Source organism: Cavia porcellus, unplaced genomic scaffold (genome assembly GCF_034190915.1).
Source record: "Cavia porcellus strain 051 isolate PalLab524CR breed Dunkin Hartley unplaced genomic scaffold, mCavPor4.1 scaffold_10, whole genome shotgun sequence".
In the NCBI taxonomy this organism is placed as follows: domain Eukaryota; kingdom Metazoa; phylum Chordata; class Mammalia; order Rodentia; family Caviidae; genus Cavia; species Cavia porcellus.
The window spans coordinates 70527298-70599386 of NW_026947493.1; the positions used below are offsets into that span (position 1 = coordinate 70527298).

Sequence of the window (72089 nt, forward strand, 5' to 3'; positions counted from 1 at the left end):
ATCACCCATGAAGCATTTAAAAACTCCTGCTGCAGCTGGGCACGGTGGCACACTGGTAATACCAGCACTTGAGAGGCTGAGGGGCAGGAGGCACTATGAGTTCAAGGCCAGTCTGAAATAAATAGTGAGATCCCGCCTCAAAACGGACAAACAAACAAATCTGCTGCTGCTTAGACCATGGCAAGGCAGGGGGTGAGTGAGCAGGGGATTTGTAAAAAGATCTCCAGGAGATTCAATCAGCAGTCAAGGTTGTGGCCACTGTCCCAGAGCACCAGGGTCCCCCGCCCGGAGCTGGTGGAAGAGACATAAAGCCCCAGCCCAGAAATGAGCATTGTTCCTCCCACATTTGCTAGTTGAGGTCTTGTTTGCAACTGAGGACACAAACTATGATCCCTTCCAGGGGCGGCTGGCTAACCGTCCTGGTAGAGGTGTGAGTGGGGAAGTCACTCAGTGGGAGAAGAAATGAGAGAAGTACAAAGGGGTGAGGATTAGGGGTGCGTGACCAAAGTAGAACTGTGACAGTTGCAAAGTTGGACCCAACTTGGCCCCTCGCCCTCCTTGGTGTCATGATTCACAAGAGGCCACGAGCTTGGCTCTCTGTCCAGTTTTTCTCCTCTCTTGGCCTGGACACATGCACCAGGGTTCAGCTTAGTTTCCATTTGATTTTCCTGAAAACACGATCTCACCTTTTCTGAACACTTGGAGCTATCCTTATCCCACCAACTCAGGTGAAGGGCTCTGAAAAATCACAACCGTATTCCACAGCCATACGTGACGGTTTCCTCTCCTCCAGGCAAATGGCATTGTTTTAGGGTGTATTTGGCATCTCAGATACATTTGCCTTTTCCATACTGATGATACAAAAGTGAGAAGGTAGACAGTAAATAAAATAGGGAACTTTAGAAGCCAAGGAGAATGCAGACAGAGGTCCTTGGGCTAGGAAATAAAACAACCTCCAAGTTTAACTCCAAAACTAAAATCCAACAAGAAGCCCATCTTTTGCTTGGCTCCAATTCAGAACTCACTCTTTTTGACAAGGTAAGCCAGAGTGGACACCCCTTCCCAATGTCGCAGTGCAGAAAGAACGGAGGGGCGGAACCCAAAGGCACAGCTGCTCAGAACAGAGAGCAGGCCCCTGGGTCTGGGGGAAAGAGACCCCTTCCCTGAGAGGAAGCGAGTGTTTCTGCTGAGCATGTTGAGGAACATCAAATTCCTTTAAATACCATTAACATGGGGATCTGACTCGGGCCAGAAATGAACTGGAACAAAGGGGTGCTGAAATTTCTCTACCCAAGCGAACAAGAGCCAGGCAAACAGTCAACAGTCCCACCAAGTGGTCTGGCACGGGAACAACAGAGGCCCCAGGAGAAAGGACCAGCACATCAGGTGTGGAGCAGACCTGGACTGCGGCCAGCCCCTTGGCTGCACTTCTCTGAGAGTTTCCAGGAGGTTAGCAAATGGAAGCGAATCTCATCATGCTGAATGGGGTTCATGATGGTTGTCAGTAACCAAGCTTGTGTTACCTGAGAATCTCCATAACATTTTGATTCTCCAATGAGAGTGCAGCTACTTTTCACATACCTTGTTTATTACCTTTGCTTGGATGGGATGGGATGGGATGGAGTGGGATGGGGTAGGGTGGGGTGGAGTGGAGTGGGATAGGGTGGGATGGGGAGGGATGGGATGGGATGGCAGTATATGGTGAGGTATTATGGTATGTTGCGGTGTAGGATGTGGCATAGCACCATGGTAGATGGTATGATACACTACAGCATTGTGACGTAGTATGCCATGATATGCTCCAGGTATTCATATGGATACCCAGACTGGAAATGGCCCCACTAGACCCATCCAGACAAGATTCCAGTATCATAGTGAAACATTCAACACTCAGTTTTCTCCACAATGAACCCAGCTATCAGTAGTATCTGCAGAAGAAGGAGAAAAGAAGGCAAGATGATGTGAAAAAATGGACAGAGGGAAGCCGAAAGGGAAGGAAGAAATTGGACTCAGTTCTGGGAAAGAAAACCATACACTGAATACACTCATACATGAAGCAGCCATAAGACTCCACGCAAGCTGCGCAAAGTCTCATTTTGTGACCTTGGACAAATCCTTTATTTCTGGACCTTAGTATCTTCCTACAACTGAGAATATGGAACTAGAAAATCATAAGACTCTTCCAGTTCTGTGATATTCCATCAAGTGGAGAAGATGATTATGGAAAAAAGTAACTTACCTAACATCAAGTTGTTGTCTTTTAAGGGAACTTTATATAAATCTCTAGTCATGTCTAAATTATGAAAAAGGACTCAGTTTAGAAATTACGCAGGTCTCTGGCTCCCCCTTTCCTTTCAGTTTCTGTTCCCTTTAAGCCATTATCCTACTCATTAAGGCTGCCATTAGACAAACAGCAGGAGGAAATGAATGAACTAAAATTCAATCATTGGGGTTTCCTCACTTTGTAAAGAGTGAATCTGGAGCAGCATCATGCTAGCAGGTACCAAGGGACTCAATACATCAAGGAGGACGAGGAGGAGTACGGAAATGTAAGCACTGCGTGACATAGGCATGACTTGCTGTCCCATCCTTGGTGTGCAAAGAACAGGCACATCACAGGCATCTTGCTGTCCACTAAGGAGACCCACGAATGTGTATGAGCATTAAATTGAATGATTTCTCAATAACTTGGATCCAATGTGTATTTTCCCGTGATAGCCCTGCTCTTCTCATTCTTATAGATTGTGACTTTCACTGTCTTCATCCTCTTTCTCATTGTACTTAAAAGGCAGCAGTAATTGCCTGAATATGGCCCCTTCTCAAATGCCAAGCTCAGTTGCTCAGAATAGCCCTGGAGATGAGGTCATCTTCCAGCAATTTTGTACCCATGAGGTGTGGGGGTCAGTCCCTGTTTGAGGGGGGAGCCCCTCACTGCATGCCAAAATGTGGCCCAGAACTGCAAATGGTAGTGTAAATCAAGGCCATTGCATCTCACAAGTCGTGTCTCTACTTGGTCATTAGATTAGCGAGAATAAATGAAGTTACCCTTGCATATCATAATGGCAAAGATCTGAGAGCCTAAACAACAAGAAAGTTGTTTCTTTCTCCTGTAACATTCCAGGTTCCAAGGCTGACGATGGCTCGGAAGGCAGATGTCAAGGCTTCTCTGGACAATGTTACTCAGTCAATTACAGGAAAGAAGCAGGAAGGGGTCCAGCAGGCGATGTTTAATGGCCAAGACCTGAGAGGTGTATGTATTATTTCCACTCACATTCCACTGGAGAGGGCCTGCACGTGGGTCACAGTACCAAAGCTCATTGTAACATCACACCCACCATTCATCATCCGCTATAGAGGAGAATCCTATCAAGGACACCCAGGGCAGTGGGAAGTGGCCATTTATTCATAAAAAAGCAACCAGGTTTGAGGTCGCCAAACAGGAACTCACATCACTGTTGTGCTGTTTTAATCATGCATTCGGCCCACAAATAGGAACTGGCCAGTCACACAAGGGGCTGGACACAAAGCAAGTTAGTCAAAGGTCCCTTGGCCCCATTTTTACCTGAAGAGACAAATAATAAACAAGAAAACAAAACAAGCAACTATGGAAACTGAGACTCCTATGTTATCTGTTAGTGCCTCCATTTTCTCCCTTATAAAATGAATCTTGTAAGATCTATAACTCAAAGAGATGTGAGGGTGCCTTTGTAAGTATCAAGACCTACATGAGGCTCTAAGTTATTTATTCATGGATGGGTTGCTGAACTCTGACTTGAGAATGCTAGAACTTGAGAATGCTGGAGTTTTGTTATTAACAAGCCAAACAACCCTGTTACGAAACAGCCTCTGGAACCTGTGCTATAATTCAGTTGTGTCTTCCAGAAAACTTGTGAAGTCCTAACCCCAAATGCATCAGAAAGTGATCTGACTTAGCAATAGAATCTTTGCAGATGTAGTCAAGTTATGATAGGGTCATCAGACTAGATCCTAGTCCAATACAAGCAGTGTCCTTAGAAAAAGGAAATCTGAGCCACAGACATGCATGCAGAGAGGCCTGGGAGGGGAAGGCAGAGATGGGGTGTGCCTCTGGAACAGAGGAGGCCAAAGACCACAGCAAAGGACCAAAGCTGGGAAAGAGACTTAGGGCAGATTCTCTCTCAAGGCCACAGAAGGAACCGACCCTGCAGACACTTTGATCCTGGAACCTGATCTCAGACTTCGAGTCTCCAGCCCTGAGAGAGAGCAGCTGTCTACTACTCAAAGGACTCAGTTTGGCACTTCAAGAGCAAAGGACCAAGACCCTGGACAGAAACAACAAGGACCCAGACGGCCCTGCAGAAATTCGTCAGGTCCTCTCTGGATAGACAGAGTCTAGGCCTCAAGGGCATCAGAGAATGGAAAATTCGGAAAATGAGGTCCATTTTCATTCAGATGTTCCTCTCTTTCCTTCTTTCTTTCTTTCCTTCCTTTTGCTAACGTTTGCTGAAACACAGAAGTCATAAAGTGGATTTAATGCCATTATTATTATCATCATTATCGACAATTACTCTACAAATCCTAGTTAGAATTAGACTTTAATGGTTCCTTATCCCGAATGCAGGGCACTGGCTATGCCCAGCGAATTCAGGGTGACAAAACTGGTTAAGCCCATGTGTGATTTATTTTTGCTCCTACAGGAAGTTGACACTTTATTCATTAAACTACTCCCTTTAACACATTTCTAAATCATTGCTTTCCACTCTGATCTGGTCTAGTTTTCATTTCTGAGTTTCAGCTAGAATGGTTTTCATAATGAATTCTTTTTTTACCTGACAAGGGAAGTTAAAACCTCCCCCTACCGACATTTAAAAGGGAAATTCGGGCCTTTTTTTTTTTTTTTTTTGGTCAGGCTGTTTATCATATCTCACAAATACTCAAATCCATTTCCTTTGGAAAAGGTTTGTCTTTCTATGACAGGCATATAAAAAGATTTTATTACAATACTCTATTCATTGGAGCTGCTCTGCCTGAAGATAAAAAGGAATTCATTTCGTGGATTTTCCTTGAATGTCAGCCCTATAGTTTCCTTCTATTATCAAAGTTCTTAACCCAAGAAGAATGGAGGGGAGAGAGCATTCAAGCTGATGCACAATGCCGAGCTCCAGGATGCAGTGACATAAAAATCAAAAACCCCCAAATAAAATCTGAATTTAAATGAAAGTGATAGGTAAAGACAGAAAAAAATATTTATAGGCAGTTAGTAGCCAGCAATCGCTGAGTTTACTTGGAACGTACTGTGCTATATGGCTCTCCATATCTTCTAAAACATCTCTGACTATCACTTATGGGGTGCGGTAGTGTTTCAGGGCTCTGTCGTGCATGTAAATCAAAAGAGTAAAATGCACACAGAGGGTGGGGACTGGGGCCTGAGACTCTGCATTTCTTATAAGTGCTGTGGTGATGCAAATGCTGCTGGTCAGGGCAACATGATGGGCAGCCCAGGCAGAAAATTAAAAAGGCCACGGCAGTGCTGCCCTTCACTCTAATCCTTGGTCTAGACCTGTCAGAATAATAATCTGAAACTGCATGAAACACTGGAGTCCTGATTTCACACTCCTCTGTACCCACTCCTGGGATTCACTAGAGTTCGGCCAGTGGAGAATCCATGGCTGATTCTGTCCTCAAAAAGCCCCAGAGACTCGAATCTCAGAGCCTGCCTTTGGAGAAGGCTCCAGGTGGATGCTAGAGGAGCTGGATGTGGGTAGAGCTCCAGAGAACTCGAGCTGTGCAGGGAAGAAGCGACACAGAGCACAGCTAGCCCCCAGCAAGGAAAAACAGCAGAGGGCGCAGGCTCCAATGCCACTGTAAAGATTTGGCACTTAGAGAACATTAGGACTGGGCAGGACTGGCAATGACCTGCTGCCCTCAAATCGTGGACACTGACAAGAGAGTATAAAACAGGGTGGAGTCCTAGAGACCCTGAGCAATGGCGTGGTGCAAGTCTGGTGGGGCTGGAGATCGTTCATCACCCAGCTAAGCTGGAGGCCTGAGTGGAGGAACATGAATTCCCCCATCCATGTAAACTAGGGCAGCCTAAGCAAATTTGGGCTGCACTTTTGTTATGGTTTAGATCTAAAATGTCCCCCAAAAGTCTTACATTCAGAAGCAGCGCCTGCTTGGAGGAGGTGAGCCACTGGGGGCTTGAAGGGCGCATTTTGTCTTTGGCTCCTCCCTTACGTCTGTTTCATGGCTGCCATGCAGTGAAAACCTTTCCTCTGGCAGGCCCTTCCACCACGAGATTTCTGCCATGAGGCCAGCCCACCATGGACTGAATTCCCTGAAACCGTGAGCCATAGTAAGCCTCTCCTCCTTTAAGCTGCAGGTGTTGGGTATCATGTTCCAATACTGGGAAAGCTAATTCATGCAAGTTGCTCCAAGCACTGACTATCACCAAAGCCCAGAAAGTAATTCAAATACAAATAATAAACCTCCAATAGTGAGTTGTGTGTCTTTTGGTCATAGACCTGTCTCATTTCATAAGCCAGGGGGGGAGATCAAAGACTGGGAATAAAAATTAAGTGTTGATAGGGATGCAAGAAAGTGAGAGGAGTAAAGAGAAACCATGGGTTCATTATCCGTACACCAAATCTGGGGAGCATTGGAAGTCCAAGTGATAGGGGTCAGACCTCCCTCACTCTCACTAAGCCAGAGACACATCCAATAATCCAAGGCCTGAGGCTTTTGATAGCCTTGAAAGTTTACTTTTAACAACATTTACTTCCATTGCTTACTGCTCCTTGATGCTTACATGAAAAAGATGAAATACATTGGTTACAGGAGTGAGGTAGAAAACTCTGAAATTACTTGCTTCTGTTCCTTATTACAACAAAGCAATAGCATGAGCCATCCATCCACTGCTACTCAAGGCAACCACCAAAGGCTTTCCACTCCTCAGTCTGGAAAACCACAAGGGCAGCAGTGAGAGGTCCAGAGAGCGGCAGAGTCTTACCAAAGGCGATGTGGACATTCACTGCTGTGGGAAGCAGGCCCACAAGCCCAGGGCCACCACCGGACAGCACCTATGCTTAAGAGAAACACGCTTTTGTGTGGTCAGAGCATATTAAACCAAGTAAATGAGACTCCCAGGTTGGCATGTGAGGCTTGTTCATGCTTTTAGTCACTCTGGTGGTCAGTTGTAGTGGCCCAGGGCCAGCTGACATGTCACAACACAACCCACCACTGCTCAGTGCACTAATTATATGGCATTTGCCTCAGTTACCTCTTTTGCAAAATAAGGGCACAACAGTACCAACCCTGCAGTGTCCTTAAGAAAATAGATGACAAATGCACAGTACTTCACATGCAGAATGTGCTCAGTGAATGTTTGCTGCTGTTACAGTTTTGTGCCCAGGCAACGTAGTGACTAGAAGTGTGGGCTAAAGATAGTCTTGTAATCCCAATACTCTCAGTAAATGCTCTTCATGGGTAAGTGTGGTTTCATTATTACCATCATTACTTCTGACTGACACCTTTCAAGAGAAAGTACCTACCACCTGCCCACTGCGTGCTGTGTTCCGGATGAGCACATTTGCACAAGCACCTTGGCAACCTGCTTCACAAGCTGCACCGTTGCCCTGTTCGAACTCCTTCAGGAAATGCTGCTTATGTGGCCCAACCCCAGGGAAGGAAAAGTCCAGCCACTTTCCCAAACTGCACCATGACTCATGCGCTTCCCCGGACAGACAACGAGAGGAAACAGTGGCGGTGCAATTTTCAGAAGCCTCGATGAGATCTTTATTTAAACTCCATCGACAATGCAGAACACTTTGAGGATCTGGCTTGTTCCCCACCTGCCAGCTCTCACAGCTTGCCTGAGGGATAAAAGCGTATGCTTGGATAAATGAAAAAATTTTTAATAAAAAGATTTTGCCTCTCATTTTTTTCAGTATAAACACAATTGTTTTCCAGAACACTCTAACAAATCATAGGCAAGATTTCTTTAGGATTCTCTTTCAATTTGGAGGGTCCTTCTCCATAGAGGCTGGGCTTGGGACACAGGGTTGAGGGGGTGCTCAGTAAGGCTAGATAAATCTTTCTTCCAAGAAAGGTGAAACCAGCAAATATAAATCAGCCATTGCATAAGTCAGATCTGAGAAGCTCATCCTGTTAGTTTTCCAAGTTACAAAATGAAAACTGTTACAAAAGACCAAACAGAGGAGACGGCACTGGGCCTTGCTTTTCTCCGAGACCCTCTACCCTTCTGTCACCTCCCCACACCTCTCAGAGACCACATCCCTCACCGTGCCTCACCCTCCAGCCTCTGCACTCCCCAAACCCCAGGATCCATGGCAGGAGCATCCCTACCCAAGACCTGATCTTTCTCTCTCTTCATCGAAACTTTCCCAAGGCAGGCACAACTCCATTGAATCCCTCTCTCTTCTATTGAAAATTAATCAAACTCCCCTTTCCTGAAGGCTTATGGAATACAATATTGGAATTATGGAATAAGCCTCCAGCAGAGGCTTATGGAATACAATATAAAGGACACCACCAAGAATGGTGTCTGTTCCCCCAAACACACACGCACACAAAGATCCCTCCCCCCCCGCCGCCATGTCTTCCACAGTCCCTGAAATACCATCTTAGAGGAATTCCTCTTATGGAATGAAAATATTGAACCACAACAGACCTTGGTTAAAACAACACACAAAGTCATAAACAAATACAGACCATGGGAAGAACTGACCAAAAGAGAAGGCAACTATGATCGAGAATAGGAAGGGTTGGAGTATGGGAGATCATTATTTCATTTTAAAAAGTTAGATAAGGTCCTTGGGTAAACAAAGAATGATACGCAGGTCTGAGGTACAGAGAAAAGGCCACAAGAGGAAGGGGAATTAGTGGAGATTAGGACTGCATCTCACCCATTTCTGCAAACTCCAGCAGAGTAACTAGACAATCAAACCTCATTCAATGTGTTGTCTGAGTAATGCTTTACTGCCTTATAACTCTCATCTGCTTCTTCTCCTCCTCTACCCTGGGAACTTATACCTAAGACAATCAAAATGTGCACACTAAGAATGGCATCAATGCAGGATCTTATGCTGCAGCAGGAGCCACATTTTGGTGGGACAATCGGGAACCTCCCAGAGCCCTCTCAAATCATTGCTTTTATGAGACTACTTGTCTCACTGTATCAGACTGGGTTGGTTCATTTCATTCTCTGTAAGTCCTTTAAAGCCTAGGTATAGTCTCTTCATTCATTTATTTATCAAATATGTATTAAATATCCACCATATGCTAAGCAGTGTTAGGTCCCAGAGATTTAAAAGAAAAAGCCATATTCCTGAGGTCAAGGGCCTCAAGTGCTGATAAACTGAGTCTCCAACAAAACCATAACCCTGATTTTGGAGCATTTACCAAATTTTATAATGCAAATATGCCCGTGAGAGCAACCAACTCATAACTGAGCAAGTAACAGCCAACTCTGCCCAGCAAAAAACTCCAGTACAAACACCAGACCCCATGGCGTAGTGAAAAAACAGATTAACCACTAAACACAGAGGCAAGCACAGAGACCACCGGCAAATCATGAGGGGCACACACGAAGGAGAGAGTTTAACTTTCACACTGCCCCACTAGAAAATAAGCTCTCAGAGAACAGAGATTCTGCTTTCTTTTTCACTGTATCTTCCATAGAATGGCTTTTAGTGGGCTTTCTAGTGCAGAACGAAGATATACATTATGGCTCTTAAGCTGAGATTTTGAAAGACAAGGAATTCATACAAGTAGTTTGTGCATTATTTCCTGTGAGTTCACAGTGGTTTCCAGATTTCACAAAAGGAAACCTTGTCACCGCTAGGCACACCTTGAAAACACATTTTATTATTTTGACTTCAGTTTTAATTAACTGTACATATGGCTGCTCACTCATTAGGGTCACATGGCCCAGCTGGGGATGAATCTTTCTGGCATCTGGGCTGAGTTAGCCTGTGCCTTTGGGATTTGGGACTGTGACAGAGGTTGTAAAGGAGAAATTCAGAAAAGGTTACAAAATCAGGTGCCAAAACGAACTTTACTGGCTCTTCCAAAGTGAGACTGAAAGAACAAACAGCATAGAGAGATGTTGCAAGGTTAGGAATCAAATTTGCTCTGCAGAAGAGGCTGACCAAGAACCGGTCAAGCCTACTGGAGGACTGAATAGGGGCTGAAATAGCAGTTTTCAAAATAAGGGTTCAAAGGCATACCACTAAACACAATAGCAGAGAACACCAGTGACTCAGAAAATACCAAACCACAAAGGTACAAGTCTCCCTGACAACCACTTTTGTTGGCAGTGATGCTAATTCTCATCTTTTAAGGTAAAATTCAAAGACATCTAAGATCCTGTGAAAAACAGGATCATAACCCTGTTTGACCACATGACATGCTGCCTTCCAGAAGATAATGTAATTTCTGTGAAGGTTAGTTCCCACATATTTATTTAAAATTGAAAATTGAAGCTATATCTACCAGTATACCCCCCCCCAAAAAGAAAACTCAGCTGGTTTGATTGTTCTCATTGGGAAAAATTATCAATCCACCACTAACAGTGCACTAAATTTTCAACTGGTTAAAGTACCCAAAATGAAGACATGCAAAAGAAGAAAGAAGGAAGGAAGAAAGAAAGGAAAAAAGGAAGGAGAGAGAAAGGAACTAAAGAAAGAAAGAAAGAGGGAGGGGAAGAAAACAGGGAGAGCAAAACAAAGAAAAGAACAGAAAAAGAGAAGAAGAATCACATGAAGTGTTAAACTGAACTAAGTTTGGCCAGAGGATGCCTCCGTAGTTGGGTCCTTATGGAACTAACTAGAAGGCTGATTCATAAGTACACTATGGTAACAAATAGCTGAGTCTCAACCAATCACAGCATTGGGTTTCCATCCATCACAGTGCTGTCTTTGAGCTGTCTCTGTACCTCACTTCCATTTTCTGTCCAGAAATGCTACCTGGCTGTGTTATAAGGCAGAATTCTCAGCCTCTTCTTGTCCTGAGAGCTGCCCAATTCACCAACAGTTCTTTGCTCAACTAAACTCTGCTAAATTTAATTTATCAAAAGTTTTTATTCTAACAGAGATGGTGGACATACTAGCTTGCTAGTCCCACTTACTTCACAATATATACCAATATCAAGATACTAATCTATACTATGTTTATTTGTCAATTATAACTACAAAAATGAAAAAGAAGAAATAAAAGACACAACTGCATATATTAACATGTATTAAAAATGTGAAACATTTAAAAGTAACTAGCAAAAACCTCTGGTGTCCTAAATCATCAATTATGAAAGACCAACTACTATCAAGTTTTCTTTTATTCCCTTACCATATTAATAATTCTTCACTAGTGGCCACTCACCTCAGCTCTTATCTTTTCCATAAAAATCTTTTTGTGAAGTTTTTAACCTGCATGTCTCCTACAGCATAAATATATCGATACCCTCAGAATAGCAGAAACACAGTGGTAAATAATATCTCACTAACTATTACACACACACACACACACACACACACACACTATTAAACTTTTTCCTAAATCATTATAATTCCTTCCACTGAGCAACACTATGTATTGAAGTCTACTTATTATTTGCATTACGGCCACTTCAAAAAATATGTGCAGTGCTTTAGGCAACAGATACATACACTAAATCATCAAAATAAAGATAAAGTATTAAAAGCAGTTTCCAAGACAATATCTATGCCAGAAAAGCGTGTTAAGGAAAGCTACTATAATTAAGGCCTAAATTTTGCTTTATATTTTTCTAGTGGAAAATAGTAAATTTGGGAAATTTGATCAATCTAACACAGTAAAATAGAAACAAAGATTTTTCCTTGACATTGAAATCTAAAAGAAAATTAGTGCAGGAATGTTTACATGAAGAACACTAAACAATAATAACAGGTAACTTACAGCAATTTTAAATGTGCCAGCGCACTTTCTGTGAACATTTCTTATGTTAAATATCAAGAGCACAATACTAAATCATGACACTGTGAAGGCATTTCTCCAGAGAAGTAAACAAATGGAGTCCAGGTGTGTGATTTTCTATGAAAGGGATTTGATGAGGAGGCAGATCCAGTCTAGAAACATCTAGATTAGATAACTAGAGAGACTCCTAGATTACCTTTGTCAAATATAAAAATATCACGCTGTGCTTTTGACAGACAGCTCAAGACCGGTCTCTCCTGATGTGCCTGTCATCCTGTTGATGACTGAAATCAGATCCAGACTAGAAAGAGAAGGCAGAGCCTCTCCTAGAAAATATTGTAATACAGTAACTGGGTCTTGATTAGGTAAGCGATGAGACAAAGAGGGGCCTTGAGTAAAGCTGTCAATGCTAGAAATGGAAGAGTTTAGGAAGTGGCAGGGCGTCTTGGTCCACTGTAGCTGCTACAACAAAGTCCCACAGCCCAGGTTCCTTACAAGCAACCAAAATTTATTTCCCTCAGTTCTGGAGGCTGGAAGTCTAGTCTGATGCTGGTGCCAGCACCATGAGACTCTGGTGAGGGACCCTCTTTCTGACTGCATTCTGTTTTCCTTCGTGTGAGTGAGGAGAACAAGTGCTCACTGGGGTCACTAAATCCCATGTAACAGACACCAAGCTACCCAGTTTCCCCAGACTTTCTGAACTCATGCTTTTTAAGATAGATTTCTTCAGTCACGTGAAGCTTGTCCTGAAGAACACCACCACAGGGGTAAACACTGTGAAGATGGTGCCGAAGAAAAAAGGCAGCTGTCTACCAAGAGCCACTGGGTGGAGGAAGGAGTAGAATGTTCTGTGTTGCTACAGAAGAGTCAAAGAAAGAGAAAACAATCTGCAGGGGACAGAGACCCATTCATCACAAGGGAGTTTTACTACAGTTAGGGATTGTAACTGAGCCTCTCAGAGTAACTTGCTTTCTAGGTTATTTTGAATGATCATGGAATTACTCACCTGATAGAGACTATGGAGGCCAACATCTTCATTTTACAGAAAACAATTTAAGTCTGGATGTGCTGTGGGCACATCACTCATCCTAGAGCTTAGAGTACAGGCTTCTGCATTGAAGAGAGCATTGACCAAGCTGAGTTTTGAGTCCTCTTCCATCTCCTGAGCCTGTGCCTCTCACAAGCTAGCTCTCAGTAGAAGCAGAGAGCCAGAGGGTCGTGGTGGCTAAGAACACTGGCTTGCTCTCAGACTGGGACAAAATCTGGGCTCCACCACCCACCTGCTTGGACCACCTGGCATCTACCTACCTCATCCTTGTTTTGCTTCTTTACCAAGGAGGAGACATGTGAGGTGGTTCTCAAGTGATGAACACAAGTTTAAGAGGTAGCAGAAATGGGGACCCAATGCTCGAGACTGAGGAAGCTGCGTAAGTAGAAGCCAGCTCAAAGGCATGGCACGTTTGGGGAAGTCCAGGAGCAGGGCCAAGGGCGTGGAGAACATCCATGAAGAAACTGTGGCCAGTCCATAAAGAGTGATGTCATCTAGTGATGTCAACATACTTCTATTTCATCAACAGTGGAGTGTCATCAACGATTAGGGATGCTGTGCTATAATTTGGAGGAATTTTTTCTCTATACTTTGCCTACAAATTGACACTAGTCCTGTGGTAAATTCAAACATCTTGTACATACAATGATTCATTAATTGAAAAGATACTCCAGGAGTTTGGATCCCCAAATGCTTTACTAACGGCCAGAAGAACAAACAATGCATACCTGTGTGATGCCAGGTATGTTAATAAGTACTTGTTAAACAATAGCTCATGCCACTACTGGTCATTTAGTGAACACCTTCTATATTCAGTTCCACTGTACTAGCTGCTGTGTGGCAAAGGTGACCAACAAAAGCCCTATCATTCCTTCTAGCAAGAGGAGGCATAGATCTCAGCATGGTGACACACATCTGTATTCCCAGCTATTCAGGAGGCTGAGACAGAAGGATAGTAAGTTGAGATCATCCTGGGAAACCTAGAAAGACCCTTCTCAAAATGAAATTTTAAAAAGGACTGTAATGTATCTCAGTGGTAGCTCAGTTACCTAGCGTGCATGAAGCTATGGGCTCGATGTCCAGTACTTACAAAAGTAAGGAAGGCTGTGGAGGCATGGAGGAAATACAGAAACAAGTAACAATCTCAGACAAAGTGAAAAGAAAGATAGCATAAGTGGAACGGGATAATGAATAATAAGACTTGGAAAAATGTGATGGTCACTTTTGGTGACACTTTTGCTAACTCTTCGACAATTTTGCTGACTCAAGAATAAGAAAAAGTTGCCCATCCGAGGATTGGAGAAAAGACTTCCAGACACAAGCACACTGTACATGAGGTAAAAATGAGTTTCGAGGTTTGAGAAGCAGTAAGAAGAGCATCTGACAGGACTGTGGGGCAGGACAAGCAGTAGAAAATTGTCAGACAGAGAGACAAGTGACATTGGTTGTAATGCCTTGCAGACCAGAATTAGAAGTTTGGATGCTACTCTGCCTGCTGTGAAGCATGGGACATAAGCCTGTCATTAAGAGAGATGTTTGCCACACCTTTTATGAGACTAGAGCAGAGCCAGAAGGAGAAATGAGAAGTGGCTCCAGTAATCCAGTGGATGGATGGGGACCACTAATCCAGAAAGAAGCCATGCAGACAGTGAGGAGATTTGGGGAGAGGTTTTCAAGGGAGGATCGCAGGGTGATGACGGGTAATTCATGGGCAGGGGTATTCAGAGAATAAGAATTGAGGCTGCATAAGTGACAAATGAGGGTCTCAGTCAGCAACAGGGGGGTCTTAGGAAAGGGCAAGTTTGGTGCAAGGGGCTAAGATCAAGAGCTCTGTTTTAAGTGGTTTAATTTTACAGTGCTTATTAGACATCTAAGTGGAGATTTCCATCATGTGCAGCAAGGATTAGGCATCATCTCCCGTCTATTAAATTATAATCAGGATGATTTAGGAACTGTGAAAAGCTAAATCATTTCTGAATCTTGACAGTTACCGTCCTAAGGCTTGTGAGCTGTTCAGGTGTAATAAACACAGCCCCCTGGGAAGCGGGTCCTGCCTGCACATTCTCGCCTCTCTGGTTTGCACTTTTCCTCTCATCCCTCCTCCAGAGCCTCGGAGCTGCATGACAACCCAGGGAGGCGCCCACTGATCAGAGATGAGGGCTCTCCGCCTAGCAGCTGGGGTTGGTGTGCAGGTCCCCGGCAGACTGCTCCTTGCTCTTGGAATCCTGGAGGAAAGGCTGGGAGCAGAAGCCTGGCCCAGGAGAGAGCCATCACTCAGCATCAGAGATGAGGTGCTCCCTGCAGCTGGACACCCCAGGGCCTGCCAAGGTCCTTAGGGAACCAGGCACACTGGAATAGTGAATGGAGAATTACGCTCATCTGTTTACCCTTGAAAGTTTGTGCAACTATCTAGCATGTTGTGGAAAAGTCGTTAAAGAAAAGTATAAAACCCGCCCCATGTCCTTAGCCATTCCAATCAGCCTACCCAGACTCCCTCAGTCCCTCTCTGAGCTCTCTTCTCTCTGTTCTACCTTTTCCTCCTACTTTCCTCCTTCCTTCTTTCCTCTCTCCATCCCTTCCTTCCACCTCTTCACATCAGTTTTGTTTGGAGGACAAGAGCCTTGTTTTGTGGACTTGATGAGTTTTTCAAGTGTTTGCTGATGAGCTGATCGCATCCTCCCATTGTCAGACTGCTTCTCAGCTACGGGAAGGGTGAGCAGGATCCCACCTAACCCCCTCCAGGAGCAATCTCTGAGCACACTGTCAGCTTCTGACAGGCTAATAAACAGCATCCCTGGTCCCCACTGGGGTTCTGTCACAGTTCGGAGGCAGACACAGGACCCTGTGGATGAAGATTACTATAGAAAGCTCCATTTGCAGGCTCGGCTTGGCTCTGGTTGACGCGCACAGCTGGAAAACGACAGACTCCTCCTTGGAGAGTGAGCCTGTGGGGTTTTCCTCATAACTAGGAACAAATGAAACACCGTCTCCACAAAAGGAAGGCAAAGCTACAGGGAACTGAAGAGCTCCCGCCCTACTGCTTCTTCCAGATTCAACAGTCAAGAAAGACATCGCTCCTCTAGGGGAGAGTGACACAGGGCCAGGGTGCTCTTCCAGGGAAGGCTCCTCCATCCTGAAGGCACCGTCAAGAGTGGGAAATCTGTGTGCTCCCCTGCTAAGGTCCCCTACAAAAGGGGGCTGCAAGAGGAGGACTCTCAATACCCCACCCCAAAGAATTCAGCTTTGAAAGCTGAATTTCTAGCAGAAGAGGAAAAATATGTGTGAAAACTTGGGGCCAGTGGCCACCTCCTCTTGTGGTAAGGTTGATCCTTCTCTGTACTCACCTCACTATCACCATAAATCAGTGTGGCATGGTGGTATACTCAGCACTCGGGAGGCTGAGACAGGAAGATCACCGCAAGTTCAAGGCCAGCTTGGACTACACAGTAAGACCCTGCCTCAAAACAATAAACAGAACAAACAATCATTGTGTACCATCCATCTCAGAACCATACAAGAGGCACCAGGAGGCGTTTAAAATCAAGCTTGATTATTTCTTTTCAAGACTCTCACCTGGTCTCAACATCCTGTGATTTGAAGACCAAAAGCTTCAGGCTGGTGTGACATAGTCTGCTCATTTCTCCCCAAAATCCATTCTATTACTTTTTAAATACCCCTCCCATCTCAGTTCTACCTGGAAACAAGTCTTCTCAACTAGAGCCCACTCCCCAGCTTCCGGAGCTGTCCTTTCCAGCCAGTGTGTGTGAGGGAAAGTGATGTGAGCAACAAGTTCATCTACAGCAAAGAAAGCCACCCGCCTGCCCTGCACTGCCTCCCCCTTCCTCCCCATGCCCAGAACAAAGCAGTGGTGGGAGGAAACCAGGTCCAACCCTGCAGACAATGTCTCCGGGAAACTCGGTGCAATAAAATGAAAGGAATAAGAACAGCAGGATGACTGTGTGGAGTAGTTAGTGGCCTCCCTGGGCCATCTACCAGCTAAACTATCTGGTTTAGAACTCAATCTCCTACTTCAGTTTCCCTGAAAGTAACCAAAGTAACACATTAATACCACTACACGAGAACCCATGACTTGTTCACAGTCACGCTATTTCTCTTTCTAGCCCTACACAAACCTCCTGATACGCTCTTGAAGTTGCTGCATGCACTGTGCCTTTTGCAAGTTTCCCTGGCAGTGTCCTCCTGTCCTGCTCATCCCTCCCTCCTCTAGCCAAGCTTTCCCATCCATCAACATCCAATTCATACTGACCTCATGCCATTCATCCAACAAATATTTATCAAGCACTTACTACGTGCTGAGTATGTGTGGTTCCTCACTATACTCTATGAACAGCTATTACGGGACACCAGCCATACCTGCAACTCGCCTGCCTCTCAGTGTAAGGTCACTATTTGGACTTCCTGCTCTGAGCACTACCCTACCACAGTCTATTTCTAGTGTCAACTATATTCAAATTAAGGTGGAAAGTATTTCCTATGTAATAAAGAATTGAGCCAAATTTTGTCCTGAACCTAGCAGGCAGTCTTTAAATTCTTTAAATTTGTTTTGTGGACTTGATGAGTCCACAAAAGAGGCAGGAGTGACTTTATTATTCATGATAGCCTCCCCATAGTGGTTTGTGCTAGTGAGGTGATTCAGGCAGGCTCCCTAGAGAGCTTTGATAACAAGATGATTTAGGATTCTGGCTGGCCATGTGAAAGACCACCATGTGATCGGAGGTTCAGGGCTCTGAGCCATGTGATAGTCAGCTTCAGGGGATAGAAGGGGCTGGAGGTCTTCATTCACGATTTGATGAATCATGCGCACATGACGAGAGCCGCCTAAGACCTCTGGTCGCTGAAGCCCTGATGAGCCTCCCTGTGGCCGCACTCTGCAGACTGCCACACTGATGCACTCAGAAGGGCTACATCCTCACCTCGTAGGGGGAGGACATGGAAGCTCCATGCGTGGGACCTTCCCCAGTCTTACAGATGCTTCCCTTTAAGGGGTTGCTTCTAATTTGTACCCTTTTTTGCTATAATAACTATAGTCGGTACATATAGCGTTTTCTGAGTTCTGGGAGTCCTGCTAGCACATTATCAGCACCGACCCTCAAATTTATAGCCAGCTGGTTGGAGGTAAGTGTGGCCCACACTTGTCACTGGTGTCTATGGGGAGAGGAAAGTGCCTTCAGCCCTCGCATGTCCAACTTTCGAGCTTGCCTGGGTTAGTCTGGTTGAAGAGGAATTATCTTGGGCTGCATATAAAATGTATAGTATATATTACTGTCAATCTGTAATAAAACTTCCATAATCCTTATGAAGTATTTGAATGTACTAAATTATTTTACAAAGTGACTCAACAAATTTAAGTTTGGTAATTAGAGAGCACCTTGTAGGCAGGTAGAGCTATTCTTAGTAGTAAAAATGCATTTTACTCGCAAAGTCACACAAGCTTGCGTAATGTCTGATGCCCGCGGGTTTCCATTCAACTGACTGCGTGTGACAGGTGAGGAAGGCACAGTCAGCGCTGTGACCTCTCCTACGATGTCCCCTCATCATCACCTGTGCGGTCCCCAGTTGAGTATTGAAAGTATCACTAAACATCACATTATAATCCTAACAAGTTTAGAACTTTGTGGGGCCAAGTTACTACCTGTGTAGGTCAGGGTCCTACACAGGCCACAGAATGGACACTGAATTTGGAGAGTTCGGCTTGATTCTGGGTACTTCAGGGCAGCAGTCATGGCACTATTCCTGCGGAGGCAGGTGTCTGCATGGCCATATTGTATATGTCATTCATCTAAGCAATAAACAAATACACACTGAGTATCAACTGCCTCCCAGGCACCAAATTGGGCATTTGATAAAGCATAAACTAATTACAATCCTTTCCTTCAAGAAGCTTGAATCTGTACAAAAGGAAATTACCATATGACAGTGATTTCTACATGGTCAGAATCATGGGTGAAGTGTGCCATCAAAAGGAGGATTGATTTAACATATGGGAAGATGATTCTCCAAGACAATTTCCTGAAAGAAATGGCCTATGAATTGGATTTTGAAAGAGGAATAACCTTTTACCCCGTGGAAAAAGAGAAAAGGACACTATTCAGTGGAGGCTATACATGCAAGCCACAGTGGTTTGAAAAGCTACCTCCTCCTGGCAGGACCGAGCTTCTTAATACTGCTGGTGCAGAGTATGGGGGTGGGGGCTGGGGATTTAGCTCAGTGGCACAAACGCAAGGTCATGAGTTTGATCCCCTGTTCCAGAGAGAGAGAAAGAGAGAGAGACAGACAGACAGACAGACAGACAGACAGAAACAGAGAGAGGCAGAGAGACAGGATAGAATATGGAGGTGAAAGAGGGCAGTAGAATCCAACAGGACTGGAGAGGTGGGAAGTGGCCTCATAGTCCATACTGAGCAGCATGGACTTTTCCTTGGAATTTTCTCAAAGCAAAGCCTGGGAGCCAACCGGAAGTGTTAACAAACAAGCCATTTTGAGACATCTGTATCAGGAGAGGAAAAACTTACATAGGTTTTCATTTTGAAAGACCACCGTAGACTTCATGTATCTGGGGGGGAAAAAAGGACTAGATTATTCAGATAAATCTTCCTGGTGATGTCAAAAAAAAAAAGACAGACAAAACTGTAAAACCAAAACACCTTTAAGACCCAGGACTAGGGGGGAAGCTCAGTGGTGGATTACTTGCCTGGCATGTGCAAGACTTTGGGGTTTGATCCCTAGAATAAAAAATAAATAAAACGAAGAGCTGAAATGGCAGGGTTACATTCCGTGCTAATTTTTAAGTGAAATCTTGCAATGAGATATACAAGCCAAAAATGAAATCTACAAAACTGCTTCTGATCTGAGAGCATTTTCCAACAATGCGGTGCCCGTGGGCAGGTGGCCAGGGGCAGATTGAAAGAAAGTTCAGGTTCACTGAAGGAGAAGATCTGAACGGACGCTTTCCACACTGAGCAGAGGCTGAAAGGGGCTGTGTTCTCGTCAGGGCCAAATAAATATCCCCTCCATGCAGAACCCCGGGAAACTTCCCAGAAAGGCTCTTTTGGTGATAACCAAATGCCAAGAGGAAAGAAGAAAAGAAAGAGCAGCTCTTCTTGGATTGTGGGGCCAGAAGAAAGCCTCTTACAAATGCATACATCGTTCTACAGACTCTGGGTTGTCAATCTGAGGCTCTCAACCCTGAACTTGTGCTGAAACATTTCAGTTGATAGTGCATCCCAGAAGCAGGTATGGCTAACTAGTTTTTCAAGAATGTTGTTCAACAAGCAACTAGAGGTTACCAGGCAAAAAAGAAACAATAACCATCAGACCTCACACCGCACAGGACAGACTTGCACAGATTTCAGATATTGGAATTATCAGATTCTGATTTGGTTTTTTTCAAGTGTTATTATCATGTTTGCAGAAACTAATGGTAAACAAGAAAGTGTATATATGCCTAGAATGAGAAACTATGCAGAGATATAGCACCTTTGATAAAGAATCAAGTGAACTTCCAAAATGGAAAAATATATGAACTATAAAATATAATCACTTAATGAACATATTTGGCTGTAAACTAGACTCATTAGAAAAGAAAATTAAAGAGGCAGAGAAAATTTTGGTCATTCTTCTGGACCAAGGAAAACCTCATTTTCTAGGACTTTAAGGGCAAAATTGATCTGTATTTATTCAATTGCAATTTGGTAAATTTCTGCATGGTAAGTTGCTCTTGTATGGGACACATCTGGATAATAATTACCTCTGCTTCCTCATAAAGGCTGTGATGTTTGAAATGTTTAACATAGTGGTGTGTAGGATTCATATCTTTGGTTAGCACCTCAAAGCATGCCGCAATTCCTTGTTCAATTAAGTAGACATCCATTCTCAACACCCAACCCAGAACTCTGAGACTGTGGAAATTTGCCATCTCCAACAGGTGGAATTATCAGCATGTACTTGATTAATACCTAATCGGTCAATTTGATAATGTCTCTCTTTTTGATTAAGAATCAGCATTCTTTTGTTGGTTCATATCGCCAACATCCTGTGTCTTGGATATTATACAGGTAGAGAAGTCAACAACGCCCTCCCGGCTCCACAAAAATAAACGAAAATAAACGAGTGAGGAGATTATATGGCACCTGTAGGGCTGGGAAAATTTATCTAAAGTTTCCATAAGCAAAATCACAGTTAAAAACCTCTTTGCCCTTTGTTAATTGAAAATAAACTGCTCTCCTTTAGAGAGGGCCTGGACCCTCTGAGGGCTGCCATGGAAACCAGCTCAATAGAGGTTTCAGCAACTACGCAAGCCTTTCATTTCACCCACAGCAAAACTCAGTCCAGAAGGCTTGAAATGTTAACATGTATTAGCAGGGGACCACCTGTGTGCCTCACCAGGTACACAGGCCTCGCTTTCTTTCTCCTTGAAGATGACCAGCTGCGATGACCAGCTGGAATATCCAGTAAAAAAGGCATTTAAGGAACATTGTCACAAAGCAGATATAAAACCTGACCAAGGGCCGGGGATCTAGCTCAGCAGCACACCACCTGCCTGGCAGGTGTGAGGTCCTGAGTTTGATTCTGGTACTCACAAAAAGAAAGGAGAGAGAGAAAGACAGAAACCTGACCAAGAAGAGAAGCCACACCTTCAGAGAAGGTGGAGGGACTGAAGGATTTGAGAAACCACTTGCTTCTGCCCCTCAGTGAAATGGAGAAGTTCAAATCAAGATAATGTAGAAGATTTCAGAAACAATTTTACAGCTGACTTATCATCTTCTATTCTGGTCACAAAACTCTCCACTGATGCTGAGATTTCAGGGTCTTTTTTCAGAAACAAAAGAAAACAATGACATGTCCAACTCAAAGGGAAAACAAAGGACAGATTGTTTAAAAGGAGGAGGGAGGAGTCTCTTCAAAGAGGAAAACAGAGTTCTACACTTTTGATTTTCTCGGTCATACAGACTCTGAGTCCCTGGCTCTGTTTTTATAGTATTCACAGTGGAAGAAAAATGAGCACTAATGAGTTGAAAATTCTTACATTCCAGCAACAGAAGTTAGATCCACAGTATGGATGGGTGATAGATATGTCCAAAGTAGGTAACAACAAAACCAGCCCCAGAACCCAGGCCCTCTGGCACACCCGCTCCGAGGGCTCAATGACCCTTCCCTGGCCCAGCTTCCCAGCACCCAGCCATCAGCAAGTTCCACTGCGTCTCATGTTGCCCTTTGTCTTAGCCATCTATAATCACTGAGACATAATACCTGACACCCACAGATTAAAGGCAGAAGGTTTATTTTATCTCATGGTTGCATCTCCAGTTGGTAGAGGGTCTGGTGCATAGGAAATCTGCTCAGTCATGGTGTCCAGGAAGCAGAGAGAAAAAGAAGGAGCTGGAAAGGGGTGCATCTTTCCAGGTTACAGCCCCAGTGACCTGCGTCTTCTGACCAGTACCACCTCCTAACAAGACACTCAGTTATAGCACACTTAAGCTCTAATTGCCTTTCAAAATCCCCTGGGCACATGAGGCCTTCAGGATCACCTGTATCCAAACCCTAACACCCATCCACCCAAACACTTATGCCCATCTCTTTACATCAGATTATTTGGTTCATCTCTAAAGTCTTAACAGTTCCAGCATCACTTAAAAGTTCAAGTCTAATATTGAGATTTAAGACACTCTTATCTATGAGACTCTATAAAAGTCAGAAAGAAAGTTGAACACTGCTAATCCACAGTGGCACCCAGTACACATTCTTAATTCACCAGGGAGAAATGGGGGAACGGGAAGCAATAGGACCAAAGCAAGATCAAAACCCTGCAGGGCAAACATTAAATCCTTTTCTTCCATATGTAACACCCAGGGCAAGTGGTGGTAAGATATAAGCTCAATAGGGCTTGGGCAACCTCACTCCATGGCATTCCCAGTTAGCCCATCATGGCCTCTTGTTTGGGTTGATTCCAATCAATCCCTTTGGCTTTCCTCAAGCAATCCACATTCCTGGATTCAGTTTCTTGGGGTCTCCACTGCACCTTTGGCTTAATCTTTACAGCCTTAATCCTCACAGCCTCAAGACTGCTTTCTTGGGCACAATCCCTCTCCCCCCGAGACATTCTTTTGAAACCTGAGAGGAAGCCTCACTGTCAAGACTCTTGCATTCTGCATGTCTATAAAACCAGCACCACATGGAGGACACCAAGATCAGCCACCGGCTCAGTCAGTGTCATGGCTGTAGCAGCTCCTATGTGCCTGGATGGTTGAACACTGTGAATCAAATCCCTAGGAATCCTTCTTTTTTTTTTGGTCTTTTTCATTTTTATCGGTACCGGGGATCAAACTCACGACCGCCTGCTTGCAAGGCAGGTGCTTATGCCGCTGAGCTAAACCTCCAGCCCCTAGGAACCCTTCTTGAGCAAGGTGCCCTGGGACTCATTTCTCAAAGCAAAAATTTTCAAGAGTTTATCCTTACCCTTTTATACCCTTGAGCCTGGGAAACAGGATGCTGCTGATGACTGAGATGCCCTCAAGGCATCTTCCATGCTGTCCTGAGGCACAGTATTTGACTTCTTCTGAATGTTAATCATTTTAGCAACCACACTTTCAGAGCCCCATCTTTGTAGGAACTTGCTTCCTGTTGAAGTTACACACTTTTTACATCTTTTGATTCCAATATTTGCTCCTAATTTTTACTATAGACCTAACTAATAGTCACCAAAAATACAAAGCCACAGCCTCATTTGGCTGCCCTGGAATTTCTTCTGCCAGATTAATTAGTCCACTGCTTTTAATCTCTGTGTACCACAAAGTCTCAGGACATGAGCAAAATGCAGACAAATTTTCTACCAGCACAAAACATACGTGTGGTCTTGAGTCCAGCGGTCACTGAAGTCCTCATTCCCAACTGAAGCCTTCTGAGCTTGGTCTTTACTGTCTACATTTTCATGAGCAGTCTAGTCCTCTAAACTCTGACCCTAATGTCCCACCAACCTTGGTTTACAGCATGCTAGGGCTGGTATCTCCAAACTTTTCCAAAATCTTCTTGAAAACAAGTTCCAAAATCTTCTAAACCACATTGTCAGGTACTGTCACGGTAACAACCTCACTTTGCTGGTACTTAACCCTGTCTTGGTCATTTCCTTACTGCTAGGACACAAAACCCAACATCCACAATTTAAGGGAGGAGAGCTTTAGTTCAAGCTATGGTCAGCTAGCTCCAAAGATGAAATGGTCTGAAGAAATGACCTGGAGGGGGAAAGCCGCTTGTGTCAGTGTGACTATGAGGCAAAGAGAGAAATAAACGGCTGGGGAAAGAGATATCCCCTTCCAGGTCACACCTCCAGTTGCCTGCTGTTCCAAACTAGTCCCCATTTACTGATACATTCAGCTGTATCACCCCTATCCCAGACCATCATGGCCTCTTTTGACCTCTGTGCTCATTTTGCCAGTGTAATACTTACTTTCTGTCTAATATTATTTCTAAGTAGCACACTCAAGTCCATGCAAGCAAGATGCTTATTTGTGTTCACCCCCCAGCAGCCCCTCTCTGAGGCGTGCTAGCCTAGATTAGCACATTTCACACCAGGTCTCTCTGCTGCCCTGTCACAGCTCACTAGGCCAGAGACGAGTATCTCACCCAGAAGCAGCTACTTGTTGGTTACCCAGTTCCCTCTAGGAGACCGTTTAAAACAAAAGCCCAGCGTGGAGGCACCACGTTTTCCTGGATGTCGACCGCCTGCACCACGAGGGTTCCTCTCGCAAGAAGTCTGAACCTGGGACAACGCAGAAAAGAAAATAGTGCGGCAAATGGAAGCAGGAAAACCGATTTGAAAAAGCAGTAAGCAGAAGCCGGCTAAACCAAGCTAACAGGACAGAGCTCAGAGTCAGCAGCAGCAGAACAGGGAGAGCTTGGGCAGACACTGGGACACTGATTCTGACTGTAGGAGCTGATAGAGAGAGAGGCCGTGGTGCATCCTGAACTATGATCTAGTTCTCAAACGTCCTTGCTTTTAATAAGTTTGGGGAGTCATTCAGACAATTTTCTGCTTTTCTGACCCCCTAAGTACATATGTTTAAAATATGCCCTAAGCAATTCCAAGCAAGATCCTTTTCCTGGCAACCTGAATGACCTGAACCAATGTAACAGAAACATGTTCTTTTTGCCTCGGTGGGAGCTATGCCTCGAGCGCTTTCCACAGAACTGCCATGCACCACAGGAACAGCCAAAACGATCACGGCTTCCTCTAAGAAATTCCAAGGACTTCCATGTGAGGGGACAGGCAGCCTGTAGGGGAGATGGTGAAACATGAGGCAGCTTTTCAGGGGCCAACCAATGCATGGTGTTGTGGCGAGTACTCACAAGGTTTTTGTATTAGTTTGTTTTTTGTTACTGTAATGAAATGCCTGAGGCCAGGACTCATTTTAAAAGGCACTTATTTATTCAGCTCAGTTTTTAAAGGCTGAAAGCTCTGCCCAGGGCCCCTTGGCTTTATCACGTCATAAGATACAGCATCATACAGGACAGGAGCATATCTAGAACAGAGTGGCACATGTTTGTAAGCTCAGCTACTCAGGACGCTGAGGCAGGAGGATTGTATGTTTAAGGCCTACCTGAGCAATTGAGGTAACCTGGGCAACTTGAGACCCCATCTCAAAATTTTATTTATCTATTTTTAAATACATTTTATTGATATATTTTAGATATACATAATGATCACATTCATCACAGAATTTGTACCTGTACATGATATAACCTTTTTCCCACTCTCCTACCTCCCTTCAACCCCTCCCATTTATAAGAACATTACTGCTATGTTTTCCTTATTGTCTCGTTCTTTTTACTTATCTCTTCTTTCCTTTCCCCTCCCTTTTCCCTCATTCTCCTCCCCATGTGAACATTTTCTTCCTATTCACAATATCTATTACACATTTTGGTCTTTATTTACACTTTAGATTTCTCACATCACAGAAACAACATAGTATTTACACACATGTGTCCAATTTATTTCACATAATAATATGGTCTCAAGATGCATCCACTTTCTTAGATATGTCTTGAGCATATGTCTTCTTTATGGCTGAGTACTACTCCATTATATTTTTAAAAAACCCTATCTTTACTCATTCACCAATTGATGGGCACTTCAATTGTTTCCATATATGGTTATTACAAACTGTACCACTATAAATATAGGTGTACATATAACATCTTTAGTGAAGATACCGAGGAGGGAAATGGCTGGGTCAAATGCAACATCTAGTTCTAGTTTACTAAGGAATCTCCACACTGATTTCCACAGTGGTTGCACCATTCTGCACTCCCATCAATAGCAGAGAAGTGTTCCTTTTTCCCCTGCAGCCCTGCCAGCATTTGTTATTGGTTGCTTTCTTGATAATAGCCATTCTTTCTGGAGTGAGGTGGAATTTCAGCTTTGCTCTAATTTGCATCTCTTGAATGACGAGTAATGTTAAACATTTTTTCATATGTTTATTTTTTATTTCTGTTTCTTCATCTGAGAAGTGTGTAATCATCTCAGATGCCCATTTTTTAATTTAATCTTTAAATTTGGGGAAATCTGATTGTCTTAGTTACTTTATGCTCATGGCTGAGACAAAAATACCTGAAGCCCAAAGCTGGGAAAGGAAAGGTTTATTTCTTACAGTTTTTGAAGGTTTCAGTCCACACTCAGTTGGCTCCAAGGCAGGCGGGCATGGCTGGGCTGCATTTCATGGCGACTGCTGACAGCAAGCTCAAACCAGCAAAGAGAAAAACACACCTACTTCCTGCCATTACATCACATCCTGGCTTCACCCCTATGTGGGTGGAGCACTGACACCATTAATCCAAGCACTATACAATGAACCATCACAAATGAACAATGCAAACTCATGAGGCTTTGGGGGACACAGACATAAACCATGACATTCCACCCCTGGCCCCCAGGACTCATGTACATCCTTTATACAAAAGACATTTAGTCCACCTCCAAGAGTTGCCAAAGTCCTAAGAGCTTCAACATTGCTGAAAAGTCCAAATCCCAAGTCTCCTCCAAGATCTATGGCAAACTCTTAACTGTAAGCCCTGTACAAAAGAAACAAGGTTAAACATTTCTGAAATGCAAAGGCACAAGATAAACATTACCATTCCAAAAGTTACAAACAGGAGAATAGAAAGCATTTGAAACAAAGCAATTCCAACATCCAGCAGGGCAAACATTAAGTCCTAGAGTTCTACACTCAGCATCTGAAGCAATCTGGTTGCAAGTTCCAAAAGCCTTGGGTGATTCCACCCCCAGGGCACTTCCAGGGATTTCAACTCCTGCAGCTTTTCTCTTAAATCCTCTCTGCTTGCTTTTTGCAGCTTTCCTTGGATCATCCACGTCCCTGGTTTTTCCAAACTTCTGGGGTCTCCACTGCACCTTCAGCTTCACCCTTACATCTTCACAAATTGCCCTCTCAGGGGCACACTGCATGGCCAGCTGGGCCCTTTGCAATCGAGGTGGAAGCCTTCTTACCCTCAGAATTTGTGCATTTTCCTTGCACCTAAAATCAGCATGTTGTGGATGCTGCCAAGGTTTGCTGCTAGCTGAAGCGGCAGTCAGGCTTTTCTCTCTCTTGGCTGTAGGGGTCAGTTGCCTGGATTGCAGGGCTCTGTTTACCTGATTGTGATGAAAAGCTTCTCTGTGTTGCTGCCATTCTGGAACCTCACGTGGCCTCTGTCGCCATTCTGGAGCATGGCACTCTGCAGCTTTTTCCTCTGAGCAAAATTTTTCATCTTTGCTATGAGGCTGCACAGGGCAAGGACCTGCTTCCTTGGATGCCCCGGGGCCATCTTTCTTATCTCTCTGTTTCTCCTCAGGAATCAAAATCTCAACTCTGTCTTTACAATCCACACCCTTCCTGGAATCTTCCTTCGGGCCAAATTCACAGTATTGGAAATTATCCTGCTGGGCTCTTTGCTCTTGATTCAAAACATAAAGCTCGCTAAAAGCCACCAATAGCCATGCCACAGCCACAACATTTGGTTGCTTTTTAATTTCTTTTTCAAGATTAATCAGTCCATTGCCCTTTGTCTCAGTCTTAGGCAAAGTCTCTGGGCAGGAACAAAATGAAGACAAACTTTCTGCTAAGCCATAACACACATCATGTGGAGTCCAATGACCAATGCAGTCTTTCCCAGCAGAAACCTCCCAAGCCTGGTCTTTACCATCAGGCTTTCTATCAGCTTTCAGGTCTCCTGAGCTCTGACCAGAATGTATTCTACAGACCAGCCTAAGCTGCTCCAGCTCTATGCATCCAGGTGACATGTCCAAACCTTTCCAAACTCCGCCCACAAGCCATTTCCAAAGCCTCTTGAAAAACATGGCCAGGTATAATCACAGCAAAGGAACCCACTCTTGGTACCAAATTTCTGTCTTAGTTACTTTATGCTCATCGCTGAGACAAAAATACCTGAAGCCCAAAGCTGGGAAAGGAAAGGTTTATTTCTTACAGTTTTTGGAGGTTTCAGTCCACACTCAGTTGGCTCCAAGGCAGGCGGGCATGGCTGGGCTGCATTTCATGGCGACTGCTGACAGCAAGCTTAAACCAGCAAAGAGAAAAACACACCTACTTCCTGCCATTACATCACATCCTGGCTTCACCCCTATGTGGGTGGAGCACTAACACCATTAATCCAAGCACTATACAATGAACCATCACAAATGAACAGTGCAAACTCATGAGGCCTGGGGGACACAAACGTAAACCATGACACTGATTTCTTTTTAGTTCTTTATATGTTCTCATTAGTTATTCTTTGTCTGTGGAACAGCTTGCAAGCACTTTTCCCACACTGTAGATTGTCTTTTCACCCTGTTGGTGATTTCTCTTGCTGTGCAAAAGCTGTTTAATGAAATGGCACCCCAGTTGTTGATTCTTTGTGACAATTCCAGTGTGATTGCAGTTTTAGTCATAAAATCTTTCCCTACACCAATGTCTTCAAGACTTTTACCAAGATAGCTTCTTGTAGATTTAGTGTTTCTGTTTTAATACTTAGATCTTTGATCCATTTTGACTTTAGTTTAGCACATGGTAAAAGATATGGGTTCAGATTTAATCTTTAGTAGGTGAAAAGCCAGTTTTTCCAGCACCATTTATTAAAGAAGCTATCTTTCTTCTAGTGAATGTGTTTGGTAACTTTGTCAAAGATACGGTGGCTAAGTATATTTGGAATTGTTTTTCCATCTTTTAATCTGCTCCATTGATCCTTAGGTTTGTTTTTTTTCTGAGGTTTTTTATTTGTTTGTTTGTTTGTTTTTACCAATGCCATGTTGTTTTTATCACAGTAGCTCTGTAGTATAATTTCAAATTAGGGATTGTGATGCCCCCTTCCTTGTCCTGGTTTCCCAGTATTGCCTTTGCTATTCAAGGTCTCTTCTGGTTCCAAATGAATTTTAGGAATATTTTCTCTAATTCTGTGAGTTATGCTGCTAGAATTTTTATTGGAATGGCATTAAATTTGTATAACCACTTTGTAAGTATGGCCATTTTCACTACGTTAATTCTTCCTAACTGAGCAGGGGATGTCTTTTCATGTTCTGATACCCACTTCAATCCCTTTTTTCAGAGTAGTATAGTTTTCAATGTAGGTGTCTTTTACATGCTTCATTAGATTGATTCCTAGGTATTTCATTTTTTGGATGCTGCTGTGAAAAGTACTGTTTCCCTACCTATCTCAAAATTTTAAAAGGCTGGCGATGCAGTACAGCCATATAGCACTTTCCTGGAACCCATGAGGCTCTAAGTTCAATCTCCAGGATCACTAAAAAGAAAAAGAAACAATAAAATGGAATAAAATAATAAGGTAACAGAAGCATGTGTAAAACAGGAAGCCATGAAAAGAGAAAGAGCCAGTCCGTGACCTCCCACCAGACCCTTGCTCTGAAGAGTGCAGCTCCTCTCCATCATCACTGTGAGAACCAAGCCTCCAAAAGGTGGACTCTCAGCAGACAAGTTGCATTTCAACCCCAGCAGTGTCTCCATGATAGACATGAAGTATGTAGGGATTCTGAGCAACAGTCTTCAATAGAAACAACTAACCTCCGCATGACCAAGATGAAAACCCATCTCTCTAAAAATAGTCACCCAACAAAAATATAAAACAAAGAAATTTTGACATATTACAGTTCTCTAGCCTCTAGAAAGAGATAGTATACACACACACACACACACACACACACAGAGCCAGGCACTGAGAAAAGCCTCTGACAGTCAGAGACACTCCAGGGTACCAGCACACTGAGTGAGAACTCAGTGAGAACTGGGTGAGAACTCACGCTGCAGTGCACCTCTGGCCATCCGGGCTCTGGGACTGGGACCCAGCCTCCATCCGGCAGCACGAGCCTCCCTTTGCCTCGCACTGTCCTCTCATCTCCTGTCCAGTGATGTTCACAGAAATGGTAATTATTCAAAGAACCAGGATGGGGGCTGGGGATTTAGCTCAGCGGCATAAGCGCATGCTTTGCAAGCAGGCAGTCGTGAGTTCAATACCGGTACCGATAAAAAGGAAAAAGACCAAAAAAAAAAAAAAAAAAAACAAAGAACCAGGATTTCCAAGAGAAAGAATCTCACACGTGCCCCTCCGTATACCCAGGGTCTGAGCCAGTGGTCTGTGCTCCTCCCACAGGAGAAGAAAGGCTGTGGTTCCTTCCTCACCCCACGGGGTAGTTACTCAAGGTCTGCAGCACAGCTCCTCCTGGCTTATGTTTGCACTGCCTTTTCTCAGAGACAAGGCAGGGAAACCCGTGCTGCTCTTCATCCTAACTCACAGTCAGTGGAGATTTTCATATCTAAACAGGAACCTGTGAAAGTGGTGACTCCTGGATGCAGACAGAGCTCAAAGCAGGGAGGATGCTGGGGTGTAACAGAAGCAGAAACACAGAAATAACCCTCAGGATTTGGAGGCAGATTTATTTTACGTCAATGAGCACTGATCCGGATCATTCCCAGAATATCAGGCCCTTATCTCTAGAGGTCTGAGGCTTATCTGAGGTAAGCAAGCAGGAAGTACAGAGGCTTGTCAATTGGGGACTGGATCTTACAATATGCATCCTAGTGACCAGCTGTGCATCACAGTGACCAGCTGTTGCTAAGAAACAAAAGTAAGAGGAACTGGAACTGTCACCTGGGAAATTAACGAACTGAAGTATACGGGCCTGGGGGGGGGCATCTTCTGCTATAGGGGTGCAGGTTTTAAGCAGCTTCCACAGCCCTGTGCCACAGGTGCCATATTGAGCTCCCTTTCCTGCTGTTCTTACAGAGGAAAGCTCATCCAATGTGACCCAACTGCAACCCAAACTTCTATGGAATAAAACGATTGTATCCCAAGCTCCAGCTGGTGGCAAATTCATTTTGAGACCTATTCAACATAAGAGAACTGCAGAATAACATGAAAGACCTGTGGAAAGCTTTGGCCTGGATCTTCCTCTGCTCCTCCTGTTCTCCAGTGCCACCTTCTTCTGTTCCAGTTTTTTTTTAAATTTTATTTAAAAGGAAAAAGAGAAAAAACAAAAACAAAACAAAGCGGTGTTAGGGTGCAAGTAATACAGAACTACAAAAAAAAAAAAAACAGTAAGAAATCACCAGTTAATAGATTACATATTATCATCTTAGAGATAGTTGCTCAAGTCACAGTATCAAAGCATACAAAGTGGACACTCAAACAGTGAGACTGCAAACAGTTGTGTTCAATGATCTTGTGTTCAGTGATCCAACCAAAAACATTAATATGGTCAGCTATTTATCACCCCTAAATACACTTGCTGTTGTATCCTTTAGAGCACTTTTTTTCCCTCTCTTTTTTACAACAAAATTTACACATTTTGGGTTTTATTACTCCTTAGTTCTTATTACTTTTTTTTGGGAGAGAATAAAGTCAAATATGGCAAAACAAAGCTGTCAGTGAAAACCAAGGATAAACATAGCACATGATGTAAAACAGAGTACAAGGTTATCAACAATGGTTATCAACAATGTCTCTTGTTTCCTTAAAAAGAATTGTGTATCTCATTAGATATTATAAAGTTGAACAGTAGAGAACAAGACCAATAAAACTTAGGCATTGTAAACATTACAGGACTTCCAAAGGAGACAATAGTCAAACCAGAATGGGCATCTTAGTGAATCTTATTGCCTTCAAAGTAGTTGCCTATAGCCTCAAACTTGATACTATCGCACAGAATGGAACAGAGTCTAATCAGTCAAAACAAGATCGTGGGAGTATTACAGGACTTCAAAACAAGTTAATAGGAAATCAAAAAGAGTTACTATTATATATCCTGCTAATTTTTTAAATTTTTCCCCTTAATTAAAAAAAACCATAAAAAATAACTAAATAACTTTTTTAATGAATAAGGGAGAGATTGAGATAAAACAGGACATAACAATATAACAATAAGGTCAAAGCATGACTTTTTCAGCAACCTAGTGCTTTTTTTAACCTGCTGTGAGACTCACTTTTCAGGATTTACTTCTGCGTCGTTTTGTAGTTGTCTTTTCACCGTTCCTAACTTCTCCCTCACTTATTTCATTCTCTTTCACCTGTTGTTTCTCACTTTTCTCTTACCTTTCCTCCGTTTGTCTGCTCTCACTGCTGCCAGAGGCGAGGGGCTGCCATCTCAAAACTGGAGTGACGCCCAGGAATGCTAGCACGTCCCGCACAGCTGCACACCCATCAGGACACACACTTCCGCCTCAGCCGGAGTGACCCGTTAAGTAGGGGTGCTGGGCCAGGGCTGTGACAAATCCCTCAGAAAGCTCATGGGAATGATTAGCTACTGAGCCGTAAAGAAGTATTTCCTACTCAGGCTGAGCCAGGATTGCTGCAAACTCAAGGCCAGCCTGGACTACATAGTGAGATCCGTGTCTCAAACCAACAACGAAAAGCATTTCCTTGTTTTAATAATCAACACAGCTAAATAAAAGTGTACGATTGAGAAGAAGGAAAACAGGCCCTGAGAGCCAAGAATTAACCTAGCTCCATAACCAGGATGCGGAGCTGCTAGGAGCTGGCACGGGCACTCGAGGCTGGGCCTTGCTGAACTAACAATTTTACAGAACAGCAATACCAGACCGACTGTGGTGAATCAAAGCAAAAAGAAGATTCCATCATCACGTCCGAGTGTGACAGAAATAGGAACACAGTCTGAAGCACAAAAATGCCCACATGGCCTCTACAGTGTGCAGCAGCTGCTGCCCCTTCACCGGTGACAGTCACAGCTTTATTCATCCCTCCCCATGCACAGAAGGCTGCTTAAGACACCCACCATAGAATCCACTTGCCTCCCCAAAGCACCCAACCTGCATCTTGAAAACATCCAATCCCTCCTCCAAATTTCCAAACCCAAATCAAAATCCTGCCTGAGTCACTTCTCTGTTGCTATCACTGAGTACCACAGATGGGGTAATTTATAAATAAAAAGGGTTGTGATATTAGAGCATAGCACCCACATCTGGGCAGCATCTGGCAAGGGTGGTGGCACCACAGAGAGCATCACACAGTGAGAAAGATAAAGCATGCTAGCCCTGCTATCCTGTGTTTCTCTTCCATCTCCTTCTGGTAACACTACTAAAATGATCATAAAAGTCAACCTCATAACTTCACATCCACTCCTGATTATCTCCCATGGCCTCATCTCCAATGTCTACTGCAGGGCTTTAAGGATTAAGTTTCCAGTAAGTGAATTTTGGGGGACAAACCCACCATAGCAAGGTCCTTCCTAACACCGTGTAGTCAGACTCCCCGTGGTGCTCTCCTTCATTGCGACACATAGCAAAGCCAACTTCTTCAGCCACAGCATGCTCCCTGTGGGCTCTGGCTGCAGGTCGCTAACAAGGCATGAGTCCATATGGTGTCCAAGGCCTTGAGATGACTTTGAGGAGAGGATTTCTGGCAAGGAGGACCTCAGCCTCTAAAGAAGACTGCCAGTGAAGCTCCCCCATTAGGAAAAGGCAGGGGGGCTTGCTTCTCTCTGCAAAGTTTTATTCCACGACACTCCCAGGAGGGGGATATAACAAAGAAGGAGGTCTCCCGAGAGAAAGGGAACAATATGGTGGCATCTAGGTCTGGCGTGAGACCCAGCCCTCACCTGAGGAGATTGCCTGGAGCAGTGGGGAAGTGCAGAGTAGAAATCCACTGTTTGCTTGAAGGTGGCTCACGCCACACTCAGGACAGCTCCACCGCACTCGGGGCTGGTCCCGTGGCATCTGCATTATTGCTGCTTACCTCCTGCCTCAGCCCACTCCTCCTCCAGATCTGATTTACCTTCCTCTGGGCGGGATCACAGAGGCAGGTGAACGAATACGATCTGACCACTTCCTCCCCTTGGCTCTGTGTCCAGCAGCCACTGTGATCCTTCTCATGATTGTCTTCAGCGATGTGGGCAGGAAAAGCTTAATAGCAACAGCGAACTAACCCTCCCATGAGTGCCACTGTACCTGGGAACGACCAATTGGTTTCCCAGAACTAGGCTGGCCACCTAGCCTGCCCAAATTCATGCAACAGTGCCTTCCTACAAAGCAATTCTTTCTACTTTGAGGCACTTGAATGAATTATGTCGCTCCAGAAGAACACAAATTGCCAGACAACAAATTATACGAGCCAAAATCAAGGGCTGCTCCTAAATGACTCAAGATGTTGAAAGACATACACAAAACAAGTGAATCAGTCAAAAGAACCAGAGACACACCCTACAGTTTTGAGCCCTTTAGGTGAGATGCATTCTGCCGTTAACGCTGACAGCGCTTCTCCCACTGAAAGGTACCAGGAAACTTGGAAAAGCAAAGCGTGGCTTCCTATCAGCAGCCCGCCAAGTAGCATCGAGATGAGCACTGGAGATGAGTAAACAGAATTAAAGCCTCATCGAATCACAGAATGAATGTAAACCTGAGGGAATCCCGTCTCTACAATGCTAAGGTGATTATCTCCTCGCATGCACTTACGGCTGACCAGGAGCTGCTCTCTGGACCGAGGCTCTCACAGTTGCAGGAAGAGCACCTGGAGGCCGAGTAGAAGGGGCCACTCTGCACCCCACCGGGACCTGTGATCCATTTGTGGAACGTTTTTGCTGAGAGAACAAAGCACTGACAAGTGTTGGGATGAAATCCCAGCATGCTAAGGAGGCACTGTCTCTGTGCTCATTAAAAAGATGTATTAAGTCAGTGTGGTGGCATGCATCTGTAATCCCAGTGCGTTGGGAGGCTGAGACAGGAGGGTTGCAAGTTCTAGGCCAGCCAGGTGACTTGGCAACCTAGCCAGTGCTGGTCTCCAAATAAAATCTAAAAATAGGGCTGGGGTTGTAGCTCAGTATGAAGCACACGGTTCAAATCTAGTACTGCCAAAGAAGAAAAGCGTTAGTTGAAGTAACTGAGCTGCTCTAACAGATAAACCCAAATTTCCAGGGGCATGCTGGCATAAAGAGTGTTCTGGACAGTGGACAGCTTTTCATCCTGTGGCTCCGCTCCCTCTAGAGAGACTAGTGCATTCACTCAGTTGTCCACAGAATCACCCATGAAGCATTTAAAAACTCCTGCTGCAGCTGGGCACGGTGGCACACTGGTAATACCAGCACTTGAGAGGCTGAGGGGCAGGAGGCACTATGAGTTCAAGGCCAGTCTGAAATAAATAGTGAGATCCCGCCTCAAAACGGACAAACAAACAAATCTGCTGCTGCTTAGACCATGGCAAGGCAGGGGGTGAGTGAGCAGGGGATTTGTAAAAAGATCTCCAGGAGATTCAATCAGCAGTCAAGGTTGTGGCCACTGTCCCAGAGCACCAGGGTCCCCCGCCCGGAGCTGGTGGAAGAGACATAAAGCCCCAGCCCAGAAATGAGCATTGTTCCTCCCACATTTGCTAGTTGAGGTCTTGTTTGCAACTGAGGACACAAACTATGATCCCTTCCAGGGGCGGCTGGCTAACCGTCCTGGTAGAGGTGTGAGTGGGGAAGTCACTCAGTGGGAGAAGAAATGAGAGAAGTACAAAGGGGTGAGGATTAGGGGTGCGTGACCAAAGTAGAACTGTGACAGTTGCAAAGTTGGACCCAACTTGGCCCCTCGCCCTCCTTGGTGTCATGATTCACAAGAGGCCACGAGCTTGGCTCTCTGTCCAGTTTTTCTCCTCTCTTGGCCTGGACACATGCACCAGGGTTCAGCTTAGTTTCCATTTGATTTTCCTGAAAACACGATCTCACCTTTTCTGAACACTTGGAGCTATCCTTATCCCACCAACTCAGGTGAAGGGCTCTGAAAAATCACAACCGTATTCCACAGCCATACGTGACGGTTTCCTCTCCTCCAGGCAAATGGCATTGTTTTAGGGTGTATTTGGCATCTCAGATACATTTGCCTTTTCCATACTGATGATACAAAAGTGAGAAGGTAGACAGTAAATAAAATAGGGAACTTTAGAAGCCAAGGAGAATGCAGACAGAGGTCCTTGGGCTAGGAAATAAAACAACCTCCAAGTTTAACTCCAAAACTAAAATCCAACAAGAAGCCCATCTTTTGCTTGGCTCCAATTCAGAACTCACTCTTTTTGACAAGGTAAGCCAGAGTGGACACCCCTTCCCAATGTCGCAGTGCAGAAAGAACGGAGGGGCGGAACCCAAAGGCACAGCTGCTCAGAACAGAGAGCAGGCCCCTGGGTCTGGGGGAAAGAGACCCCTTCCCTGAGAGGAAGCGAGTGTTTCTGCTGAGCATGTTGAGGAACATCAAATTCCTTTAAATACCATTAACATGGGGATCTGACTCGGGCCAGAAATGAACTGGAACAAAGGGGTGCTGAAATTTCTCTACCCAAGCGAACAAGAGCCAGGCAAACAGTCAACAGTCCCACCAAGTGGTCTGGCACGGGAACAACAGAGGCCCCAGGAGAAAGGACCAGCACATCAGGTGTGGAGCAGACCTGGACTGCGGCCAGCCCCTTGGCTGCACTTCTCTGAGAGTTTCCAGGAGGTTAGCAAATGGAAGCGAATCTCATCATGCTGAATGGGGTTCATGATGGTTGTCAGTAACCAAGCTTGTGTTACCTGAGAATCTCCATAACATTTTGATTCTCCAATGAGAGTGCAGCTACTTTTCACATACCTTGTTTATTACCTTTGCTTGGATGGGATGGGATGGGATGGAGTGGGATGGGGTAGGGTGGGGTGGAGTGGAGTGGGATAGGGTGGGATGGGGAGGGATGGGATGGGATGGCAGTATATGGTGAGGTATTATGGTATGTTGCGGTGTAGGATGTGGCATAGCACCATGGTAGATGGTATGATACACTACAGCATTGTGACGTAGTATGCCATGATATGCTCCAGGTATTCATATGGATACCCAGACTGGAAATGGCCCCACTAGACCCATCCAGACAAGATTCCAGTATCATAGTGAAACATTCAACACTCAGTTTTCTCCACAATGAACCCAGCTATCAGTAGTATCTGCAGAAGAAGGAGAAAAGAAGGCAAGATGATGTGAAAAAATGGACAGAGGGAAGCCGAAAGGGAAGGAAGAAATTGGACTCAGTTCTGGGAAAGAAAACCATACACTGAATACACTCATACATGAAGCAGCCATAAGACTCCACGCAAGCTGCGCAAAGTCTCATTTTGTGACCTTGGACAAATCCTTTATTTCTGGACCTTAGTATCTTCCTACAACTGAGAATATGGAACTAGAAAATCATAAGACTCTTCCAGTTCTGTGATATTCCATCAAGTGGAGAAGATGATTATGGAAAAAAGTAACTTACCTAACATCAAGTTGTTGTCTTTTAAGGGAACTTTATATAAATCTCTAGTCATGTCTAAATTATGAAAAAGGACTCAGTTTAGAAATTACGCAGGTCTCTGGCTCCCCCTTTCCTTTCAGTTTCTGTTCCCTTTAAGCCATTATCCTACTCATTAAGGCTGCCATTAGACAAACAGCAGGAGGAAATGAATGAACTAAAATTCAATCATTGGGGTTTCCTCACTTTGTAAAGAGTGAATCTGGAGCAGCATCATGCTAGCAGGTACCAAGGGACTCAATACATCAAGGAGGACGAGGAGGAGTACGGAAATGTAAGCACTGCGTGACATAGGCATGACTTGCTGTCCCATCCTTGGTGTGCAAAGAACAGGCACATCACAGGCATCTTGCTGTCCACTAAGGAGACCCACGAATGTGTATGAGCATTAAATTGAATGATTTCTCAATAACTTGGATCCAATGTGTATTTTCCCGTGATAGCCCTGCTCTTCTCATTCTTATAGATTGTGACTTTCACTGTCTTCATCCTCTTTCTCATTGTACTTAAAAGGCAGCAGTAATTGCCTGAATATGGCCCCTTCTCAAATGCCAAGCTCAGTTGCTCAGAATAGCCCTGGAGATGAGGTCATCTTCCAGCAATTTTGTACCCATGAGGTGTGGGGGTCAGTCCCTGTTTGAGGGGGGAGCCCCTCACTGCATGCCAAAATGTGGCCCAGAACTGCAAATGGTAGTGTAAATCAAGGCCATTGCATCTCACAAGTCGTGTCTCTACTTGGTCATTAGATTAGCGAGAATAAATGAAGTTACCCTTGCATATCATAATGGCAAAGATCTGAGAGCCTAAACAACAAGAAAGTTGTTTCTTTCTCCTGTAACATTCCAGGTTCCAAGGCTGACGATGGCTCGGAAGGCAGATGTCAAGGCTTCTCTGGACAATGTTACTCAGTCAATTACAGGAAAGAAGCAGGAAGGGGTCCAGCAGGCGATGTTTAATGGCCAAGACCTGAGAGGTGTATGTATTATTTCCACTCACATTCCACTGGAGAGGGCCTGCACGTGGGTCACAGTACCAAAGCTCATTGTAACATCACACCCACCATTCATCATCCGCTATAGAGGAGAATCCTATCAAGGACACCCAGGGCAGTGGGAAGTGGCCATTTATTCATAAAAAAGCAACCAGGTTTGAGGTCGCCAAACAGGAACTCACATCACTGTTGTGCTGTTTTAATCATGCATTCGGCCCACAAATAGGAACTGGCCAGTCACACAAGGGGCTGGACACAAAGCAAGTTAGTCAAAGGTCCCTTGGCCCCATTTTTACCTGAAGAGACAAATAATAAACAAGAAAACAAAACAAGCAACTATGGAAACTGAGACTCCTATGTTATCTGTTAGTGCCTCCATTTTCTCCCTTATAAAATGAATCTTGTAAGATCTATAACTCAAAGAGATGTGAGGGTGCCTTTGTAAGTATCAAGACCTACATGAGGCTCTAAGTTATTTATTCATGGATGGGTTGCTGAACTCTGACTTGAGAATGCTAGAACTTGAGAATGCTGGAGTTTTGTTATTAACAAGCCAAACAACCCTGTTACGAAACAGCCTCTGGAACCTGTGCTATAATTCAGTTGTGTCTTCCAGAAAACTTGTGAAGTCCTAACCCCAAATGCATCAGAAAGTGATCTGACTTAGCAATAGAATCTTTGCAGATGTAGTCAAGTTATGATAGGGTCATCAGACTAGATCCTAGTCCAATACAAGCAGTGTCCTTAGAAAAAGGAAATCTGAGCCACAGACATGCATGCAGAGAGGCCTGGGAGGGGAAGGCAGAGATGGGGTGTGCCTCTGGAACAGAGGAGGCCAAAGACCACAGCAAAGGACCAAAGCTGGGAAAGAGACTTAGGGCAGATTCTCTCTCAAGGCCACAGAAGGAACCGACCCTGCAGACACTTTGATCCTGGAACCTGATCTCAGACTTCGAGTCTCCAGCCCTGAGAGAGAGCAGCTGTCTACTACTCAAAGGACTCAGTTTGGCACTTCAAGAGCAAAGGACCAAGACCCTGGACAGAAACAACAAGGACCCAGACGGCCCTGCAGAAATTCGTCAGGTCCTCTCTGGATAGACAGAGTCTAGGCCTCAAGGGCATCAGAGAATGGAAAATTCGGAAAATGAGGTCCATTTTCATTCAGATGTTCCTCTCTTTCCTTCTTTCTTTCTTTCCTTCCTTTTGCTAACGTTTGCTGAAACACAGAAGTCATAAAGTGGATTTAATGCCATTATTATTATCATCATTATCGACAATTACTCTACAAATCCTAGTTAGAATTAGACTTTAATGGTTCCTTATCCCGAATGCAGGGCACTGGCTATGCCCAGCGAATTCAGGGTGACAAAACTGGTTAAGCCCATGTGTGATTTATTTTTGCTCCTACAGGAAGTTGACACTTTATTCATTAAACTACTCCCTTTAACACATTTCTAAATCATTGCTTTCCACTCTGATCTGGTCTAGTTTTCATTTCTGAGTTTCAGCTAGAATGGTTTTCATAATGAATTCTTTTTTTACCTGACAAGGGAAGTTAAAACCTCCCCCTACCGACATTTAAAAGGGAAATTCGGGCCTTTTTTTTTTTTTTTTTTGGTCAGGCTGTTTATCATATCTCACAAATACTCAAATCCATTTCCTTTGGAAAAGGTTTGTCTTTCTATGACAGGCATATAAAAAGATTTTATTACAATACTCTATTCATTGGAGCTGCTCTGCCTGAAGATAAAAAGGAATTCATTTCGTGGATTTTCCTTGAATGTCAGCCCTATAGTTTCCTTCTATTATCAAAGTTCTTAACCCAAGAAGAATGGAGGGGAGAGAGCATTCAAGCTGATGCACAATGCCGAGCTCCAGGATGCAGTGACATAAAAATCAAAAACCCCCAAATAAAATCTGAATTTAAATGAAAGTGATAGGTAAAGACAGAAAAAAATATTTATAGGCAGTTAGTAGCCAGCAATCGCTGAGTTTACTTGGAACGTACTGTGCTATATGGCTCTCCATATCTTCTAAAACATCTCTGACTATCACTTATGGGGTGCGGTAGTGTTTCAGGGCTCTGTCGTGCATGTAAATCAAAAGAGTAAAATGCACACAGAGGGTGGGGACTGGGGCCTGAGACTCTGCATTTCTTATAAGTGCTGTGGTGATGCAAATGCTGCTGGTCAGGGCAACATGATGGGCAGCCCAGGCAGAAAATTAAAAAGGCCACGGCAGTGCTGCCCTTCACTCTAATCCTTGGTCTAGACCTGTCAGAATAATAATCTGAAACTGCATGAAACACTGGAGTCCTGATTTCACACTCCTCTGTACCCACTCCTGGGATTCACTAGAGTTCGGCCAGTGGAGAATCCATGGCTGATTCTGTCCTCAAAAAGCCCCAGAGACTCGAATCTCAGAGCCTGCCTTTGGAGAAGGCTCCAGGTGGATGCTAGAGGAGCTGGATGTGGGTAGAGCTCCAGAGAACTCGAGCTGTGCAGGGAAGAAGCGACACAGAGCACAGCTAGCCCCCAGCAAGGAAAAACAGCAGAGGGCGCAGGCTCCAATGCCACTGTAAAGATTTGGCACTTAGAGAACATTAGGACTGGGCAGGACTGGCAATGACCTGCTGCCCTCAAATCGTGGACACTGACAAGAGAGTATAAAACAGGGTGGAGTCCTAGAGACCCTGAGCAATGGCGTGGTGCAAGTCTGGTGGGGCTGGAGATCGTTCATCACCCAGCTAAGCTGGAGGCCTGAGTGGAGGAACATGAATTCCCCCATCCATGTAAACTAGGGCAGCCTAAGCAAATTTGGGCTGCACTTTTGTTATGGTTTAGATCTAAAATGTCCCCCAAAAGTCTTACATTCAGAAGCAGCGCCTGCTTGGAGGAGGTGAGCCACTGGGGGCTTGAAGGGCGCATTTTGTCTTTGGCTCCTCCCTTACGTCTGTTTCATGGCTGCCATGCAGTGAAAACCTTTCCTCTGGCAGGCCCTTCCACCACGAGATTTCTGCCATGAGGCCAGCCCACCATGGACTGAATTCCCTGAAACCGTGAGCCATAGTAAGCCTCTCCTCCTTTAAGCTGCAGGTGTTGGGTATCATGTTCCAATACTGGGAAAGCTAATTCATGCAAGTTGCTCCAAGCACTGACTATCACCAAAGCCCAGAAAGTAATTCAAATACAAATAATAAACCTCCAATAGTGAGTTGTGTGTCTTTTGGTCATAGACCTGTCTCATTTCATAAGCCAGGGGGGGAGATCAAAGACTGGGAATAAAAATTAAGTGTTGATAGGGATGCAAGAAAGTGAGAGGAGTAAAGAGAAACCATGGGTTCATTATCCGTACACCAAATCTGGGGAGCATTGGAAGTCCAAGTGATAGGGGTCAGACCTCCCTCACTCTCACTAAGCCAGAGACACATCCAATAATCCAAGGCCTGAGGCTTTTGATAGCCTTGAAAGTTTACTTTTAACAACATTTACTTCCATTGCTTACTGCTCCTTGATGCTTACATGAAAAAGATGAAATACATTGGTTACAGGAGTGAGGTAGAAAACTCTGAAATTACTTGCTTCTGTTCCTTATTACAACAAAGCAATAGCATGAGCCATCCATCCACTGCTACTCAAGGCAACCACCAAAGGCTTTCCACTCCTCAGTCTGGAAAACCACAAGGGCAGCAGTGAGAGGTCCAGAGAGCGGCAGAGTCTTACCAAAGGCGATGTGGACATTCACTGCTGTGGGAAGCAGGCCCACAAGCCCAGGGCCACCACCGGACAGCACCTATGCTTAAGAGAAACACGCTTTTGTGTGGTCAGAGCATATTAAACCAAGTAAATGAGACTCCCAGGTTGGCATGTGAGGCTTGTTCATGCTTTTAGTCACTCTGGTGGTCAGTTGTAGTGGCCCAGGGCCAGCTGACATGTCACAACACAACCCACCACTGCTCAGTGCACTAATTATATGGCATTTGCCTCAGTTACCTCTTTTGCAAAATAAGGGCACAACAGTACCAACCCTGCAGTGTCCTTAAGAAAATAGATGACAAATGCACAGTACTTCACATGCAGAATGTGCTCAGTGAATGTTTGCTGCTGTTACAGTTTTGTGCCCAGGCAACGTAGTGACTAGAAGTGTGGGCTAAAGATAGTCTTGTAATCCCAATACTCTCAGTAAATGCTCTTCATGGGTAAGTGTGGTTTCATTATTACCATCATTACTTCTGACTGACACCTTTCAAGAGAAAGTACCTACCACCTGCCCACTGCGTGCTGTGTTCCGGATGAGCACATTTGCACAAGCACCTTGGCAACCTGCTTCACAAGCTGCACCGTTGCCCTGTTCGAACTCCTTCAGGAAATGCTGCTTATGTGGCCCAACCCCAGGGAAGGAAAAGTCCAGCCACTTTCCCAAACTGCACCATGACTCATGCGCTTCCCCGGACAGACAACGAGAGGAAACAGTGGCGGTGCAATTTTCAGAAGCCTCGATGAGATCTTTATTTAAACTCCATCGACAATGCAGAACACTTTGAGGATCTGGCTTGTTCCCCACCTGCCAGCTCTCACAGCTTGCCTGAGGGATAAAAGCGTATGCTTGGATAAATGAAAAAATTTTTAATAAAAAGATTTTGCCTCTCATTTTTTTCAGTATAAACACAATTGTTTTCCAGAACACTCTAACAAATCATAGGCAAGATTTCTTTAGGATTCTCTTTCAATTTGGAGGGTCCTTCTCCATAGAGGCTGGGCTTGGGACACAGGGTTGAGGGGGTGCTCAGTAAGGCTAGATAAATCTTTCTTCCAAGAAAGGTGAAACCAGCAAATATAAATCAGCCATTGCATAAGTCAGATCTGAGAAGCTCATCCTGTTAGTTTTCCAAGTTACAAAATGAAAACTGTTACAAAAGACCAAACAGAGGAGACGGCACTGGGCCTTGCTTTTCTCCGAGACCCTCTACCCTTCTGTCACCTCCCCACACCTCTCAGAGACCACATCCCTCACCGTGCCTCACCCTCCAGCCTCTGCACTCCCCAAACCCCAGGATCCATGGCAGGAGCATCCCTACCCAAGACCTGATCTTTCTCTCTCTTCATCGAAACTTTCCCAAGGCAGGCACAACTCCATTGAATCCCTCTCTCTTCTATTGAAAATTAATCAAACTCCCCTTTCCTGAAGGCTTATGGAATACAATATTGGAATTATGGAATAAGCCTCCAGCAGAGGCTTATGGAATACAATATAAAGGACACCACCAAGAATGGTGTCTGTTCCCCCAAACACACACGCACACAAAGATCCCTCCCCCCCCGCCGCCATGTCTTCCACAGTCCCTGAAATACCATCTTAGAGGAATTCCTCTTATGGAATGAAAATATTGAACCACAACAGACCTTGGTTAAAACAACACACAAAGTCATAAACAAATACAGACCATGGGAAGAACTGACCAAAAGAGAAGGCAACTATGATCGAGAATAGGAAGGGTTGGAGTATGGGAGATCATTATTTCATTTTAAAAAGTTAGATAAGGTCCTTGGGTAAACAAAGAATGATACGCAGGTCTGAGGTACAGAGAAAAGGCCACAAGAGGAAGGGGAATTAGTGGAGATTAGGACTGCATCTCACCCATTTCTGCAAACTCCAGCAGAGTAACTAGACAATCAAACCTCATTCAATGTGTTGTCTGAGTAATGCTTTACTGCCTTATAACTCTCATCTGCTTCTTCTCCTCCTCTACCCTGGGAACTTATACCTAAGACAATCAAAATGTGCACACTAAGAATGGCATCAATGCAGGATCTTATGCTGCAGCAGGAGCCACATTTTGGTGGGACAATCGGGAACCTCCCAGAGCCCTCTCAAATCATTGCTTTTATGAGACTACTTGTCTCACTGTATCAGACTGGGTTGGTTCATTTCATTCTCTGTAAGTCCTTTAAAGCCTAGGTATAGTCTCTTCATTCATTTATTTATCAAATATGTATTAAATATCCACCATATGCTAAGCAGTGTTAGGTCCCAGAGATTTAAAAGAAAAAGCCATATTCCTGAGGTCAAGGGCCTCAAGTGCTGATAAACTGAGTCTCCAACAAAACCATAACCCTGATTTTGGAGCATTTACCAAATTTTATAATGCAAATATGCCCGTGAGAGCAACCAACTCATAACTGAGCAAGTAACAGCCAACTCTGCCCAGCAAAAAACTCCAGTACAAACACCAGACCCCATGGCGTAGTGAAAAAACAGATTAACCACTAAACACAGAGGCAAGCACAGAGACCACCGGCAAATCATGAGGGGCACACACGAAGGAGAGAGTTTAACTTTCACACTGCCCCACTAGAAAATAAGCTCTCAGAGAACAGAGATTCTGCTTTCTTTTTCACTGTATCTTCCATAGAATGGCTTTTAGTGGGCTTTCTAGTGCAGAACGAAGATATACATTATGGCTCTTAAGCTGAGATTTTGAAAGACAAGGAATTCATACAAGTAGTTTGTGCATTATTTCCTGTGAGTTCACAGTGGTTTCCAGATTTCACAAAAGGAAACCTTGTCACCGCTAGGCACACCTTGAAAACACATTTTATTATTTTGACTTCAGTTTTAATTAACTGTACATATGGCTGCTCACTCATTAGGGTCACATGGCCCAGCTGGGGATGAATCTTTCTGGCATCTGGGCTGAGTTAGCCTGTGCCTTTGGGATTTGGGACTGTGACAGAGGTTGTAAAGGAGAAATTCAGAAAAGGTTACAAAATCAGGTGCCAAAACGAACTTTACTGGCTCTTCCAAAGTGAGACTGAAAGAACAAACAGCATAGAGAGATGTTGCAAGGTTAGGAATCAAATTTGCTCTGCAGAAGAGGCTGACCAAGAACCGGTCAAGCCTACTGGAGGACTGAATAGGGGCTGAAATAGCAGTTTTCAAAATAAGGGTTCAAAGGCATACCACTAAACACAATAGCAGAGAACACCAGTGACTCAGAAAATACCAAACCACAAAGGTACAAGTCTCCCTGACAACCACTTTTGTTGGCAGTGATGCTAATTCTCATCTTTTAAGGTAAAATTCAAAGACATCTAAGATCCTGTGAAAAACAGGATCATAACCCTGTTTGACCACATGACATGCTGCCTTCCAGAAGATAATGTAATTTCTGTGAAGGTTAGTTCCCACATATTTATTTAAAATTGAAAATTGAAGCTATATCTACCAGTATACCCCCCCCCAAAAAGAAAACTCAGCTGGTTTGATTGTTCTCATTGGGAAAAATTATCAATCCACCACTAACAGTGCACTAAATTTTCAACTGGTTAAAGTACCCAAAATGAAGACATGCAAAAGAAGAAAGAAGGAAGGAAGAAAGAAAGGAAAAAAGGAAGGAGAGAGAAAGGAACTAAAGAAAGAAAGAAAGAGGGAGGGGAAGAAAACAGGGAGAGCAAAACAAAGAAAAGAACAGAAAAAGAGAAGAAGAATCACATGAAGTGTTAAACTGAACTAAGTTTGGCCAGAGGATGCCTCCGTAGTTGGGTCCTTATGGAACTAACTAGAAGGCTGATTCATAAGTACACTATGGTAACAAATAGCTGAGTCTCAACCAATCACAGCATTGGGTTTCCATCCATCACAGTGCTGTCTTTGAGCTGTCTCTGTACCTCACTTCCATTTTCTGTCCAGAAATGCTACCTGGCTGTGTTATAAGGCAGAATTCTCAGCCTCTTCTTGTCCTGAGAGCTGCCCAATTCACCAACAGTTCTTTGCTCAACTAAACTCTGCTAAATTTAATTTATCAAAAGTTTTTATTCTAACAGAGATGGTGGACATACTAGCTTGCTAGTCCCACTTACTTCACAATATATACCAATATCAAGATACTAATCTATACTATGTTTATTTGTCAATTATAACTACAAAAATGAAAAAGAAGAAATAAAAGACACAACTGCATATATTAACATGTATTAAAAATGTGAAACATTTAAAAGTAACTAGCAAAAACCTCTGGTGTCCTAAATCATCAATTATGAAAGACCAACTACTATCAAGTTTTCTTTTATTCCCTTACCATATTAATAATTCTTCACTAGTGGCCACTCACCTCAGCTCTTATCTTTTCCATAAAAATCTTTTTGTGAAGTTTTTAACCTGCATGTCTCCTACAGCATAAATATATCGATACCCTCAGAATAGCAGAAACACAGTGGTAAATAATATCTCACTAACTATTACACACACACACACACACACACACACACACTATTAAACTTTTTCCTAAATCATTATAATTCCTTCCACTGAGCAACACTATGTATTGAAGTCTACTTATTATTTGCATTACGGCCACTTCAAAAAATATGTGCAGTGCTTTAGGCAACAGATACATACACTAAATCATCAAAATAAAGATAAAGTATTAAAAGCAGTTTCCAAGACAATATCTATGCCAGAAAAGCGTGTTAAGGAAAGCTACTATAATTAAGGCCTAAATTTTGCTTTATATTTTTCTAGTGGAAAATAGTAAATTTGGGAAATTTGATCAATCTAACACAGTAAAATAGAAACAAAGATTTTTCCTTGACATTGAAATCTAAAAGAAAATTAGTGCAGGAATGTTTACATGAAGAACACTAAACAATAATAACAGGTAACTTACAGCAATTTTAAATGTGCCAGCGCACTTTCTGTGAACATTTCTTATGTTAAATATCAAGAGCACAATACTAAATCATGACACTGTGAAGGCATTTCTCCAGAGAAGTAAACAAATGGAGTCCAGGTGTGTGATTTTCTATGAAAGGGATTTGATGAGGAGGCAGATCCAGTCTAGAAACATCTAGATTAGATAACTAGAGAGACTCCTAGATTACCTTTGTCAAATATAAAAATATCACGCTGTGCTTTTGACAGACAGCTCAAGACCGGTCTCTCCTGATGTGCCTGTCATCCTGTTGATGACTGAAATCAGATCCATAAGCTTTAGAGAACAGAGACGTGGAGGGCAAGATGCCACGTGATCATGAGAATCAAGAGGCGTCACTGTGGATCTTAATTGTGGTCCTGTCCTACCCTTAGTGACACCTGGGTAGAGGGAGTTATACCATGTGTACCTGGCCGAAGCTACCTGGACTGGGGCAGTTACTTGATCTAAAGGCCAATAAGCCACAGAGCAATTAAGAATTTGTGACATGCACAGGGAAGAAAAATGACATCTTTTCCTTGCTCTTCACAAGATTCTTGGCTGGAGGCTTCTAAATCAAGAGACAGATTAATGAGAATAATCATCCAAATTTATGCAACGTAAGTTTTACATGACATAGTAGCCTTCAGAAATAAAGACCAAAAATAGGGAAACTAGAGCGTTTTTATGCTTAGGTTTCATGCTTATGTCTGGAGAAATATGGAGGGAAGACAAGTTTATTTCTATTAGAAATAGATGGCTGGAGGCAAGACCTATTTGTTCAAATTCTTCTCTGCATCTCTGTGTTTTTAGAGATAAGGGCGTCTCTTTCCACTCAGCGTAGAATGGAATGAAAATCCATGGAATCTATGGAATGAAAATCTTATGAGCTCCTGCCGGGGAAAGTCAGCTGGTATTTCAGACTGCTTCAGACAAGGAACGTAAGAGGAAGTTGCTTCCGCTCTCCTAAATATCAAGTTGCCATATTTGAGGACAGTGTGTCCTGAACCCCATCATAAAAGGCTTGACTTGAAAACAGACTTGTCCCTTCTAAAGCCTGATTCTTGTCATTTAAACCAAGAAATACTGAAATTGAACCATTAAGTGTGGAAACAGCTGTTGAAAGCTCATAACAGAGACTGAAGTCAGAATTCCTGTTGCTCCATTTATATTTTTGTATCAAACAAAGCTAAAATTTCTTGGTCACTGAAATTGCGCACAGGCATTTTCCATTTCTTCTCTGAGCCGGCAGTGTAGTGGGTTTTCTTCTATACATGATATCACCCAGGATCCCCCATGTGAAGGTAAAACCATGCATTGGAAAAACATCATTCTATTTTTCTTTTCCCTAAGTATATATACATCTTTTGGTGGATTCTGTATGTTTACAGTAGGGATTTTTCCTACAAGATGTTAGATATTTGTATTGACATTAGCTTTTTCCTAACATCCAATGGTTTCTTCATCCTCCACCAAGGAGGATATTTGTTTCATGTAAAATGAAGATAAAATACAAGAAAAGCTACCCTAAGTGAATATCTAAAATAGACAAATACATGGAGATGAGGCAGAGAAGGCTAAGTAGAGAGAGAGGAGCAGAAGCAGGGTTTCAGAGGGGCTGAACTACAGCGATTTCCATCTGTACAATCAGGTCCTTCTGCCCGCTCTGCTCTGCTCTAAGGGTCCTGCCCCTCCTTGTCTGTTTTCACTTTTTCTTGGCTTTCTGTACGTGTGTACTCTTGTAATAAATGGTGCATCGCATGAGATGATTTGTTAAGCCATTTTGCATCCAAAGAAGATAAATTAAAATATACTATTTTATCTATGGAAAGTGACTTTCACTTCTGCAACAGATTGGTTTCAGGGATACATTTAGCCAGAGGCAAGACAGCATCTTGGTAGGCTCCTGGGCAAGTTCAAATCAATTGAAGCCTTGAAGATTTTACCACTGAGTACAAAAGAAACAACTTTGACCTAAGAATGATGTTTAAAAGAGGCATTTCCAGTTCTGCCTCTGTGGGGAGAAAAGGGAATAATATCATACATTTCTTGAGTATTTGATTTTAAGCAGCAGTGATTCTTGGCTGGGGCCAGCTGAAGGTTAGTTCCAGAAAATCTGACACAAATTAAACACTACATAATACAGTCCATCTATCTAAATATTGAAAACTATTAATCCCAAACAGCCATTTTTATTTGAGAGAACTAATGGAGGAAAAAATAATAATAAAGTTGCCTGAAGATATATTATCTTGCAGCCTGCATTTAAATTCTGGCTCCTAAGTCTTGTGTGTGGAAACTTGAACACAATTCTGTGGCTTGATTTCCTCATCTGTAAAATGGGGTTGCTACAGACTGGTTTTGAGTTTTGAATACCATGATCAGTGGAAACCCCTTCACACAGTGGCTTGCAGATAACAGGCATTTAAGAAAGTGAATTATTACCTCTTTTTCTGGTCATCTTGTTTCAGTTACTGCAGTAACATTGTACTCAAGAGGTGTCTTTGGGACAGTATCAAAAGAGCAAAAGATGGTGACATGAAAATATCTGATTAAATGCCTGGATCTGAAAGACCAGAGTTTCAATATCTTGATGGAAGATGAAGAAAATATTGGATGCTAGGAAAGAACTAACATCAATACAAATACTTAACATCCTGTAGGAAAATCCTTATTACAAACATACAGAATACACAAATATAATGTGTATATACTTCAGGAAAAGAAAAATAGGATGCTGTTTCTCCAGCGCATGGTGTTACCTTTGCATGAGGGATCTTAGACAATGTCATATATGGAATAAAACCCACTGCCCTGCGGGCTCCGAGCAGAAACTGAAAATGCATGTGAACAACCTCAGTGACGAAGGTTACCTGAGCAGCAGTTCACTCTACTAATAAATGTCTGCAGGCTGAGTACTTCTTGTAATTTTGGACGCCAAAGGTAACTAGTATTAATCTTGTGATGTCTCAATAAATTTAGTATTAAAATATTTACACAAATGTTACTTTACCTGGTATGTATACATTTTTGACACTCTGTATAATGTAGTAAAATAATTATAAATCAGTTTTCTTTTATTATTTTAGCACTCATTATTATATCTGTTAGGTCCATCAAAGCCTGCCCCCAACAGATTATTTAGCTTCCCAAAGTAAAGTCCCCACTCTGAGTACCTGATACTCAGTGTCCCTCCTCATCCCAATCCACAGGTTTCTCTCCACAGGCGCCTGCATCTCTGTACCCACCGGCTTTTTATAGAAGCAAAGAGCTGTTCCACCCCACCTTACAACAGAGAATTTCTAGGAAGAAATACTCTTGGGAGTGGTCTTCAACCTGAGTCTGTGAATAAATACCCAAGCTCCTTCATTCTGAAAATAGAAAAATTTAAGGACAAATGTGTTATCCCTCTTCTCAGACATTTCCTGCAGAACTAAGTCCTAGTTGATGGCAGTAGTTACTGAGTTAATAATACAGCCTTCATGACTATCTTTCTTCTCAGTATTACACACACACACACACACACACACACACACACACACATGCATATGCACACGTACACGCATGCATGCATGCACACCTCAATTGATGTCTCCTGAGCCTCTCAACTAAACGACTTGCCTACTGTCTCAGGTCTGTCTATAGGGAAAGCCAGACCTCTGCAGAAGTCTTTTTTTCCATTAAGTAATCTAAAGTGTCCAAGCTCCCGACCAGCCTTCTGCACTGATGTTTCTTCTCCTTCCCTTTCTCCTCCTCCTTCTTCTCCTCCTTCTTAATCTTATTGTTATTCTTTCCCAAGGCAGCTCAGCAGGAAGCAGCCTTGTGTTAGCACGGGCGCTGTGCTGTCCTGGCTGATGGACACAGAACCCAGTGGCTGCCTTTTATCTTCCATCTCCAGTACAAAGTGGCTGAATCGCCTTTGCCACGGTATTGGTTTTCCCGTGGGGAGACCTGCCAGGCAATTAGGTTCTTTCTCTCTCTACAAATTTCAGTAGGAATGCAGAAGTTTTATTTTTAACTGTGCAGGAAGGCATTGCCATGGTAACATAATGAACTCCAAGAGCAATTTTATTGATTTATGATGTTGTGGGGTAGAAAGATTGACTTGAAAGACAATGGGGAAAAAATCTTACAGCTTTATCACCCTGGACTGCATTTATAGATCTCAATTAATAGACAATAACAGGATATGATACTTAATATATGCAAAAGGAAATACGGATATTTTCTTGCCCTGGTCCCCAAGATGATAAAGAAAGCAATGAACTGTCCATCAGAGAAGTGAGAAGGCCTCATGAATTTAACAGACACATGATTAATGACTGAAAGAATGTATTTTGGGGGGAAGCTGGGCAGAGTAGAGTGTGCAGACACCCTGCCCACTCCACTAGGCAGCTGATGGGAACCATGCACTCCTCCCTGCCCTAAGAACATTTCCCTTCAGTGTTCAGCCTCTCCTTTCCATTATCATCCTCCCCAACAGCTGTCCCTGTATTTTTGGGGAAGGGAAAGGAGGATGCCAGTAGGAAAAAAATGGGAAACAACACTAAGCAGTTCCCCTCCAACAAGAAAGGGATAAAGAAAGCCCATCAGTAGAGCAAGGAGAAAGTTCTAGAACAGCGGTTCTGAACGTGCTCAACTTCCACGACAGTTAAAATTGCTGCTTGACACTCTGAGACCAACATGGTTTTGTCCACCTGAGTCATAGTGTTTACATTTTGACCCCAGCTAAACTTCTTCTCTTCTATGTTCTTCTCATAGAAAAATGTCCCCTTATCATTATGTTTATGTCCCTTTCTCTTTTATAGTTTCGTTTTTTTCTTTCTTTCCTCCCCTTTTTCTCTCTGCAACCAGTCTCTGTCTTCTATATTCCTTTTCTTAGCTCTCTGCCTTACACCAGTCACCAGGACCCCAAGTCCACTGCCCAACAGTATTCAAAGCTATTTTTAAGAGGAACCAATTACTGCCCCACTCGCTGTGCAAATATTTTAATGCACTCAGAACTTTACAGAGTAACTCATTTAATCTTCACAACAACCCTGCCAGCAGATTCCATATTTAAGGTGGTCCTGAAGAGCAGAGCAAACAGGAATTCACTCAAAGTCATACAAGTGATTATGTCTCAGAGTCAGGATTTGAAGCTACATGCTCCAAGATACAAGATTCCGAGCCCATCCACTTTCTTCAGAGTCTAAGAAATATTTGTCCTCCAATCTTTGCTGTCCCCTCCTATTCTTCATTTATTACATGAGCCAATGCTCTTCATGAGTCAGTGGTTATAGATAAGAACAAGGAGCAATTTCACACAACACTGTACCTAGATTATCACCTAAAAATAGCTGTAACAGTGGCAAACCCAGTTTTTAACTTTTCTTTAATCAAACATCCCTTGAGACTGAGGATAGGCTGGAGCTCATGCTGAAGTCAGAGAATTGCCAGAACTCCCACATTTTTGTTAGATACAATTTTAAAATTATCTTTTAGTATTTACTTCGTGCTAAGCATACAACTAGTAGCTTTCCATATTTACCTCATTTGACTTTTGCAGCACCCAGCATGACTAATTTTATTAACTCCATTTTATAGATGAGGAAACTGAAGCTCAGGGACTTAAAATACTTTCTCATGGAATCACAGGCAGTAAATTCAAACTCAGATCTATCTGATTCTAAAGCTTAGGCTCTTTCTACTCCTTGTAATTATCGTATTTCACCAATATGTTAAACTCTCCTCCCAGCATGTGGCTTGGAGTCAATGGATTTTTGTTTCACTTTGATATAAATCTTTTTGGATTCAGTTTGTCACCTCAGGCAGAAAATTGCCCACATAGAGATGATGCATTGTCCCCTGAATGAGTTTCCTAAATCAAAAAACAAAATCAACACATCTGTTTTTATTTTGCTTGAATGTCTGTGCTTCTTTTAAAGTTTTTCCGAATGGTACTAAATGACAAGGGTTTAAAAATAGCATTTTGCAAGCTAGTCTGGTGAGTGATCTATCTACAAACTTTGGTTCCTCTGCTGCTGTTTATTTGTTTGTTTGTTTCTAAGAAATAGTGAAATAACTCAGCTTTTTTTTTTTTTTTGTACCAGGGATTGAACTCATGACCTTGCACTTGCCAGGCAGGTGCTTATGCTGCTGAGCTAAACCTCCAGCCCAATAGCTCAGCTTTTAAGCCTAATATCAACTATGGATTTTAGGTGGCAATGATGTGGCAATGCACCACTCTGTTGCAGGGTGCTGATACTGGGGAGCCACAGATGTGGGAGGACAGTGTTAAATGGGTAATCTCTGAACCACCACTCAGTTTTGCTGTGAATCAAAAATGCTCTAAAGTACAAAATTATTCAAAATAATTATAATAAGGCATACATAAAACTATGTATACACCTGTGTATACTGAATAATCAAATGAGACACCTAGGTTATAGCTTGAATTTCCTCTGCTCATAGATGAGGTCTTGAGCAGGCCTATACCTTACTGTCTTAGTTAATTTTTGCTCATTGCTGAGACAAAATCGCCAACACCCAAAGTTAAAGGGGAAAAAGTTCAGTTAGCTCATAGTTGTAGATGTTTCAGTTCATAGCTGGCTGACTCCCAGAGTGGTACATGGCAAAGGGCGTCACAGAAGATTACAGTTCGTGGTGTCCCCAAGGTAGCAAAAGCAACAAAGGACCTTAACAGCATCTTTCTGTCCCTTTTATCTTATCCAGACTACTGGAATTAGGGCAGCGCCAAGCCAGTCAATGCCAGTGATTTAACAACCACACACTCTTAATCGCAGCACCACGAACTCTAGATCAGCCACCTCTGAAAAATCTGCACCTATGACTGAGTGAAGCTTTGGGGGGACATCTAGAAACAAGCCATAATACTTAGCTACAAATTCAGGTTTTTAAAAAAACTGTCCAGTCGCTTCTAGTCACAAAGATAATCTTCTTTCAGTAGATGTTTGGTGCGGTGAAACAGGCTCAGCTCCAGATTATCTGAAGTTATTTCTCCCCTGAGTCTGCTCAGATCGGAAGGGAGCCGCGTGGGAAAAAGTATCGTCACTGTTTTCTGTGTTTGCCCATCTAATGTTCCCACTCTTCCTCTTGCTCAGTGGACTCTGCTCTCCAGCATTGAAGAGCAGAAGGAAAGACAGTAAGGGTCAGGGACAGCTCTTACTCAAGGCGCACTGTTTTGTTTTGGCCTTGGTGTCACTGGTCTCTCCACCAGAGACCTCAAACACGCCACTTCTCACCTCCCTTTTTGTGCACTTACCACCGCCACCAACGGTGTTTCTGGCGGGCTATTGCAGAGATCCTCATTTTTAGGATCTTAAAACCATTTCAGTTTCCCCCTGGAGTAGAGCCTCTAGCATCACTCCAGGCTATGCTTCCCACTGAATCTACTAGAAATCAGTATCGTTTACTCCTCCAGACTAGAAGTACAGGCCACCCTCCTGGGGCTCAGTTTTCTTTGCACTATCATCAGATCAGCTGGCACCATAGTCCTGGGCTTTAGATTTTTCTACAGCCTCTAAACTCCACTGTCTCCAGAGCTATCATACATAGCCCTCGAGTCTTCTCTTCTACAAGACCAATAGCCTTGGTTGCTTTAATAATTCTTTGTGTGATGTGCATTTTTTCTTGGGATGTACATTCAAGGCAGTAGTAATTGTTGTGTAATGGAGCCAATCTAAAACTTAAGATTGTTTGGTCATTTTTTTCTTGTCTAAATCTTATAATTTGAACAACTACTTCTAAGATAATAATATGCAATGTATTAACTAGTGTTAATTTCCTACCATTTTTGAAATTCTGTATCACTTATATCCTTTTCTTTTTTTGGTTTGTTGTTTTTAAAGTCAAAAAATTAAAAAACAGTTGTGGCGCTTATAGTGGTTGATTGATTACGTCAACTTGAAACATTTAGAAGCTTAACTGAATGGGTTTAGCAACTCTGCAACCAAGAGTGTAGAAGAAGACCCACCCTAGGGTGGTTGGTCACCTGGAGGTATAAAAGGGGAGGAGGAAGGACGGATGGATGCCTGTCTTGGAAGAAGCTCCAGTCTTCATCTTTGGTTTGGACGTTGTCTCCTGGGGTCCAGGGTAGACTCTTCAGCCTTGCATCACAGAGCCTTCAGCCTTCTGTCACAGATCCATCAGACCTTGCACAAGACCCTAGGGTGAGCTCCAGACCATGGATTGAATCCTTCAGCCTCCAGTGCGTAGACACCCTCTGCATGCTTCCTCATCGGACTCTGTGGCTGACCATCATAAGCCAATCTTGTTGTTTCTTTTACATCTGTATATCTCGTGTTACATCTGTTCTCTCTATTAAAACCCTGACCAATACAGCCCTGGAGAAGGTAGCTCCATAGTACAGCATTTGCCCAGCATGGTGTGCATGAGATGGGTGAGGCTGGGGTAATCCTCAGTACCACAGAAAGAAAAAGGTTATAACTCACAAGTCTACAGGTCAAGCAGATGGTTCTGCTGGTCTAGGCCAAGCTTAGTAGACCTCAGCTGGATTTATATTTGCGTTTTCAGCCAAGTGTCAGGCAGCTGAGAGCTGGCTGATCTGATACTCTGCCCTCATGTGTGACAGTGGGCTGACTCTTGACTGAGGCGGCAGGCAAAGTTATATGTTTCTCATCATTCAACAGCAAGCACATGCTTCTTCACATGGCGGAGGCAAGATTCCAAGAAACACGCAACGACTCATGAGCACAGACGTTAGAGCATCATCTCTGCCATGTGCTACACAGGCCAACGCAAATCGTAAGACTCCATTCATAGGATGGAGAAATAGACTTTACTTCTTATGGATAGAGCTGCATGATCAAATTGAAAAATATATGGAAACAGGGAAAAGATGAGACTTTGAAGACATTTTTGCAATAAATCTACCACACAGGCACCTCCCTCACTGCTGTCTTTATAATAAACTATGGCTCATGCTAGTTCTACTTAGTCATGCCTACAGTGGACATTCATGTCCCAGCCCATGGGTAAGTCCACATAGACGCTAGGGGAGGAAGTGAGGATGAGAGGGGACAAGAGATGCGAAGAATGGAGACAAGACAGAAGTCCGATCAAGTCTCGTTTATTCAAAGAAAGAGTATCAAATATACAGGGTATTGGGGGAGTGGGAAGTTGGGTTCTGAGACATCAGCAGGTAACTTAGCAACAGTGGCAAGACTGAGGGTTATAGGTTAATTCAAATTTTCAAATTTCCCACATGCAGGCTGATTAACATAATCCTTGAATGGGCCAAACAAGCTAGGCAAGGAGCTGCTTAACTACCAAACTTAACTCCTAGAGGAGGTTAAGGTGGTGCTGCCTGCAGATACAAGGTGGCAGCCAATTACAGGGCTTCCCACACATTCACACATAAGAAAAAGCACCAGAATGTTTTAACTAACATTGATATTAACAATGACTAGTTTTCTTCTTTCTTTGCTGCCAAGTGACCTGAACTCAAGTAGCAGATTTTATTATTATTATTATTATTCATAAACCAAAGCCTTACGTATATCCCTGCCAAATTTTATCATGTTTAGGCTTACCCCATCATCCCCAAGAATCTTTCAGATGCTTCTGCCTGAGAATACAATCCAGGCTGTTTTCTCCGGAACATCTGAGTCCAATCAAAACTGAAAGTTATTGGTCAAGTCAACAGTTCACTCTGCTATTTGAGGAGCCTTCGACCTGGGTCAGCTCAGAAAGGAAGTAGAGTCAGGAGCTGTGGCCTCTGTACTGTGGGACAGGAGAAGATGGTTCCTGTTACACAGACCTCCTTATGCAGGGAAGCTGTAAGAGCAGATACAGACGCGTGGTACTGAGTCAATCCTGCAGCCCCCCGAAGATTGAAACCTGAAACAATTCAGAAAGGGATGCAAAAAGAAATCAAAGAGTATGACAGTCAAAGAATAAATCAAAAGGGAGAATCCAGGAAAAAAAAAAAAGAGTGGCGAATTTTCTTTTTGTAGAGGAGAAAAAAACATGTTGGGACATGAGAAAAGGGAAAGGAAATAGGACAAATCCCCGATGCATTTTCTGCCCGTTCTTTGGACTGCAACAGCTATTGCCTATCTGGCAGGACACTTAAAAGGCTTCCTTCTTTATAGTACCAGCAGGGAGAGATTTAAATGGTAAGACTCACTGATCAACTGAGTGCCTGGGCAGTAGTTTGAAGCTTCTGGGGATCCATTTTTATCTCTTTTCCAAGAGGACCGGTTACTTTTCTATCATCATAAAAACACAGCGTAAGGACCAATGGTCCACACCATACCTACCTGAAGTGGCTCTTCACAGAGCTCTTTCTCGAGTGAAACAAACCAAGGCCATTGGCTTGGATCTCTGTGGTTTCTCCTGTGGATGAAAAACAAGTTAACATTACATCAGCTATTTTAGAAGCTGCCTCCGAATGAGTTTTCCTCGTGGAATCACTGGCATTTCCCCATGTGGGAACCACAACTCTCCTATGTTATACATGAGCTGCTTTTCCTTCAAGCCTCTTTGTCAACAGGTTTCCAGACCAGAGAAAATTTAGACTCATGCACAAATTGAACAGTTATGAAACAAAGATACAAAAGAAGGATTAAAGAATTGCAGCAAAGATCCCAAGTGCAAAATTCATGCCACAGAGACAGAACAGAATGGGATGATCTGAAAAATTATAGAGAGACTTGAAATCTTGGTGTAGTCAGGGCTCCTTGAAGAAATGGCTGATTCTAGAAATAGGAAGAAATAGGAAGAAACTATACAAGATGAGCCTGAAGTTTCTTAGTGTCAGCAAATGAAAAACGGTAAATCACAGCCACCACAGAGGATGGAGATATGTCAAAGGTACACCGAGCCAACCGACAAAGTTCCAGATGACAAAAGGTAGAGCAATTTGTGCCATCAAAATTAATAAAGTATTTAAACTCACCATGCTAAATAAATACTTGTGAATATGTACTGATATAAATAAATAAATATCTATAGGTCCATATGGATATAAATAAATGAAAGAGAATAGACAAATCTCCCTTGCCAAAGAATTCTAAAAAATTTATGAAGATCTCTTGAACTCAAGGAAGTGGTAGGGTAACTTTCCACTCTTCAAGCGTGGGCTGCGTATAGTGAGTTCCTTCCAAAAAGTACAGTATTGCAGGAAGTGGAGAAAGGAACTTTGCGGTGGCAAGAGCTGACCTATACGATTTCAGCCAGATGACCAAAGGTCAGTGTCCACAGTGAAGAGTCTGGCTGACAATATGCACCCTCAATGTGATGCAATAGAAATAGCATTTTACCTCTGGGATCTTCTCCCCAAAACACATTACCCTGTTTAATCATGAGAAGAACATCAGATGACTCTCAGCTGAAGGACATTCTAGAAAATATCTGACTAGTAAGCCTCAAAACGACATTCTACAAAATGTCTAACTAGTAAGCAAAACAACAACAACAACAACAACAAAAGTCTGAGACACTGTCTAAGCACCTTAAATATTAAATGTAACATAATAGATAAAAACTAAGGAAATGGGGCTGGGGATTTAGCTCAGCAGCATAAGCGCCTGCCTTACAAGTAGGCAGTCGTGAGTTCGATCCCCGGTACCGATAAAAAGGAAAAACACACACACACACACAAAAAAAAAAAAAAAAAAAAAAAAAAAAACTAAGGAAATCTGGATAGAGTAGCCATGTATCAATAGCAGTTGTAAAAATATATCATACTAATAATTACAGGAACTAGGATGAGAGGTGTATTGAAACACTCTGTACTACCCTATAATTTTTCTGTAAATCTAAAACTGCCCTAAAAAGTGAAGTGCATTTTTAAAGGGGATCATACACAATGATCAAGCAGAATTTTTCCCAGGAATGCAAGACTGGACAGTGTCTCTCATATGCTAAAGAAGAAATATGATACAATTCTTTCAATAGATGCATGTAAAAGTTTTGAGAAAATTTAACACTCGTCCATGGTTTTTTTAATCCTCAAAAAGCTAGAACAAAGAGAAATTCCTCCACTTGTTAGAGAACATCTCTAAAAAAACCTCACAGGTAATGTTAAACAAGGTCGAAAGACTGAGTCCTTTCCTTTAAAAACAGAAATAAAAGCAAAGATATCCATTTTCACCACACTTATTCAGCACTGTACTGCAATCCATGTCCAGCACAGTAAAACAAGGAAAAGAAATAAGTGTACAAAGAAATTAAACCATTTCTATTGGCATAAGATATATTGTCTGTGTAAAATGTCTCAAAGACTCTCGAGAAAACTATAATTAATAACCCAAGTATAGCCAAATTGCAAGATTCAAGGTGAACATGTAAACATTAGTTGTATTTCTGTACATTCACAATGAATAAATTGAACTGGATAAACCAAATGGTAACTGGCAATATTTACAGCAGCTTCAAGAAGTGCTTAATACTTAGATAAAAATCCAACAGAATGCAGGAAAGACCTATACACTAAAAATACAAACCACTGAAGAATGAAGTCAAAGGCTTACCTAAGTGGAGATACGGTGTTCATAGATCAAAAGACTCAGTACTATTAAAATACCAGTTCTCTTTAAATTGATCTCTAGATTTGATAAAATCTCAATCAAAATTTCAGATAGGTATTTTTGTAGAAATTGTCAAGCTTAGGCCAGGGATTTAGCTCAGTGGTATAAGCGCCTGCCTGGCAAGCACAAGGCCATGAGTTCAAACCTCAATATGGAAAAAAAAATTGTCAAGCTGTTTCTAAAATGCATATGATAATGCAAAGGACCTAGAATTTGCCAAACAATTTTGTAAAAGAACAAAGCTGGAGAATTCTAACTTCTAGTTTCAAAACTTGAACCAAGAAAGTGTGGCATTGATGGAATGATAGGTAGAGAGTTCGGGATAGAAATAAGTACAGAAACAGACAATACACAAATAGTCTAGTTATTTTTGATAAATATGCAAGAATAATTCAATGGGGAAAAATCATCATCTTAACAAATTCTGTTAGAACTTTGGAAATTCATATTAACAACAGTGAACACTGACACGTAAACTGTATTGCACACACAAAAAAACACCTAATTCATAGTAGCTCAGAGACCCAGATGTAAAGCTTCAATTACAGAGCTTCTAGAAACACATGAAACTTTTGTGAAACTGAGTAAGGCAAAGATTTCTTAGTTATAACACCAAAAGTATATCCCATAAAAAGTAGCTGATTGAATTTCATCAAAACAAAATGTTTTCTCCTTAAAGCAACATTAAGAAAAAAAGAAGAGTAATAAATATTTTCAAGACATTTATCTGATAAAGGACTGATTTTCAGATTTATAAAGAATACTCAAAGTTTAGGTGGAAACTATTGTCAATTTCTTATTGTCTTATCTTGAACTCTTGCATTGTTTATACAACTTTGATAGGTTTGGCTTTGTGCTGTCTTGTTTTGTTAGATTTTATACTGTCAGATGGTAGGGGCAGCTATTTTGAATATAATGGGATATATTATGGTAATCTTGGTTTAGTATTATATTGCTTTGAAGTCTTATAATGCTTTCATTCATTTTTTGATTTGTTTTATTCTGTTTTGTTTGATTTTATTATGTGAGATGGTATGAACAGCTATTTTGAAGAAAACAAGACATTATGGTAGCCATTGCTGATTTACTATCATCTTGTTTTGAAGTCCTACCATGTTTTTGTTCTTCTGTTTTGATTGGTTCTATACTGTTGTGGTTTGATTTTGTTATGTGTGATGGTATCGACAAATTTTTTGAGGAAAATGAGATAATATAGTAGCCATTGTTCATTTCCTGTTATTTGGTTTTTGAAGTCCTGTAATGCTTTCACTCTTTTGAGTGGTTTTATATTATTTTGTTATGTTTGATACTACTGTATGTGAAGGTATGGTCAACTATTTCAAAGAAAAGAGACATTATGGTAGCTACTGTTAATATCTGGTTGTCTTGTGAAGTGTTGTGTAGCTTGCATTGTTCTGTTCTGATTTGCTTTGTTCTGTTCTCTTTTGTTTTATTCTCTTTAAAATTAAAAATTAAAATAAATAAGAATACTCAAAGTTCATAAGTAAGACTATAGCATGTCATGTAAATATTTTAAATATAAATCTGTTTACCACATGAAAAGACTATGGGAAGAAAAAGACAGAAGTTAAAGAGATTGGCTAACTATAGAGATGGATGGGAAAGGAATGAGACAGGAAGGATCAGGAAGAGTAGCTGGGATGAGACGAAAGGGACATTTCTCTGAACTGTATTTTTCAGAGCTCTGACGCTTAGAACTCTAGTTATGTCACATACCCTTCATGTATCTTCAAAATCTAAACAAACCATTAAAAGTAGCATATGAGGAAGCCTAGATGGAACACTACAAACTGAAAAATGAACCACGCTACATTACAAATAAATAGCAGCCTCACAGACAGGATGATGAGGGAGGAAGGTGTAGGGTGATGGAGAAAAGAATTCATCTAAGTGACCATGAACACCATTATCTTGACTGGATACTATTAAGTTGAAGAGAAAACAGGGAACAAAAATGCTTTGTTACAGTTACTGTATGCTCCTTGCAACAATAATCCTTAGCTATTCAGGACCACTTAAATATCACATGGCTTCTCTTATATGAGAAACCCAAAATATGAATAAAAGATGGAGAATAAGAAACAGGGAGGTAGATCTTTTGCAAATGGGAAGGTAACCAAGAGATGGAGTAAGGGAGAGGGAGAAAGGAGAAAGGAAAAGAATTAAAAGGCATTATGTACATGTATCAACTCCCCATGATGAATGTAAATATCATGTCCTACAAACGTGTAGTGATATTGACTTTGTGTCCAGCTACGTGACTGAATTTGGTTATTAAACCAACTACCAATCAACCTTGGTGGAGTTCTGGGGGTCTTCTATGCAGAGTGGCATGTCATTCACAAATAATAATTTTACTTCTTCCTTTCCTATCTTTATTTCTTTCTCTTGTTTATGTTCTGGGTAGTATTTCCAGACCTCTGTTGCATAGTAATGAAGATGGTGGACATCCATACCTTGTTCCTGGTTTTAGAGTGAAACTTTTACTTAGGGTGATGTTTATCATACTAAATGAACACATTTAGTATGATGTTGACAGTTGGTTTCTCATAGATGGCTTTTATGGGATGGAGATAAAGACCATCTATTACAATTTTCTATAAGGTTTTTATCATATAATGGGTGGTGAATTTTGTCCAATGCTTTTTGTACATCTATTGAGATGATCATGGGACTTCTGTCCTTGGCTCTGTTGATACAGTGTATTGCATTTATTGATTTGCATATATTGAACCATCCTTGCATCCCTGTGGTGCATCCTACTTGAGCATGGTGTACAATCCTCTTGATGGTTTGCTGCTTTCTATTTGCCAGTATCTTATTGAGGATCTTTGTATCCATGTTCATTTGTTCTTTGGCAGGGGGGCTGTATCCTTCTTTGGTTTTGGTATCATGGTAATATTTGCTTCCCAGAGTGAGTTTCCCTTTCAGTTTCATTAAACAGTTTGAGGAGTGATGCCATTAGAGGAGAAATGCCATTAGCTCTTCTCTAAATTTTTTATAGAATGCAGCAGAAAATCCAGCAGATCTGGACTTTTCTTTGTTGATAGTTTTTTAATTACATCTTCAATTTCATTGACTGATATTGGTTTATTTACTCTTTATATCCTCTTGATTCAGTTTTGGTGATTCTAAGATTCTGTCTTTTCTTCTCTGTTTTCCTCTCATTAGAATAAAGTTTTCAAAGCGAGTATTTTTTTAAAAAAACACAACTACTTTATTGATTTCTTACAATCAAATACTGCCAGCTAGCATTACTTCCCCTTGCACATCACTAAAAACAAAGGATCCCTCCTTGATATTTTCAAATGATGCATATATAACAAGCAGAATTTAAAATGCACCATGATTAGTAACTTTTTAGTTACTAGTTTAGTAAGCTGGTAACTTTTTTTAAAAAAGCATAACCAATAATTTGGTTCCTTTCTTCATAAAGTGAAAATTTAAATATTTCTCCCAATAGTCTTGAGGTTATCATTATGCTTTGAGCAGCGTAAGTGTGGCATACATAGTTTCATCTAGAAAAGTGTGCATCTCACACACCTTCTTTAAACAAAATGTGTATAGCAAAATGCATACAGTCAATGCATGAGAAAGAGCATATTTCAAATACAAGGCAGCCCCTCAGGCCACTGTGTTAGTTAGGTTTGCTTTATCATTAATGGTATTACAGATTAATTATACATAACATACATACATTTAAACCATGAAAATACAAAAAAATAATTGAAAACATTAGCCTGGGTAGCCATTTGGTTTGCATGAGGAGAAAGCCAACCTGGCACTGTGTCTGCCCAGTCAGGACCATTAGCTGTGCTGGGGAATCAGATCCCCGGGCGCTGCCCAGTGACCGCCCCAGGTCCTAGAAGGACCTCCCTCCCTCAGAAGCCAGGTCAGGACAGTTCCAGGCCTGCTTTTGTGTGTGGTCCCCCCCACCTTTCCTTTTCTTTTCTAGATTAATTTTGCTACTAAAATGTGTCCTCTTCTGACCTCTCGACTGACCTTCCATTTTAATAACTCATAAAACCTTTCAGAATGTGCTCAGAGGGCTCCATAAGTGGAAATGGAAAAGCCAAGGGAAGAAGGTTGGGCATTGGAAGGGCCTTGGCTTTCCTGGGATTTGCTGCAAACTTCTGCCAGGTTGAAGAGGCCGCAGCACTTTCTGCGTGTGGTGGCAAGTGCCACAACTCTGATTTTTCTACAAAATCAGCATCCACGTCCAGCTCCTTTCCTGTTGAACCTTTCAGAAGTCTGGCCTTTTTGGTCCTTAATTGTTTATTTTCTTTCCTTTGTCTTTCATTCTCAGCCACAAGGAATCCCATGTCTCTTCCAATCTGCAATTTTGGTTGCCTGCTCCTCTATAATTATTGTGAAGTAGGAATTGATGACCTTCTGGATCTCCACAGGATTTGCTGTGATTTCATCCTTTTCATTTCTAATTGCATGGATTTCAGCCTTTTCTTTCCTTTTTTGGATAAGATTAGCTAAGAGTTTATCAATTTTACTTAACATTTCAATGAACCAACTCTTTGATTCAGTGATTCTTCATATTGTTTTCTTAGTCTCCATTACATTAATTTCTGCTAAGGTCTTTACAATTTCTTCCCGAGTACCACTGGGCTTGAATTTTTCTTCTTAATCAGGAAGTTTGAGGTTCAACATTATTTTTTTGTTAGTTTATTTGAATTCATTCTGTTTTCCTGATGTGAGAGTTTACTGTTATTTATTTTTCCTTGTAGGAAAATGTCAGCAACAGTAGGATGAGTAGGTTCAAAGCAAGGAAGAGTATTTTGAGGAGGATTAGTGGAAGTGCATCTTTTCCTATAGTAATTTTTTAATTTAAACATTCTTTGTGTGTTATGATCACCACTTATAAAATCACCTAGAACACAAATATTAACAGAGGCTAGATCTAAAGACTAGGCTCGAAGAGTCTCCAAATTTTGAAGCCAAAGAGATGAATCTGAATGAACACACTGAGAAGTATAAGGTAGAAAGGAAACCAGGAGATGAGAGGATCCCAGAAACCAAGTGAAGAAAATCAAGAAAGAAAGCAATCAACTGTGACAAATGTTTCCTAAAAATCAAAGACAATGAATTCTATCACTAAGTGATCTATCATCAGATGCAGCAGAGCCCTCACCATAGATCTTGTGTTTTGGAGCATTTTCCTTAAATTTTTTCAAGTACCCCTTCTGTTCTTGGGTGCAGCCATAGCCACTCATGCAGTCTGACTCTGATACCTGGTGGTGGTCACCAGAAGTACCTCCCTTGAAATTTTCTGAGGCTCCAGGCTCCACAGCTATGGGACGCATACTACAGAAAAGTAGCTAAGAATGGATCTCTCCCATGCAACACAGCAATATTTCTTTTGTAAGACTCAGACTCTGAAAGTTCAGGCACTAGAATGGTGCTGACTCACTGATTTGGAGTCACTCATAGAGAACCAGAATGAATTTGAGTGTCTATGCTGCCAAAGGTTTATGACCAGCTCCTGGAGATGTACAGCCCTATGTGACCAACCTGCATTCCAACTCAGTGCCATCCCTGGTCCACAGCAGGAAGTGTACCAGGCATCTTTTATCCTGTGTGCCCCCACCCCGGCACCCAGAGAAGTCAACTACCATCCTCTTCAGGTTCCTTTCTACATGTCAGGATGTCACTGAGAAGGGACATACCCATCTCCTCTAAGAACTTTCTGAGACCACTGTAAAATACCCTTCCAAGTGATGGCCTGTCAGGTCTCCAGTCAATGTAATGATGCCTTCCTCCCCAAGTTGATCTGAAGTCATGTTGGATGGTGAGGTGGGGGACCATTCCTGCAGAGAGTGGGGCTCCTCTTCTCACTGAATTTATGAGCCCATCTTCTGTTCTCCCTCCTTAGTGGCAGTGTGTTCAAGGTCGTGATGGGATCACCACTGGTATTAACCACATGCTAAGAACAGCATGATTTTAGCCTAAAGAAAAGCCTATGATGTTCTACAGTCATAAAATAAGCTTCTGAAAGTTTCACTTAACACAGCCAGAAAACAAAGTGTTGGTTCCATTTTCCAGGATGCTCTGAGTGAGACTTCCATTTGTGGTGGTTATCAATGGAACACAAATGAAATGATCTTCAGGAGAATCATTGGAATTTAGCACTCATTTGCAGCAAAATGAATGATACAGTATTATGAGGAATAAGACAACCACCATTAATTAAATGATATCAAGGCAATGCAGCGGGGGAATAAAGCATTTTGTTTTAACACAGAATGAAGAACTACGACAAAGTAAAAATTGCCTTGCTCCCTTTTCTTGTGAGAGGAGAGGTGAAGTTAATCAGAAGCATCACACTTGACAACAAAGAACAAACAGAGCTGATCTTTGAACACAAACAAAAAGACTGACATGGTGCCTGAACACTTTGAGAATCTTTACTGGCACTGACAGGATCATAACTACTCAAGAACTGCTCTGTGCGTTATCCTGAATCTTCATCAGTAAATGGGCCCAGGAATTTTGTAATACATCTTCTAATCAAAAGTGCTATGCACACTGACCACACAGACATTTACAACATCCCTAAGTAAGCGAGAATGTATGGGAATGTGTGTGAGAGCGGGAAACGTTCGTGGTACAGCTCAGACAACGTGTCCTGTGTCTTCTCTGCTGCCAACAGAGATAGAGAGGCCAGGGTGAGGCTGAGTTGCCACATGGGCATTTCTGGAGCTCTTCTTCATTCACTGGACAGAAAATTATAGATAATTTCAAGTTTCCTCTTTTTGCTCCTCTGGGTCTAAAATTTCTCACATGAAAGTCTATCCCCTTTTGTGATCAGAATATTTTTCAACTCCCAGAACTTTACAATTCTTTCAGCAACCACATGATTTTAAACTAGTCATTTTAAGATTGTCCCCATCTGGTCACTGAAAATGAATGGAAAGCTAGAGACATAACCCAGAGGTAGATCATGTGCCCAGCATGGCTGAGGTCCTGAGTTCAGTCCTCAGTATCAAAAACAAAAGAAGAAAAATGAGTGAAAGGTTAATGTATTCCCCAGATATACAAAAGTAGGAAAGTATAAGTCACACAGAAAAAGCTCTCACACGTGTGTCAGTCTGCATTCCAGAATTAGCACTCCCAGGCCTAGAGCTTGGTCTTTCCACAGCATTACTGAAATATTTACCCCCAACAATGATGCTATTCTGCCTACTTTCAAGTCAAGATGATATAACCCAGCATAAAATGAGAGAAAGCAACTGTTTTAATTAAATCAACCTCAGAAAAGAGGTTGTAGCAGGTCACCCAGGTATCTATTTCCAGACACTGGAATAAATTCATTTGTAAGTAACCAGCAAAAGCCAATCCAAGTCATTTTAAAACCATTATGAAGTAGATTATTTCTAATGCTAGAAGAAACTATTTGTGCAGCCCCAGTCCCTGTTAAAAGGAGACAGAACATTTCTTTCTCTGCAAATAGCAAAAGAGTACACTGTGCTGGCTGTCCTCTGTCCCCTCGTGAGTTTCTTCCCACCACAACAACCCCAGCAGCAGTCCCATAAAATCCATTCCTTTATAACCAACAGACTATTTGACTCTCTAAATTGCAAGAAAGACTTCAAAATGGGTCATTTAGAATAAAATGTATTTTGTGAAGAAGGAATTGGAACGGCTGCTTAGAGTACTGAGAGCTTGCATTTACCCAGAGGACGAGAACTTCTTTTTGAGTTACTTTTCCCTGATATGGTCAATCTTGCTATTGCATTATTACATTTAAAAGAATAAAAATCTCTCTGCCAACCCAGCATTGACCAGACTTCCTGAGCACTTACTAACAAAGGTAATGAGCCCTCTGTCTGGGGCAGTCACCCATGACCTGACAACAGTCCCAAGCTATGTGCCAGCTTTTTGAAGCCTAATCCAACTTTCCTCCAGGGTTCTGGTGACCAAAGCCCATTAACCTAGGCTTCAGCTCTGGTCTCTTGTAAGTCTAATTTTAAAGGAGAGTTTTCTGAGTTGAGAGATTATTTCCACTATTTTCTCTCAAGTTGCCTAAAGTTCACAAGGTGAAAAAATTAACTTGTAAGAAAATCATTGGTGTTGTAGTTAGAGCTTGGGCAAAGAACAATTAGAATCATGACATGGAGTTTATATTATTGTTTTATAATGGTCACCAGGAGTTAACACAAGAAAATGCAGGAAATCTATCCACAATACCAAAGACATAGAATATTTAGTCAAGGACCTAAATCCAACAGCAATGTCCCACCCACATGAGTCCAGATGAAAACCCAGAGCTCATGACAGTGCCTCCCACAAGAAGGACTCACGCCAGTCTCTTTTATGGATCCATATTGGGAAGGCCCAAAGGTCAACAGGTGGAAGCCAGAAAGTCCATGCCAACAGGGTGAAGGTTGAGGGTTCTACGCTGGAGCTGAGAAGTCACACTCACAACAAAGACCAGGGCTGTCCTGAAAGCACCACAAGCCATCCTCAGCGATATGGAGGCCCCGAGCTCCTCTGATGAGAAGCACCTGCCAGGAAGCCAACATGATGAGTTCATCCTGAAGACCAAGCGGCACACATCTTCCTCTCCAAAGCCAGGAAGCAATGCTCGATATGAGGACCAGAGCTTCTCCAGGAGAACCAACGGCTCAAACAGCAGCTCATAGAGGAACCCACAATGCCTCAATGCCTCAAAGCCTCAATGCAATAATGCGTTAACGCCCTCCTTCTCCTTCTCCACCTCTGTACTTATGCTGGCAACTTTCCTCAGGTGGAGCATCTACGCTCAGTGCCATGCTGATGTCATCTAGCTGGTGTTAAGTTGACCACCAGTTCTTAATCCATAACCATTGGGAAAGAGTAGACACAACTTTTCTAATGAGATTTGGATATTCAACTCCCCAGCAAGTTAGCCATAAGTCATTTCCACAGTACATTCCTATTCTCTTGTTCACTGAAATTTTGAAGTATCAGAGCAATGGATATGATGCTTCCACAGAAGCAAAAACCATGCAGATATCATAAAGACATTTTCCTGCTCCAGTGAGAGTTTTTGCTGGCCCAGCATGGGAGATGTTCACCTAGATGTTTCCCTTGGAGATCATATGCTATTTATCCCAACCTAGCTATTTCTACTTCCAATACTTGCAGACGGTTTATATGCTTTCCCCTTTTCCTGTTTGGCTGCATTATAAAAGACATCTAACTACTCTATTTCTCACTTGCCCCATCCCTTAATCTGCCCAGCATAAATTAGTACTCCCTTGTAACTTTTCCTGCCAGTACAGTTTCTTAATAGTACAATACTGTTCCTCTGTACTGTTATTTTTCAACAGTTTCCTAGCATTTGGCAAAGTGTGACAGTATTGATTACTATTGCTGGATAGCAATCAACATGACCACACCTTTGTGTTTGACAGCAAACGTTTAGTTAATTCACATCTATGGGTTTTCTGGGAGTCAGCTGATCTAGGCTGAGCCCAGCTAGAGGAGTTTGATGGGAATGGCTCTGCAGGGTGGGTCTGTTCCACATGTCTCCCGTCCTCCTCCTGGGGCCAGAGGGCTAACTCAGACATGTCCTCCTCATAGCAGTAACAGAATACAAAACAAGACAATTAAAACTATATGCTTTTTTAAAAATGAGGCTCAGCAATGGTACTACAGTAACTTCCACGCTTTCTATAAACAAAACAAATCATATGGTCCAATCCAAAGTTCAGGGACAGGGAACTACACTTCTATCCTCTCACAGGGAAACCTCAGAGTCACATGGAAACCTGCATGTGTACAATACAGTAAAGGCTGAAAGGTTGAGGCTAAAAATGCATCTGCCTACTGCACTGACCGATGGATCTGAGCACTGCACAGGTTTCAGTGTGCAATTTAGTATTTTTCCTTTTTGCATTTAAGCACCAGCAAAGAGCTCTACTGCTGACATTTGCATCATCGCTGATGCTCATCTGTGATTATGAGTCCTTCAACGGCTTGAAGAACTTCACTTACAAAGTGCCTTGCTGGATGGAGATGGAGCCTGTATACAAAGAAAGGCTTAATCCCCTCCAGAAACATATCAAGATGACTGTTTAGGCCAGGATAGGGTAGGAAATGGGAGGAAAACGAGATAAAGCTTTGAGGAGTCTATTATGGCCATCTACAAAGCCCCATTCAAAAGGCAGCAGTTTGGAGAGAGCGATGAGAGACTGAGGTGGCCCTCCAGCCCCTCTGACCACTGCTTGAACAAGAAAGAGTATTACCTCAACAGCCTCATCTAGAACAGTGCTACCAGGACAGTGACCCACTTTACTAAGGGGAAAATCCTTGTCTTCCTTCTATCCTAGCAGATATTGATTGGCTCTGGCTGTGTGTCATCCCAAATACATTTTGATTTGCTGCCTGACAGCCCTTTGCACCTCACTGGGCAGATCCTAATGTCTCTCTCTCTTCCATGGAATTCTTTTTCTGGTTGTCACTGCTTGAATTTCCTTCATTATTGTTTATCAGGTCTTCTTATTTATTTACTGCACATGCTTCTTATTACCAATTCTTCTAAATTAGGTCTCCTGGATCAGTGATTGCTTTTACTATTTGCAATCTCATTAAATATTTTAATTAGTCTCACTAAGTAATAAATTAGTATTTATTAGTATATTTTGCTGTAAAATAAATTAGACATTTTTAACTCAGTGTAACTTGTGTCCATTAATGTTTTTGTTTCAAAGAAGTCACAGAAAGATGTTACTCCCATAACAATTTAGGCATTGTACTTATAACTCCATTTCTTTTGCCACAGTAAAAACTGTGATGATACTTATTTGTGCCAACTTCATCCTTTAAGATTCAGGAATCTGAATCTTTCTAGAATCTGTACATGCTCCTTCTTTATAATCCCATGTTTTTCGATCATGGAAGATTTTTTTTTTCTCAAAATGATAGTGACAGCTTTTCCCATCCACTTGCTGTTCTTCAATAACTTTGGCACTTCTTCCATCAAGAGATGTCTGAATTTCCTCTCCTTAAATCTGGGCAGGTGTAGGACTACAGCAAAAGACATGCTATGTGAGTGCACTACAAATGACAGGGGATTAAGTTTACAGGATCAGAGGCGAGAGAGCCTACAATGGTCATCCATGCACTAGAGAGACAAAATATCCAGTGGTTTCCCAGACCAAAAAGCTGGAAGCTACAGAACAAAAAGAATCAAGGATACAGCATATTATGGTTTGTGTCTAGATGTCCCCCTGCCCAAAGCCTCATGTAGTCATGGGTCTTTTTCAAAGGCAGCTGAATCTAAGTGTGTGGTTGATTGGTAGCTATGTCCACTGATTAGACTGGCACAGTCCTAATCCCAGTGGACTGCATAAAATATATGGGACAGAAAGAGACTTGTCTAGCTCTCTTGATGCTCTTGTTGTCTTCCACCAACATGAACTGTTGCCCCTCTGCCATATGCCAGCCAACTGTGGACTGAAACCTTTAAAAACTGTGGTCTAAACAAACCCTCCCTCCTTTGACTTGACTGTCGAGTATATTTTGTATCAGCAATGAGAAAAGTAACCAAGACACAGCATCAGTACAAGACCAGAGAGCTGGGAGCTCCTGGATTCACTGAGATGAGTATGCATTAAAGGCTGAAGGTACTGGAGTCTGATGTCCACAGGCAAAAGTAATAGCTAAAAACCACACCAGTTCAAGCAGAATGGAGCTTCCGAAAAAGGGGAGCAGGCTTCCTTTTCCTTACGTTTCATTCCACCCAAGCCCATCAACCCTTTGGACAATGGCACCCACAACCAGAGCAGGTCCTCCCCCCTCAGTTTGCTGGTCTGCATGCCAGTCATCTCTGAAAACACCTCACAGACACACCCAGAAATGTGTTTTATTAATCATCCAAGTGTCTCTTAATCCATCGAGTTGATATATCACAGTAGTCATAACCCCAGCAATCATGGAACTTAAACAAGATATCTCTACTATGCCTATTTAGAGCTCCTGACCCATAGAACCCACAGCATAACACTGTCACTTGCAGTAGAA

At 42.5% G+C, this 72089-nt stretch overlaps 1 protein-coding gene and 1 long non-coding RNA gene across 5 annotated transcripts in view; both read right to left on the reverse strand.

Moving 5' to 3' along the window:
* Window positions 1-25417: 25417 nt before the first annotated feature.
* Window positions 25418-34415, reverse strand: LOC134477927 (uncharacterized). 4 transcript variants are annotated; one of them, XM_063257600.1, is made up of 3 exons: window positions 34128-34415; window positions 31439-31499; window positions 25418-29803 (listed from the first exon to the last, which is right to left on the reverse strand). In XM_063257600.1, the coding sequence occupies exon 3, from the start codon at window positions 28362-28364 to the stop codon at window positions 27102-27104; it is 1263 nt and encodes a 420-aa protein (XP_063113670.1). In that variant the 5' UTR covers window positions 28365-29803; window positions 31439-31499; window positions 34128-34415; the 3' UTR covers window positions 25418-27101. The 4 variants fall into 4 exon arrangements, with proteins under 4 accessions (XP_063113670.1, XP_063113669.1, XP_063113671.1 ...); XM_063257599.1 differs by lacking the exon at window positions 34128-34415 and adding an exon at window positions 32606-34107; XM_063257601.1 differs by lacking the exon at window positions 31439-31499.
* A 22165-nt stretch (window positions 34416-56580) lies between these two features.
* Window positions 56581-72089, reverse strand: part of LOC134477784 (uncharacterized) — a 19754-nt gene continuing 4245 nt past the window's right edge. Inside the window, exons 3-4 of the long non-coding RNA XR_010049977.1 lie at window positions 57780-57855; window positions 56581-57357 (exon numbers count right to left, since the gene is read on the reverse strand). This is a non-coding gene — a long non-coding RNA (uncharacterized LOC134477784). The remainder of the gene's footprint in view (window positions 57358-57779; window positions 57856-72089) is intronic.

Coding starts and splice junctions, on each gene's coding strand:
- LOC134477927 (XM_063257601.1), bottom strand. CDS start 28,364: ATGTTTTTCAAGAGGCTTTGGAAATGGCTTGTGGGCGGAGTTTGGAAA.